The sequence below is a fragment of the Sturnira hondurensis genome, unplaced genomic scaffold (genome assembly GCF_014824575.4).
Source record: "Sturnira hondurensis isolate 20B ecotype Veracruz unplaced genomic scaffold, ASM1482457v3 Scaffold0011178, whole genome shotgun sequence".
In the NCBI taxonomy this organism is placed as follows: Eukaryota; Metazoa; Chordata; class Mammalia; order Chiroptera; family Phyllostomidae; genus Sturnira; species Sturnira hondurensis.
This window is the reverse complement of record NW_028083809.1, coordinates 662,805-733,519: the sequence shown is the minus strand read 5'-3', so window position 1 is coordinate 733,519 and position 70,715 is coordinate 662,805. Positions and strand designations below refer to the sequence as shown.

The 70,715-nt window shown below is 53.4% G+C and overlaps 1 pseudogene; it reads left to right on the top strand.

Moving 5' to 3' along the window:
* The first annotated feature begins 44,295 nt into the window (after positions 1-44,295).
* On the top strand, positions 44,296-68,688 carry LOC118996232 (cyclin-Y-like protein 1; annotated as a pseudogene).
* The last annotated feature ends 2,027 nt before the right edge of the window (positions 68,689-70,715 follow it).

The following is a 70,715-nucleotide window of genomic DNA, read 5'->3' as shown; positions in this document are numbered from 1 at the left end:
CTGTTGCCTGCACAGGAGGTCTTCGTTGATAATAACTGGCCCTCTAGTCAGTATTTGTGGTAGCCTCGTTGAGAAACCCTAGGCTACTCAGAGGCTTGTGCCCAGAGAGCACTGGTCCTTTCTGGCTGGGAGAGGGGTCTGCTGAACTGTTGACAGTAAGAATCTTCTTTCCATTGATTGCTCAGGAGGGAGTATTTCTGTGATTGCCTACAGGGCTATTTCTCTGGCTTTTTACGCTTTGGCGCCTCACCTAGTCCATGTGCAGCGTCTGGCTCGGGGGCTCTGCAGAGGCAGGAATGCTCCAATACGTCGCTGTCTCTGTGCGCTGCCAGCCTGGGGCTCTCGTGCACACGTCTTGCTTCTGTTCCACCTTCAGATCTGGGGAGATAAAAACTCCGGGCATTTCACATAGCCTCAGGCTATGGGTGACTATAAAATATGGAGCCAGATGGATTTACATTTTTTTAAGACAAAACATGGCTTGTCTCTGCTAAGATCTTATCTGTTTAATGAGCAGAGGCAGTATAATTAAAGCCTTTCTCCCGTGCTTCAGGACGTGCCAAACCTGCTGGAAAATTTGCTTTGTTTTCATAAATCAAATTGATTTGGCCCTTCACACACCTGGGGGCCAGTCCTGACATCCAGTAATGGAGGCTGTCACAGTGGTGTTTGTTTGGAAGTTGCCTGGGTTGAGAGGGAAGCTTCTTGGATGGTGCTAGCAGGCTGGCTGTGCCCAGATGGGCACTGTCAAGGCCGAGGCATGGAGCGAGGGAGTGCTGCTTTCAAGCAGTATCTGGTAGTGAGCCCTTTGGCAGGCAGTAAGTTCTCCTGATTTGGCAGAAACCCAGGGTGCCAGTGTTCTGTAGCCCCTGACCAATGAGCAGGGCCTGGGGCACTTCGAGCAGTGTTCTCGGCCCGCTGGCTGTGAGAGGCCTTCAGCATGGTTCCTCAAAGAGCCTGTTGGAATTACATGTGTTTGCAGCTCGAGTTCCAAGCAAACTGTTTGCAATAAATATGCTGGCTACATTGTTTTCCTGGCTCTTATTTATTGGTTTAATAATGTGTTATTTTGGGGGGAAATAGCTCTTTCTCTGTTGGCTTGGAGGAGGAACCCAAGAGAAATACTGTGTTGGATTCTGTGCTAATCTTACAAAACGACACGTGTGCAAGAGTTGTTTGGCCAAACCCAGCCGCAGTCTCATAGAAACGCATAGCAAAGGGGACCGAAGGTGGGACACAGACTGCTGGCAGGTCCCGATGATTCCAGTGGGGCATCTGGTGGGTACTGCGCAGTCGTGGAGAGAAAAGAGCAGGGGGCCAGATGGCATTTTCAGGACTGAGCGCACTGCTTGTGACCTCTACAATGGTGTCAAGAGACCATCTCACATACAGGCTCCCAGGGAGGGGAGCCTGGCCAGAGGGAACTGTGGGGGACAGCATAGCTCATCCGGAGCATGCACACACATAGGTGGGGAAGCGGACAGAGACCCGTCTGGGGGCACGGAGTGGACTGCCTCCCATAGCGTGTGTCTACCCTCCTAGCACCTGGCCTGCGGCACGTATTTGAGGGACACGATGTGTTGTTCTGAAGCAGGTTCTTTTTTGCAGCCACAGCTGCTCAGTTATGTTTCTGCATTGTTTCCTGGTGGGTGGTGGGGAGAGCCTCGAACAGCTGCAGCCTCCGTGAGGAGGAGGCCCAGTTCCTTGTGCATCTGTGGCCCTGCCCCAAGCAAAGGCCCTTGAAGAGGTGATCAAGATGAGCTTTTAGTCCCTTCTATGGTGATTGACTCAGAATATTGCCCAGCTGCTCCTGCATGAAGAACCTTCAAGCTGGGAGTGGGCGTGGAACAAGAGTGATTCTTCCTGGGTTGAAAGGCAGAGGGTGAGCATAAAGGAAGCCTTCAGAGCTGGGCTAGAGCGGGGCTGGAGCTGACATAGCCCCGTCGCGGCAGTGAAGGGCGCCACCCACCATAACCTGTTTCCCGTGGGCTACACTCTCCTGCAGGCTGGTGAGGGCTGGCTTGCCCTCTGTTCCCCACTCAGCACCATTCAGCAGGGTCAGGACAGACATGCTGTCAGCCTACAAAAAGTTAGCTCTCCTGGGAGAGGAATCCAGTCCTATTCAGCCAATATTTACAGATCCTCTGCTCATGCTAGGAGCCATGTTCTTTCTATGGAGGCGATGTAGTCCTCGACCTCAGGGAGCTTCCAGGCCAGTCAGCCAGCAACTCAGTTTACTCACACAAGCTCTCAGAGCAGCAGCCAGCGTTTGCTGGACCGATAGCAGCCAGGCACCATTCCCTGCGTATGTGATGTAGGTGATGCTCCCAACGGCTCTGTATGCTTGACACCACCATCACCCCGGATGAGGAGACTGGGCACAGAGTTAGGTGCCTTGGCTAAGACCACCCACCAGTAATTAGAAGAGCTCCCACTCTTTCCTAAAGCCAGGGGACTGATCTCAGAGAAAAGAGATGTTCTAATCTGGCTTTAACGATAAGCAATCGATACACATAACACTGTGTATCGATTGGCCTTGGGAGGCCAAGGTGGTTGTCTGAGAAAGAGACTAAAGAAGGCTCTTCAGAAACCACTCGTGAGACAGACTTTGGAAGGCCAATGAAATCTTAACAAGTGCAGATGGGGAGAAAAAAGTCCCCAGCAGAGAGCTAGCCTTAGCAAAGTGGTCGCAGTGTCAGGGCAAAGCGGGCGTGTCTAGAAGTCTGGTGTAGTAGGAACCTGGCGTTTAGAAGGCAAGAGAGTGGACAGTGACTCAGACAGCTGAGGTTCTGGGGCTCTAACTTTGTGAAGCAGATGGTGCGAGTGGTGAGGATTTGGGGTGGTGGAGACCTCTGGTAAAGATGCACAGGAGGTCAGCCTGCATGGGGCAGCGCCACCTTCCAATATTCACGAAAAAGCCAACATTTCTTCTGAGCGTTGGTAGAGCTGCCACCATGCTGGAGACTTTGTGTTCATTATGTCTAGTCTTTGCCATGGCCCTGCAGAGCAGACAGGACACTAACTCTCACAGAGGTTAAGTCACCTGCTCAAGGCCACCCAGCTAGTGAGCGTAGAGCTACAAGTCAGACCCAGGTCTAAGAGATTCCAAAGCCGTGCTCTTCATCAAACACGTGGTGTGTTTCCCAGGAGATTAGAGAATGAAATGAAACTCATTTTCCTGCTCATCCTCACTCCTAGGAGGCCAGCTTGATGAGGGAGGCTGCCACCTAGTGCTGATTTTACCTGCAGGGAAGTACCTGGGAACACCCTGGGGCGGGGCACTCCCCCCCCCCACCGCCCCACCCAGGGTGCAGTCTCTCAAAGGGAATAGCTTGTATTGGAAGGCGACTGGGATGAGCTTTCCTTTCTCTTGCTTTGTTTGTCACTATCACACAAGGCCTCTGTGCTGCTCAAGCGCACACCAGTTTGGACTGAAACCAGCTCTTGGCCAATTAAATGGCTTATGGGAGCCCTGATGTAATTCCATGGGTAAGCACTTGTGGACAGTTTTCCCTTTGGTTGTTTGCTTTCTTTGCTTTGGGTTTTGAGCTTGCAGATGTTAAGCCACAGCTGATTTCCTCCCTTCCGGAAGGGCCTGTTGACAGCCAGTCAGCCAAGTGTTCCGCCATTGTGTTTCACAGTCTCATAGATATTGGCGACCACCGTGTGCTGTTCTGTTCACATAATTGTTTGCCAATCCTGAAACACCCACAAGTGGCCATCAGCATCTCAGCTGCAGCCTTGCTCTTGGGGGCCCGACTAGGACGTGGTCAGAACCTTGGGGATGAAGCGGGGTACTCACCCTAATGAAACTGAGTGGGCTGCTCAGAGCGCCCTCTGATACACAGGCTGAGTTCCTGTCCACCCCAGGTGGCTATGACACGGTTGTCCTGAGGCCCCTGAGGTTTGTCAGGGCTGTCTGTGATCATAACTCTTCTCAGAGAGGTGTTGCTAGGAAGGACAGCCCAGTCCCCCCTGGGTCCGACTGAAACTGAGGGCGGGGCAGACACCACTGAGCCACACAGAGAAACCCCTCCTTCCCACCCTGGGTTTGTCTGTTCTTCAGCCTCTCCACTTTGACCAGTAGCTGCTAAGAAGTCATCCTTCCAGCACCAGGCAGAGCGTGGATACAAAAAAGAAAACCTTAAGATGGGGACCAATCCTCTGCCCATGCTGGCTATCAGGCTGGGTGGGGAGAGAGCTGGAACTTCTCCTTCCCCTTCATTTCCTGACTCGAAGAGCAATTCCTGGCATTGAAGTTCAGGGTTAAGGGAAGGGCAAGGAGGGCAAGGGCTATCGAGCGCACCAATGGGCAGTCAGGCAGTGAGATGGACCTAGGGCCTCGGGCTTAACTGGACACTTGGGAATAGCTGCAACTTTCTGTTTGCGTAAAAGGAGGCCCCAGGAAGTATTTTGTGTCTTGAAAATAAAAATCTTGCATAAAGAAGGAAGAAAGAATTTTCCCTCAATCGGCTTCTAAGGACTATGTTCCAAGGCCCTTGAGGAGGGAATAGGAAGGAATTTAATTTCCCCATGGAAGGGTTTGCAAGCTGCAGGGAGGGGGTGGCTCTCACTGCAGACACTGCACAGGGAGGAAGCGCCCTCTTGGACAGGCTCTGGATGGAGTTCCGGAGGCTTGGCCAGAATTTCAGGGGCCTTACAGCAAACCTCTCACATTTCCTTGGGTTCAGATTTCTGTTTAGCAAGTCCTTCTGTACACGGAGTTGCACAGGTGGCCGCCTGGTCCCTGTGCCTCCAAGGGCCATACTTTGAGCCGCCACCTGCTGCCTGCCTGGACGCCAGCCGTCTGCAGCTCTGGCCTCAGGTTTCTTGGCTGTGCAGTGGAGACAATAATTGCAGTGTCCACGAAGTTCTGGGAGGATTAAAATGAGATGATGAGTGGGAAGCACACAGCCCTGGGACCGGCACAGCATGATCGAACAGGCAGCGGTTACTTGTCTAATGCAAATGCTTTATTTCGGAATTATTTTATATTATTTTTTAATATATTTTATTGATTATACCATTACACTTGTTCTATTCCCCCCCTTCATTCCCCTCCACCCTGCACACCTCCTCCCCCCACCATTCCCCCCTTTAGTTTATGTCCACGTGTCTCAAGTTCTTTAGATTCTATATTTCCCATACTATTCTTGCCCTCCCCCTATCTATTTTTTACCTACCGTCTATGCTACTTATTTTCTGTACCTTCTCCCCACTTCTCCTCCTCCCACTCCCCTGTTGCTAACCCTCCATGTGATCTTCATTTCTATGGTTCCGCTCCTGATCTAGCTGTCCTCTTGGTGTGCTTTTGTTTTAGGTGTGGTTGTTAGTAACTGTGAGTTTGCTGTCCTTTCACTGTTCATATTTTTTATCTTCTTTTTCTTAGATAAGTCCCTTTAACATTTCAGGTAATAAGGGCTTGGTGATGATGAACTCTTTGAATTTGATCTTATCTGAGAAGCACTTTATCTGCCCTTCCATTCTAAATGAAAGCTTTGCTGGATAGAGCAGTCTTGGATGTAGGTCTTTGGATTTCATGACTTGGAATACTTCCTTCCAATTCCTTCTTGCCTGTAAGGTCTCTTTTGAGAAATCAGCTGACAGCCTGATGGGAAGTCCTTTGTAGGTGACTGTCCCCTTATCTCTTGCTGCTTCTAGGATTCTCTCCTTCATTTTAATCTTGGGCAATGTAATTCTGATGTGCCTTGGTGTGTTCCTTCTTGGGTCCAACTTCTTTGGGACTCTCTGAGCTTCCTGGATTTCCTGGAAATCTATTTCCTTTGCCAGACTGGGGAAGTTCTCTTTTATTATTTGTTCAAATAAGTGTTCCACTCGTGGCTGTTTCTTTTCCCCTTCTGGTACCCCTATAATCCGGATGTTGGAACATTTAAAGATGTCCTGGAGGTTCCTAAGTGTCTCCTCATTTTTTTGAATTCTTGTGACTTCACTTTTTTCTATTTGGTCATTTCTTCCTTCCTTCTGGTCCACCCCCTTGATTTGAGTGCCAGTTTCCTTTCCATCACTATTGGTTTCCTGTGCATTTTTCTTCATTTCAATTAGTTTAGCCTTCATATGTTCCTCTAATTTGTGGCTAAAATCAACCAATTCTGTGAGCATCCTGATCACCAGTGTTTTAAATTGTGCATCTGAGAGGTTCGCTACTTCTGGTCGCTTAGAGTTATTGGCTCTGGGGCTTTGAGTTCTTCTTGAGCCATATTTTGGACTGTTCGTGCCTGTTACATATGAGGAGCAGAGCCCTAGGCATTCACCAGGGCCGGGCCACTCGGTTGCTGGGTTGTGACACTGTATGTGGGGGCGGGGTCAGAGGAAAGCAATGGCGGCCACCAGGCCCCCCACAAGGTCCGTCCCACTGCTCACTCCTCTGCTGGTTTATCTTCACGGGAATGGGTGATCACAGCCAGCCTACCGCCCCATGCCCTCACTGGGTCCGCCTGACACTGGACTGCCTGGGTGCCTGGGGTGGTGGGATCTTTCTTTCTTTCTTTCCGACCCTGCTCCACTGCTGGCTCTGCCCCTCTTACCGGTCCGGTTGAACAGTTGGTTGTTGTCGGACTTCCGTATAGTTCAATTTTCTGTTCTTTGGCTGCGTCTTTATTCTCCAAACTTTTGTTGTATTCATACTTGGTTGTGGGAGAAGGCACAGTGTTCCCACCTATGCCTCCATCTTGGCGGAAGTCCTCTATTTTGGAATAATTTTAGATTGACAGGGGAGATGCGGAGACAGTGCAGAGAGCTCCTGCACACCCCTTGCCCCCTCTCCCCTTGAGTTAGCATCTTCTGTAATCATGGCGCGGTTGTCAAGACTTAAACCAACACTGACACAATACTATTAACTGAACTCAAGATTGTATTTGGAGACCACTAGTTTTTCTACCACTGTCTTTTTTTCTCAGTCAATGTATGTATGTATTAGTATTTGAGAAGGAGTTATCTAATGTATTATTTTACTGCAGTTTACATTCTGTATTATTTTGTGTCCTTTTCAGGTGTCCAGCACAGTGGGTAGACGACCATATACTTGACATTCCAGTGTCCCGTAACATTCCAGTGTCCACTGAGCACCACCAATGTCCTTTCTGCTTCATGACCTGATGCAGGGCGCTACGTCGCATGTGAACTTATTTTTGTTAGACCCCTCCTGTTTGTCTGCTGGCCCCAGAGGCGAGCAGCAGTGACCTCTCTTTCTCAAACATGGCACTGCCACCCACAGAGCCAGGAACTACCAGCCTGGGAACACAGTTGGTGACTTTGCTGTAACAACATCTCACCTAAAACGTCTGTGCTTTGAGGGGAACATCAGAGCCCAAGCTGTCAGTCCTCAAAGCTCCACCAATCCTCACTCACCTCCCACCCTGACAGCTGGTAGAAGACAGAGCCCAGGACATGTGCAGGGGGGACCTTCTGGGCTTTGGGGCACAGGGGCGAGGGTGTGGGCCATGAAATCTCTGCTCTGAGCCTGTGGCTAGAAAGGCGTCACCTCCTGGCTTCCACGGGCTCCTGGGACAGCCTTGGCCCTCCATCCCATCCCAAACCAGCCCAGGGTCCAATGCATTCGTTCTACAACACAGGCTCTGTGTTGCGACCCACCCACAGCTTTTGCTGAAACCTGACTCCTTGGAGCACAGCCTTGGCCCTGGGAGCCCTGCTAGGAAGCCCCATTGGCGAGGTTTAGACAGAGCTTTGCTCAGTTTCCCACTGGGGCCTGTTGTGGTAAAGAGGGGCAGGTGGTGGCCCAAAGGGCTTAGGGCCTTCACAGCCACATCTTCTGGCCTCAGCGAGACCCTTCCTCCCAGGCTCCAGGTCTTGTGGAGGATTCTGAAAGCTCTCAGAGGTGGTTGCCAGCTTGAGGTGAGGCACCTCCGCAGAGATCTCCATCCGGGATCCACTGAGGCATTCATGAAGGGCAGGTGGTGCCAACACCCACTAGTGGAGAGTTCGACCCTCAGCCCTCACACTGACTGTAGAGGACAGGTCCTGGCCCTGCTTCATCAGGGCCGTTCGCAGGGCTGCCTCTCAGGCCTGGCACTTTTTTTATAAATAATGTTTTTAAATCTTCATCTGAGGACTTTCTTTTTCGTTGCTCTTTAGAGAGGGGAAGGGAGAGAAATGCCGATGTAAGAGAGATGCATCGATGGGTTTCCTCCTGTATGTGCCTGGACTGAGGGTCATTTGTGCTTGAACCAGAGACTGAGCCTGCAACCTAGGCATGTGCCCTGACCTGAAATCAAACCCCACAAACTTGCAGTTCATGGGACAGCGCTCCAACCAGCCGAGCCACACCAGCCAGGGCTCAGGCCTGGCACTTTTATGTAGAACCAAGCTGCAAACTGGGAATTTTAGGGCCTGCGCTTTGGAGCTATACAGCTGACACTGTGTCGCTGGGTCCAAGGGCCTTCCCATTGAGCAGCCGGCCTGCCTGCTGCTAGCGGTGGCTGACAGCCAAGCATGCACACAGCACACATTCCTTCTCCAAACCCTAAGCACATCAGAGTTTTCAAACCTCAAATCAGTCTGTTCTCTTAAAAACTGGAACCACATGCCTGGGAGGCAGAGTGGTGGTGGGCTTCGATTTTTTACACGTGGAGTGGGGATGCAGGGCTCTGGAGGCAGGAGTCCTGTGCTTCAGCCCCAGATGTGCCACCAAGGGCCCTGTGAACTTGGGCAGGTCCCTGCCATCCCAAGCCTCAGTGTCTCTAGTCGTAAAACAGGGACATCAAGATCTCGAAGGGCCTACCAGTTTCGAGGGTTTATGATTCTTGGGGGATAGAGACTCTGAAGTTGACTGGTTTATAGGAAGGTTTATGTGAAATCCATGAGGGCCTGTGACTGCTTGTAAATGTTTAAGATGTGTTTTTAGTAAGTCTGCGTACAGGCCAAAGTGGAGAGAATGGAAACACTCTTCAGGAAGCCCCTTTCTGCTGGTGCCTGTGGGCGGGGCCTGCAGTGAGAGCTGGGGCAGGAAAGCAGTGCCTCATTGGGGTCTCGGCTGCCAGGGGCCACAGCACTGGGCATCTGAGGGCCTCTGCCCAGAGTGGGGCCGCCCGGAAACCTGAACTCTGCTATGCTCAGCTCTCTCCCAGGATTGAGGGCCTGGAGTCTGCAGCCCTGACCTGCCAGCTCTCCTTGGAGGGAGTCCTGTGGACCCCTGTGCCAGCTTGAATTCTGCTCAGTGCCAAACAAATGGGCAGCAAGGTCCCAACTAACCAGTTTTGGAAAAAATGGAGCAGAGGTGATGGGTACCAAGCTCTGGCCTGTGACCGGCCCCCACTCTGGGGTATCTGGCAACCATACCACCTACTGGAGCCACCCATGTTCCTTCCAGTTCCTGATATCAGATGGCTTTAGGACAGAGAAAAAGTTCTGTGTTAAAAATACAGATTTTTAAAAAATTGCTGTAAATGGTCTATCTGGTGTCAATTGGCTGGTGAGCCCCCTGGAGAAGGACACGAGCCCACAGGGCTTCATCCTTTCCTTTCCTGAGTGTGTGTGGTATGTCCGAGAGGCCCAGTGCCGAAGCCTGACAGGAGGAAGAACCTAAGCAAGTGAACCACACATGAGGAAGAGGTGACAAGTGGCAGACAGGGGCCCTGATAATGGTGGAGGGTTACCTCAGGCACAGTGGTCAGAAAAGACCTCTCTGAAGAGGTGAATTTACTCTGAGACTTGAAGGGTGAGGAGGAGCCAGTGTGGGCAGGGAATCCCAGCAGACACAAGAGCTTGCGGCTAAGACTCCAAAGCCAGACAGGGCTGGGGTGTTGAATGAGTGGGGGCTGCTGGCATCAAGGATGTCCGTGTTGGGTTTTCATGGCTGTGTGTCCCGAGTGGGCGGGGGCGATGTTTGGGGTCGGGGTAGATGGTTGTGTGGGCAGAGTGCAGAGAGAACTGTGCACGTGTGCCGGTCAGCATCCTTGGAGTGGACAGATTTTGCCCACTCAACTAAGCATGACATCCATGCAGTTGAATGCCAGACTCTTGAATAAGAAGCTGTCGATCACGGCTCCCCAGAACTCATTCAAACATAGAGTGAATTCCTGGAGCCTTCCCCTTGTCCACCCACCTCCCATGCCCATCATTGTCACAGGCTATTCTCATTTTGTGTTCTTTCCTTGTGATGACTCGTGTTTCCTGTAGTGCCATTGTCCAGTTGGCCCATAATTGCTTGAGGATGGAGTAGGCAGGAGTTCTCTCTGGAATATCTTTCTCCTGCTCTCAGGGGTCAGTGAAGGAACCAGAGTGGGAAGAAGAACCTGACAGTGTGACACACAGCCTCAATCCAGCTCCTGGAAGTGGTCTGCTGAGCAGAAGGAGGGTGTGGGTGGGTCAGAAGGCAGGGCCCAAGAGCATGTTGGTGGAGCAGGAGGAAACGAGGGTGCTGCCTCCTTTGCAGACTGCTGGGTGCATCCCCATACCACCTCCCAAACTTCCGGGGTACTAAGACCCAGCTCCAGTACCAGCAACTCTGCGAAGCTTTGTCCAACTTCCTAGACCTTTCCTGGCCTTTTTCTTCTGAACTTGGGGGTTCCTGCGCCCACTTGGTTGTCCAAGCTGTGCATGGTAGACCCTTGCTGCTCACAATGTGGTCCATGCTTGGACAGCTATGGCGTCACTTGGGGCTGGTAGAAATACAGATTTCCTGGGCCTTGCCCAAACCTTCCCAATCAGGATCTGCACTTTAAGAAGGTCCCAAGGTGATTCCTGTATTCACTTGAGTTTGAGGGAGGACCACAGACTTTCATCAGCTGCTGCCCCAGCTCCTCTGCCCCCTAGGTGGGATGGTGAGCCTCCAGGGCCAGAGCCCAGCCCCTCCGCTGAGGCCCAGCTGGGATAACAACTGGCTGTACAGGCAGGGACTCAGCACATGTATGATCTGAGTTCCTTGGAGGGGGTTAGGGGTGAACCAAAGAAGCAGAGGGGTAGGAAAAGAAGAGAGCATTAGAAGCAGTTCAGCAGGGTCTCAGGGGCCTTGGAGAAGGCTGTGGATATCATGGAATGTTCTTTGTCCAAGATGTTTTTCACTCAGTGAGCCCTGGACTGGATGTTTGGGAAACCAGGGCCATCACTCAGAGACACTACAGGACTGAGAGTAGTGGCCAGATAGAGCTGCTCTTCTCCTGACCCCGAAGTCCCAGAGATCCCAGAGGGCCGTCTACTTCTCTGTTTCTTTTCCTAAGAGCCTGGCTTACAAAGGGTAAAGATCAGAGAAACCAACATTGTGAAGCAGCACCAAGATATGTCAAGAGCCAGTTCTCCACTCCCACCACCCCCATTGCCAGTACGCCACGCTTGTGTGTTCAGAGGGTGCAGGGATGTTGTGGGTCCAGGGGATCAGAGCCATGGGGAGAATGATGGCCTCGCTTGGGTGGAAGGGGCCTCTAGACACACGGTGAGTTCTCAGGAAGAGCTGGGTCGTGGAGGCTGCTGCCTTGGCGAAGGAAGACTCCAGGGCAAGGATGCCCCCGGCCCTGGGGCTAAGGTGCAGCCTCATACTGATGGTGTGTAGCTGGAAAACCCGTCCCGTCAAAGGCATGGATTATTATTCAGCACCTACAGTCAGCGTGGCCCTGGCCAGGTTCTGGGGAAGTGAGAGAAGGTGCTCAGTCTAGTGTCAGACCCGCAGGAGTTGCTTTGTTACAGTGTTTTGATTAAACAGGACTGGGAACGCTCAGCCAGCCCCTACCCCTTAGGTTGAAGTCATCCTCTTACCTCGGCGGGGGAGCTCACCATCTGCCACCCACAGGCAGTCCTTCCTGATTCCTTGAGTCCTTTCTCCCAACGAAGAGCTCTATCTGCTCAATTTACATGCAGAATTATGCACCGTCGTGTGGTGGTCTGCTCCCTGCCTCCCTCTCTGACCCCATCTCCTAGTGCCACTGCCCCCCCATGCCACTTATCAGTGTATTGCTGTTCAAGTCCAAACCCACCCTGTTCTCCTCTGTGAAAGTGGAGGTGGGCTCTGCACCTAGTTCCCCTCTGCCCGCGGGCATGATGCTAAGCTTTGTCCATAAAGGATGTTGCAGGGACACGGGAGACTCAGCCACAGCACCTTTTGTCTGACAACATCCTGAAGGGACAGGGTTTGGTCTTGCAGGACACAGAATATACTTGGTATCAGAAACCACGACACAGCGCTGTCTCCCCACAACCAGAATACGTGCCTTGGGACTCGAAGGGTTTGCCTAGGAGTTGTGTCTCTTAGGCCCAGGGATCCACGCCCAGAACGTTTGCCTCCCGTCCAGGCATCCTTGAGCTCTGCTGGTGTGTAGGTTCAGTCCCCGAGCAGGGACTCCTTCAATCAGGGGCTACGCCTGTTCAAGCAAAAGGTGAGACCTTGCTACTTGGGGCTTCTTATGCCACTAAATCAACAAAAAGAAGTTATTCCGCCAGCTGGAGTGACTGACCCTGATTACCAAGGGGGACTGATCAGGTTGAAGCTCCCAATGAGGGAGAGGAAGCCTATTTCTGGGCCCCAGGAGACGCTGGTGTACCCTTAGCACTTCCGTGCCTGGTAGTGTAGGCACGTCAAAAACTACAGCCACCAAAACACAGGCAGGCGACTGAGGACTCCGACTGTTGGGAACAGTCCCTTCACCAGGTGGAGAGCCCCAGCTAGCTGAGGTCCCAACTGCGCGTGGGCCGCACAGAGCAGGGCGGGTGCAGATTTCACCGTGACCTCAAGGCAGTCACAGGAGAGAGGGCTCTGATAGCTTGGCATGTGTTTCTCATTTATTTTACATACATGTTCATTTGTACGTGCTAATTCTCCTTTCCATACAGTTGTTGGAAGTTGACTTTACAGTTAGTCTTTAGGTAACAGATTACTCACTGGTGTGTGATGGATTGGAGGAGTAATTCCTGTAGCTACAGCGATAGACACAGAGGCTGTTATGACCACATATCTCTTCATTCGGGACAGTGTGAGAAATCTTCACTTAGCAGGGGATGGCTGTAGCCCAGTAGATGGAAACCTAGCCTTGTTTCATTATTATAAAGAAGTTCGAATGTGTGTGAAAGTGAGCATATGGAAACTGAGTGGCCATAGGAGTAGACTGTGTTAGCCATTAACTGTATCGCTGCTGAGCTCCGGGTTCGCCTCCTCTGCTGCTCTGTCAGAGGGAGGTGGGCAGGGGCTTTGCAGTTGTTTTCCTTTGCCAGCTGGCATAACGTGGAGTACGTTCGCTAGAGAACCTTGGAGGGACGTGGAGGAGGAAGAGGTTTCCTCTTCCTGGTCCCAGGGTGTCTCACCAGACAGGCTCTCGGGAGTGAGAGTGCGGCGACTCAGCCTGTGGAGGCCGGCTTCTTGGGCCCCTGGCTCCTGCATGCAGCTGCAGCCAGGAGTGCCCAGTGGCCAGCATCTCCCCTGGCATCTTCTCCAGCAGCGTCTTCATTGAATCTGCACATGAACAGTCGTCCTGACACCCCCAGACCACTCCGAAGCGAGCTTGGAGGTGTGGTACCCCCTTAGGTTCTGTGGATGGCACCTGAGGACTCAGAAATTGAATACACTAGATGGGAAGACAAGGCACAAAGTTTCTCCATTAGGCATGAAATGGAATGAAAGGTTTATTTGAGGGATGAAGAGCAAAAGCAATTATGGAAGGTGGTGAAGAAGTCAACAAAAAGCGATTCTCTCTGCATCTGAAGGTGGGACTGAAGATGCTGTAGGTCACAGAGCTGGGTAGTCGAGAAGAAAAGCTGGACAGGGAGTGAGGAGAGCAAGGGCAAAGGAACCTGTGTGGGGAGATTAATTTTATCTGCCAGCTCTGCTATACTGCAGTAGCCACTCATTTAACCTGACACTAATCTAGATGTAGGTAACGTCTGCAATTGCTGAAGATTACCTTTGAAAACGTGGGTGGGCCATGCCCAATAAGTTGAAGGCCTTAAGAGTAAAACTGGAAATTTCCCAGATAAGAAGTTCTGCGTCCAGACTGCAGCATCCAGTCCTGTCTGAGTCTCCAGCCCCATCACAGAGACTGCAGGAGCTCAGCCGGCCTGCTCCTGCCTGTGCTCCTAGCACACTGAGCCTGGGGCTTGGCCCAGAGTGGACGCTCGATAAATATTTCCTGCCTGGAAACGACAACCATCTGTCGGAGGTGGTGTGAACAGAGCTCTGCCTTGGGGCAGGGATGGAAGCTCAGGGACCAAGGAGGGCCTTTCCTGTCCTTAGATCCTGTGACAGTGAGCGGGATGCTCTCCAGGTGGTCGGGAGACATAGTAAGAAGGAAACCTGAGATCTATAAAGTAAACTCTGAAAACTTAGGAGACGTGCTGGAAGAGATGTAACTTAGGGGAAAGACTGGCCTGCTTGCTGCAGGTGAGGACTTACATTGGCTGTTGTGATGGGCTAGGCACTTTCTTAGAGCTTCACATATATTCACTCCTATCACAGCTACCCCTGGAGGTAAGTTTTATGTGCTCCCTACCTTGCAGGTGGGAAAGGGACGAACAAACAGGGTGAGTGGTGGGGAAAGGATGCAGTTCCCCCAGGGTGCTCCTTCTCCAGGCACACGCCCTCAGGCAAAGGGAAGTGGGCCCTTGGTCTCCACTGTGTTTTCAGGAGTTTGTCAAGAAAACCGCGGAGCTAAGTGAGCTCCCGATCCTCTCTGGGACCCGAGCTATGCTCCAGTGGTCTTCACAGGGGCAGATTTCTGTACAAATCTTCGGACTCCGAGTTGAGCTGCCTTGTAGATACATGTTCGATTCATAAAGTTTTTATTTCCACAGGACTTGGTTTCCAGAGCATTTTGGCCTGAGTTGTACAAGTGTTAAGGAATTTTAGCCGAGAAACGTCGTCCACAGAACGCGCAGACTCCCAATCCTTCCCACACTGTGAACTTTGGAGTGGGAATTCTGTTACTGCTCTGGGGTCAGATTCGGGGTTTATTTTATTAGGGTTTTTTTTTTTTTGCAAGGACTTGGAGGCAGGAATGTGGACCAACTCTGCTTTTTCCATATTTGTTGTTATTCCCCGTCGACACCTACAGTTGGCCTCTTTCTGTCATTTTTGCCCCGTTTGCCACGTTGACATGTGTGTTCTATGTCCTGAGGGCTGGTCTGTGCCATGCGTGGAAATGAGCATCACTGTCAGTGAAGGAATACGTTTAGAGTCTATGAATTTGCAAATTGATATGACTTTGCAACCACTGCATTAGTAAGAACTATGTTCACACTAGTTTTTCCTAAATTAAAATGATCTTTTTTTTTTGGTCATTAAATATTTATTTATTTATTTATTTATTATTTTTTTAAATATATTTTATTGATTATACCATTACAGTTGTTCTATTCCCCCCTTCATTCCCTTCCCCCCGCACACTCCCTCCCCCACCATTCTCCCCCTTTAGTTTATAACCACGTGTCTCAAGTTCTTTAGATTCTGTATTTCCCCCACTATTCTTGCCCTTCCCCTATCTATTTTCTACCTACTCTCTATGCTATTTTCTGTACCTTCTCCCCTTTTCTACTCCTCCCACTCCCCTGTTGCTAACCCTCCATGTGATCTTCATTTCTATGGTTCCACTCCTGATCTAGCTGTCCTCTTGGTGTGCTTTTGTTTTAGGTGTGGTTGTTAATAACCATGAGTTTGCTGTCCTTTCACTGTTCATATTTTTATCTTCTTTTTCTTAGATAAGTCCCTTTAGCATTTCATATAATAAGGGCTTGGTGATGATGAACTCCTTGAACTTGACCTTATCTGAGAAGCACTTTATCTGTCCTTCCATTCTAAATGAAAGTTTTGCTGGATAAAGCAATCTTGGCTGTAGGTCTTTGGATTTCATGACTTGGAATACTTCTTTCCAGCCCCTTCTTGCCTGTAAGGTCTCTTTTGAGAAATCCGCTGACAGTCTGATGGGTACTCCTTTGTAGGTGACTGTCCCCTTATCCCTTGCTGCTTCTAGGATTCTCTCCTTCATTTTAGTCTTGGCTAATGTAATTATGATGTGCCTTGGTGTGTTCCTTCTTGGGTCCAACTTCTTTGGCACTCTCTGAGCTTCCTGGATTTCCTGGAAGTCTATTTCCTTTGCCAGACTGGGGAAGTTCTCCTTTATTATTTGTTCAAATAAGTTTTCCACTCGTGGCTGTTTCTTTCCCCCTTCTGGTACCCCTATAATCCGGATGTTGGAACGTTTAAAGATGTCCTGGAGGTTCCTAAGCCTCTCCTCATTTTTTTGAATTCTCATTTCTTCATTCCTTTCTGGTGGGATGTTTTGTTCTTCCTTCTGGTCCATTCCATTGATTTGAGTCCCAGTTTCCTTTCCATCACTATTGGTTTCCTGTGCATCTCCCTTCATTTCAATTAGTTTAGCCTTCATATGTTCCTCTAATTTGTGACTATAATCTACCAGTTCTGTGAGCATCCTGATAAATAGTGTCTTGAATTGTGCTTCTGAGAGGCTGGCAATTTCTTGGTTGCTTAGAGTTATTGGCTCTGGGACTTTGAGTTCTTCTTGCACCATCTTTTGGGCTGTTTGTGCCTATTCTGTAGCAGGATTGGAGCCCTAAGGTGTTCACTAGCGCACGGCAACTAAGTCGCTGGGTTGTGACGCTGTATGTGGGGGCGGGGTCAAAGAGGGACTATGGCGTCCTGTCTGCCGCCTTCCGCCTCGGCCCTCACCGGTCACCAGGCCCATGCGTTTCGTCCCACTGCACGTGAGTGTGCCACCGCCATCAGCCCTCGCCCCCTGGGGCCTGCGTGGTCCGTCTCACTGTGCGCGAATGTGTGACCACAGTCAGTCTGCCCCGCACCCCAACTGGTTCCGGGCTGCCTGCGCGCCTGGGTCGGGGGACCTGTCCTGCCCGAACCTGCTCGCTGCTGGCTCCGCCCCTCTTACCGTCCCCGTTGAATGGTTAGATGTAGTTGGACTTTGTTTCTCCAAACCTTTGTTGTATTCAAACTTGGTTGTGGGAGAAGGCACAGTGTTTCCACCTATGCCTCCATCTTGGCGGAAGTCTAAAATGATCTTGACTTTAATGCTGGAGCCTGGTGCTGGGGGACTTGACCTTGGTCATGTTGGGGCTTCTGCCCTGTCTTCCCCCTACCCTAGGCTATGAAAGCCCTCTGGACACTGGCCACCTTGTCCAAGCCCGTGGGCTGTGGGTCAGGCAGCGTTGCTACTTCTGTGCCCAGCTGGGCATCAGATTGTTGCTAAGGCCAAGAGCCCTGGGGCCTGGGACCTGCCCTCGACCCCCAGAGCTATTTCGCTCAGAGGTCGGTTGTCTTCTTGCTATACTCCAGGACACTGGGCCTTGCTAGTCATGGAGCCCCTGGGTCACCACGGCCACCACCTTCTAGTTCTGTGGCTGTCCTCTCTCCGTTATGGGTTGTATGATGTCCCCTCAAAAACAGGTATGTTGAAATCCAGTACCTCAGAATGTGACCTTATTTGGAAATGGGGTCATTGCAGATATGGCTAGATACGTTAAGAGGAGGTTATACTGGAGCAGGGTGGGCCCCAGGAGGGCACAGAGATACAGACACACAGGGGAGAAAGCCACGTGGCCACAAAGACTGGCAGAGACTGGAGTTAAGCAGCTGCAAGCCAAGGAACGCCAAGGAGGGCTGTTACCAGGAAGCCGCCAGAAGTCAGCAAGAGGCAGGAAGAAATCCCTACGGATCTCAGAGACAACGTGGCCTGGCCAGCACTGTGATCTCAGGCGTCCAGCCTCCAAAACAGTGAGACAATAAACTTCTGTTGTTTTAAGCCCCCCAGTTTGTGGTGCTCGGTTACAGTGGCCCTGGGAAGGTGAGATACACTCCATGTCAGGGTCCCTCAGATGTATGTCCACATCCCGCCTGCCTGGGGGCTCCAGCATGACCCTCCTCCTGGGGTGCATGGACTCATTTCGGTGGGAGACACCCTTTTCAGGGGGGCTGCCAAAATGAGGCCGAGACCATCCTCTTTCCTTCAGTTGACCAACCCTGTTACTGATTTCCGATTTCTGTCACTGTTCAGTCTAAGCAAAGTAACACTGTGTGAGCTGCATTGCATGTCACATGATGTCAAGTTTGCAGCCAACATCCAAACCTATGGATTTTCCTTTGAGTTTATTCTTGCACTGGGAGGCCAAACTGAGACCCAGGTTCGATCGAGGGCATTTCCCAGAATGCTGATGGAGCAGGGTGCACTGTGGGAAACGTAAGACTTGTGAAAGTCAGGTGTTTGTGAAATGCCAACTCTTTCCTACTTTTATGATGCATGACAGCCAGAATTGGGACATGAGCTGCGGGATGAGGAAAACCACCAGTCAGGGTCCCTGTCCTTTGTGCACACAGAGAATAGTGTCAGGGTGTTATTTTACCTAGCCTTGGGCTCTGTGGGTGCCGGGTGTGTGGCTCTGAGTTTTGGTCTTTCTTTCCTTTGTGCTCTTTCCATAAGGTTTCAGCCTTGAATTTCTCCCCCGTGATCTCTTGTCCGCCCTTGGCTTTAGGGCTGCGTGTCTTACCACCTTTTAGACTTGCAGACCAGCTCCAGCTTGTATGGGCTCAGCTGTGGGCTGCTTGTCTGTTCCTGCTCCAAGAACTGGGGCTAACCTGGGGAGGGCATGGGCTGAAAGAGATGAGGTCTTCAGGCTGTGAAGAAAGAGAGGAAGGATTTCTCCAGAATGGCCCCATGGGTCACACAAGTTAGGATCAAAGAGCAAAGCTACAAGCAAGAGGAGCAGGACCAAGCCTCGGCTCTGAGATTCGGGTTGGATTGTTAGCCTTCCTAGAACCGTTGATTCCATATTCTGAGAAGAGTAAAGAACAAACCAGACTGAGATCCCCGCGCTCTTCATTTACCTACATTCAAGGGCCTGCGACGAGAGAGTAAGCAGGAAGACGAGGGAGGACCTATGCTGAAGGATGTGAAACTGGCTGGGGAGTGGAGTGTGCTGGCTGAGGACAGGTGACGCGGGGCAGAGACAGCACAGAACTTGGTGCCAGGAGCATGTGTTCTTAGAGGGTCGGCGTCTGGCCGCTGGGGTGGAGTTCAAGTCCCCTGTGAGGACTAGACAGTGGCTGTGGAGGATCTCATCGGGAGCATATCAGTTGGCCTTCTGGATGTTCCCAGTGATGGGGATGGGATTGATAAAACCTTCAGCTAAACAGCATCTTCCAACGAGATTTGAAGGAAAAGGAGACACACAAGTAGAAAGAGAGGGGCTGGAAAGAAGAAAGGCTGGTGGTGGCTTCCTGGCTGCCACTCCACAAGGACCATAGTGCACGGCCTGGCTGGCAGGCCTCTCCCCGGGAACCTGGGAGTGACTCACACAGAGGCCTGTCTTTGCAGGCCTGTCTTTTCTGTCCTTTGTGTTGCACAAAGCACACAAGCTGTGTGGTGGCTTCCTGGGGTTTCGTGGGCAGGTTTCTGTGTTGGGATGTCAACGACGATTCCGGTGCTGGCTTCTGACAGGGTCACTGTGGGAGGCACCCATCGCAGACTGGGGTGCCAAGACTGGGAGTGGGGAGTCCCCCTGTGGGCTCTCTCAATCCTCACTTTAGAGTTCCCTGCAGCCCAGCGGGCCCTCCTGTGTTCTGAGTGCAGAGCCACTGACGGTGTGTGTGGTCCAGACACACACACCTGCTGTTTGTGCCACAGGCAGGCCACCGTGAGCAACAGCATGCTGGCCTGGTGGACCGGCCCCCAGGGCAGCCCTGTCCTCACTGCAGAGCCTTCCAGTCTTTTACAGAAACCCCTGAGTCAGGTGCCTTGAACCGGCCCCTGGCTTCAGTCAGAACATAAGATGCACAACAAACATTGCACCCGCAGGAGTTCAGGGGCTCACCTTTGGCCATGTGTTTTTGTAGGCTGTTAACTGATGCTACTCCATCTGTGCTGTGACCATCAGATAATTCTCTTCTAAGACATTCTTTGAGGAGGATTCTGGTTTGGCTCTTTGTTTTTAGAAGTCAACTCTAGCCAAGAAGATGCTCTTCTTAGCCTGCTGCAAGCCAGGAAAGGTTGTCCCACTTTGGAGACTCTGGGTTTTGTTCTTTTCCATCAATACTGCTTTATTAGGTGGGATGACTCACAGACAGGCTATGTCTGTGGGAGTGTGTGTGTGCATGCATGTATGCGTGTCTGTGTTGTAAGCCGGGATTCTGACCGCTTAACCCAGTTTCCAGCAATGGTAACATTTTGCAAAACCGTAGTACGGTACCTTGACCAGGTTACTGACAATGGCACAGTCAAGCTCTGGAACGGCTCCATCCCCACAACGTTCCCTCACTCCCACCCAGTTCCATCCCTACCCCCAGCAGTCACGGCCCTTCAGTTCCGACAGTCTGAAAGACATGTTTTTTCTCCAGGCCAGCCTGGGTGAAGTTGGCGCTCTGGTGTCCTGAGCCCTCTGCCCCTTGGCTCAATAAGAGGTTCAAAGTGTCCACTCTCCTCACACAGTCAGCCCTGCACCTCGGTGGCTGGCAGTGCTGGCTCCACTGGCAGAATTCTGCAGGCAGGAGTTCCTAGCCAAGTCACCAAACCTTCACAGAGACTATGGAGACGCTAATGCAATGCTCAGAGGGCTGTTGAGGGACTGAGTTAACAGGTCCAAGTCCTGAGGACAGCGCTTCTCCAGCCTTGCTGTCACTTGTATCCCCTGGATCCCATGAGGGGCTGAGAGTCTGTGTCTCCAACAAGCTCCTGGCGATGCTTACACTGTGGCCTCAGACTACACTGTGCAGCTGATCCGGAGGAGTGTCCAGTACAGACCTAGTGCTCAGGAGGCTGCAGGTTGTCTGGTGTGAGCCTGGGCCATGCTGGGGAGCATGAATATGTATTCATATAGGAGCGATGATGAGTCACGCATTGTCTCCCAACCTCACCTTGCTCTTCTCACTTCGAGATGAACCCTGGCCCTTTCCTTGCATCACTTCAGAGACCTGCTTCACCCTCTTTAACTGCTGTATGGGGCAGTGAGGGGATGCTGCTGCTCCATTGTGTGTGCTTGCTCTGGACGGAAATTGCATTTATCTCTGTGCTTTTAACTTTACAGGTTGCAGTGAGCACTATCCAGGACAGGGGCCTGAAAGTGGACTTGGTACAGCGAGCAGTAGGTGCGTTTATATTTCTACAGGCAGTGACCTCCCCAAAGACAGTGTCTGCTATTCCACTTCCACTTACAGTGAATCTGTGTCCACGCGACACGCCCGGCTGTGGCAGGTAATGCAGACTTGTTCATTTCGTCGTCAGTCTGCTGTGGGGAAGATACATCTTATGCTAGTTTCGTGTTGCATTTCTCTAGTCACTGGAGAAGGTGAGCGAGCCTCCGGATATTCATTTGCCCTGTGTGGCTCAATTTGGCGTCTTTTGGCATCTTGCAGCCTCCTGGCTGCCAGCTCAGCTCACCCCTGAGGAGGCGCCACTGACTTGTGTGTGGAGGAGGTGGGTGGTATTTATTTGTTTCCATAAGACAAAGCTGCAGGAGCAGTCGCTGCAGCCCCAGGGGGCCTGCAGCTCATGTTGGAAGGAGGAAGAAAGCCTCCCTGGGACACCAGGCTCTTTCTGTTCTGGAGACTGTTAATTGTCCTTCTGTGTCTGCAACAGTGTGGTTCTAGCCGGCCTGCCGGAGTCCATGGGTCCACATGGTGCTGAGGCAGCTCGGTGTGGCCCCTGGGAAGAGCCCTGGGCCTGGGGCAGCAGACCCAGGCCCAGACCCCAGCTCTCTGTGACGGGTATGAGCGACATTCCCCTGGCTCTCCTCCAATTTGCCATCCTGCAGCTTTTGACCTGCCTGACCCTGTCCTGAGGCCTCACTGCACCCTGGCCTCTGTGGCACTGTTTTTGCCAGACCCTGTGATGAGCACTCTTCTCCTTTGCCCTTGAAGGGTCCTCGTCTGGGTGTCCTCTGTGTCCTTCTCTCCCGACAGCACCCACAGCAGCAGCTTGTCTCCAGGCAGGGGGTTCTGAGCAGCAGTTCTCTCCTGGGCCACGTTCACACCCCGGCCTGGGTGGCAATGCCTCCTGGGGCTCTGGTCCCGGAGCGCTCACCAGGTCCACACGGGAGTATGCTTCTCCCTAAAGCTACCCCTCCCCTGTGCCAGGCCTTACTTAAATGGTGTTGACCAGTCACTCGAGCAAAGGCTCAAGAGTCAGCTGTGGGCCCTCCAGCTCTGTTGCCAGAAACTTTTCCACAACTCCCCACTGCTCACTGAACAAAATCTGGGCTCTTCGGATTTTTTCTAACTTACATTCTTATTTTCCTCCCTTGGCTTCCCTGTGTGTATCCTACGTGCAAGTCAAACTGAGCTACTTCCAATTACTCAATCACACCCTTTCTGGTCTCTGGCCCTAGAGAGTGGGCTTTTCAACCCCAGCGCTACTGACATTTTGAGACAGACCATGCTTCGTGGGGGTGGCGGGGGGCTCTCCTGTGTGCTGCAGGCTGTTTGGCAGCCCCCAGCCCTGCCCAGTAGCATCACCTGCCCAGTCCTGACAATTAAAAATGTCTCCAGACATGGTCTCAAGTTCCCCTGGGAGATGACGTTGCCTCTTGTTGGGAGCCACTGATCTGGATTCTCGTCGTGTCAGCTGTGGGGAAAGCCCTCGTCCATATCTGCCACCCCAGACCAGATCGGTCACTTGGTGACAACTCAGAACAGCAGGTCACAGAAAGGTGCACACCGTGACCATCATGTGTGCTAGCGAATGGGCTGGGGCAGAGTGTGGCCATGTGGGCATGTTTCCTTGGGCTCCTCTCGTAGGTGGTTTGGGATGGGGCCACTTTCATAGAGCCAGCCTGCGTTTGGCCGCCTCTCACCTCCCCCACTGTTGTGAGACACTGACCCCAGAAATTCCAGGGCCCACTTCATATTTATGGCTTCACAAAAGAATCCCGTGATAGAAGGGCTGCCTCTCGCATGGAATCCTCCCCAGCCTCACACACCTGTCATGTTGGGTGATGCCCACCCACCAAGAAGTGGGCACCTGCCAAGCACTGAGGTTCTCCACTGGGAACACCGATCCTTGTGGTCTTGAAATGGCCCTGCATCTGTGTGGGTCCCCGGGTGCCACTGTGTCTGAGTTCCTTGCAGAAGGATGGACACGGGAGCCTAATGAAACTGCTCTGTGCTGCTTGGACAGGTGTCTGTGGAAGGTGAGGGCTGGGACTCGATCAGTGGGACAGATACTACACGGACTCCTTATCCCGACACCTGGGCTTTGCTACTGACCAGGGTGCTGTGCCTGAGGCCCCTGGTACCTGTCTCACCACTGTCCTGACAGGTCTGAGTCCCAGGGTGGAGCGTGGGCCAGTCTGCTGCAGTGGGAGTGGCATTATGACTTTCTATCTCAAACTTTCTCGAACACTCCTGTTGTTTTTTTAAATATCTGAGCCATCCTCAAGTCCTGCCTCTGAGACTTCTGAGCGTCCTTCCAGCAGCCCCTCCACTCCCAATGTGATGGAGCACAGCCTCTCACTTTCTTTCCAGGTCCCACCCTGTGACCTCTCGTGGGCCCTTCAGGGGGCACTTCTCTGCAGGCTGGCTTTCAGGGTTGTCTTCTCTCCACCACTGACGTGTATACGCCCTGAAGACACAGAGCGCCTTAGCCCGCTGCGGGTGCCAGCCGTGTGGGCTCTATGGGCTGGCAACATCCATCACGGGCCGTGACCTGGGCACAGAGGTAAGCTGCAAGTGACACAAGGTCCTTCCCTGGGACATCCAGGACACAGAGACCTTTGACCTGCTCTGCCACCATTTCACTGGGACCCTGGCCACCTCTCCAAATCCCCCCACCTGGGGGCTATCCATAATAGCCCCCACCACAGGGACCCGGCAAGCCTCTGTGTTTAAGTGCCCTGAACCCCTGGAAAGGAACTGTCTCCATGTAGTCAAGGGCTGTCTTCAGCATCCTGTGCATTTTAGACCAGAAAGCAGTGGTGTGGTTTTCAGTAAAATACCCCAGTGAGCACTTGTCTTCGGGTATCTTTCTCGTAGAGAGCTTATGCTCAGGAACGACTCAGCAGGTTGGAAGTGAGGATTGAAACCCAACTCTAGTCACTCTTGGCCTAGGTCTCTCTGCTCCTCAGATGCTTTTCACAGTTCCAGGGAACTACTGGAAGCAGGAGCCAGCCTTAGCTGTGGCCAAAGACCGGGCCCTCACCCTGGGACACGGGGCTCTGGGAAGGTCTGGGAAGAGATTAGATTTCTGATAGCAGCCTGTTATTCAGGACATGGAGGAGGGTGACTTAGGGCAGGAAATGCCATCATTTGGGAGCCCTGCCGAGAGCTGTCAGCGACCTGGGGATGGTAACTGCTGCTTTATCAGGAGGAGGAAAGCTGTTTCCCCAGCTTCCACTGGCTGGCTTTGCAGGGCTGAAGGTTGTGGGGAGTGGCGACAGTGAAGGAAGGAGGGAGTCTGGATGGGAAGTGAAGCTATAACTGTGCCATGCTCATGCAGAATTACAGGAAGAAGGTTTGTCATGAGTGAATTTCCCAGGAAATGTGGCATTGGCCCTGTGAGCTAGTTTTGAAAAAGTATCATAATTGGGGAAGGGAACCTTTCTAATGGGTGTTGCACCTTGTCTGGCTCCTTAAAAGGAGGATGTGGAACAGCATTTTGCTTCTTCCGTATTTCAGCTCTGTGGCCCATCACTTGCACCCTGAGCTCTAGGTGGTCTCATGGCTCCAAAATGTGCCCCGTGCTTTCCCACCTGTGGCCTCAGTGCTCATCTGCGCATGCCTGCAGCCTGTGTCCTCTACCGCTCTGCGTCCTCCTACAAGCACTGCGCTCCGGTCGAGCACACACGATGACCCAAAGAAACATCTTTGAATGAATGCCCCTGACATTATGAAGTTCTGTCCGGTTGGCAAGGCACTTTCATTGTCTGTCCTGAAATAGTGTGTCCTCTGGAGCACCCGTGAGGGAAAGTCCTATCCATTCATCACTCTCTCTACAAACATTTCACTGCCTCCTCTTTTGTCCGAACACAATACTGGACATCAGAAGCACAGAGATGAATCAGACCAGGTGGCTTTCCTCAAGGAAGTCATGACCTAAGTTGACATAAAGCAAATGGACACAATTCAGCATGGCAAGTGCTGTGCTGAGGTGTGTCCCACATGCCACGGGGTGTGAGGAGAGGATTTCCTGTACGTAATGGCCTAAGAGGTGCTTTAAAAATTCTCTCTGATTTCCACCATTCTTTTTTCTCGTGGTCTCTTCCTGATGTACCTGGTACACCTACTTCTTTACAGCACTGGGTTTCATGCAGCCTGGCTGCACACTTCAGGGGCCCGTGTCATCCCCACACGGAGCTTGTGCTCAGTGATCCCAATCCGGTCAGTCAGAGTCGACCCCAGACTCCCAGCTGACGCTGATGGGCAGCCAGGGTTAGAGCAGCAGTCCTACATCTGTGGACCCTGGCAGGGCTGGGGGTGGCCCTCGTCTCACCTGGGGAGTTAAGAGCAGGGCCGTCGTGACAGCATTTCCTGAGCACAAGCTCTATTTTTCAGTCTCTGGGGGGTGAGGACCAGTCCTGGCCCTGTGCAAGTTGCAACAGCCACGTAAGAATCCAATGGTGGTGGAGCCCAGCACCGGGAAATGCTCCCCACCCCCACTCCAGATGTCTGAAGCCTGTAGGCGCTCACGATGGGCTCAAGGTCATTGCTAATTGGGTGTTTAAAATCTCAGCTAATCACTAACAATGAAACAGCAGAAGCAGACATCAAGAAAAAAAATCCCATTCGATATAGCAAAAAAAAAATAAAATATCTGGGAATAAACTTAACCAAGGAGGTCAAAGACCTATATGCAGAAAACTACACAACACTGAATAAAGAAATCAAGGAAGACACAAACAAATGGACACATATACTGTGTTCATGGATTAGAAGAATTAACATCATCAAAATGTCCATTCTACCCAAAGCACTTTATAGATTCAATGCAATACCTATTAAAGTACCAATGGCATATTTCACAGACATAGAACAAACACTTCAAAAATTTATATGGAACCATAAAAGACCCCGAAGAGACCAACTGTATGGGAAAACATTTGCCAATGATACCTCAGACAAAGGTTTAATCTCCAAAATATACCAAGAACTCACATGACTCCACTCTAAGAAGACAAGTAACCCAATTAAAAAATGGGCAAAGGACTTGAACAGACACTTCTCCACGGAGGACATACAGAGGGTCCAGAGACACGTGAAAAGATGCTCAATATCGCTAGCTGTCAGAGAGAGGCAAATTAAAACCACAATGAGATACCACTTTACACTGGTCAGAATAGCCATCATAAACAAAGCAACAAACAAAAAATGTTGGAGAGGTTGTGGGGAAAAGGGAACCCTAGTTCACTGTTGGTGGGATTGCAGACTGGTACAACCATTATGGAAAACAGTATGGAATTTTCTCAGAAAACTAAAGATGAATATGCCTTTTGACCCAGCAATTCCACTGTTAGTATATCCTAAGAACCCCGAACCCCAAATCCAAAAGAACCTATGCACCCCAATGTTCATAGCAGCATAATCTATAATAGCCAAGAGTTGGAAGCAACCTAGGTGCCCATCAGTAAATGAATGGATCCAAAAACTGGTACATTTACACAATGGAATTCGGTGCAGCAGAAAGAAAGAAGGAGCTCCTACCCTTTTAACAGCATGGATGGAACTGGAAAGCATGCTGAGTGAAATAAGCCAGGTGCGGAAAGACAAATATCATATGATCTCACCTTTAACAGGAAGCTAAACAACAAAACAAACAAGCAATCAAAATAAAACCAAAGACACTGAAATAGAGAACAGGCTGACAGGGATCAGAGGGGAGAGAATTTCAGGGGAAAAGGGGAAGGATTCACAGGAACAAGTATAAAGGACACATGAACAAAAACTAAGGGGGGCGAAAATGAGAGGGAGGTCGGGAGCACTGGGGGCGTGGGCTGGGATGGGAGTAAAAGACAAAACTGTACTTGAACAATAATTCAATTTTTAAAAATGTTCTAAATAAAATCTCACCTAATCAATGTTGATGCTGAGGAGGGGCCAGGAAGTCTATCATAATGGCCAAGTCATCAAAACTCAGAAGTTTATAAACAGAGAAGCCCTAAGATCTACAGTTTGAAAACTGAATATGAGCTATTTATACACCCAGAAAATTTAAATATAAACTGACATCGTAAAATATACCCAGGAGGGGAAAGCTACCAAAGTAGTGACAATCCGTCACCTCATTTCTGGAAGGTCATCTCTCGGAAACCAGCCTCTTCAGGCTCTGGCTCCATCCAGCTGCCAGCGGTGGGAATCCATCGAGCAGCCGCCTGGTGCATCTGGCATGTGCACATCGCATCATTGCAGTCCACTGGCAAATGTCTCCTGAGCACCTACTGTGCGCCTGGCAGAGAGGGACATGGACATGGATAAACACAGATGCCTGTGAGGCAGTCTACCGTATGAGGAGTGGAATCATGACCAGGAGGTAACTCACTGCTGCCTCCTCCAGCCCAGACGTTCAGTAGACAAGGGTGGAAAACATCAACGAGGCAGGGAGCACTGTGGGGCTCTGTCCCCTGAGCCCGACACGCAGGGCGACTGGCCTTTGTGCCTTCATCCAGAGTGGGTCATTTGAGGAGCATCAATGGTGTGAGGAGAGAGTCAGAGATGGGATACTCAACAAGTCACAGCCGGGCGACAGGGAAGGCAGGTGCTTCTGTTATGCTAATATAAAGTAATATGACGGCAGCCACCCTGGTGGGTGCTCACTGTGTGCTCGGCACAGCGCTAACCGTGTCATGCAGGAATATCACACCTGTCTATGGTGTCAGCGTGCTTACTGTCATGTCGTCTTGGGGAAAACTGAGGGTATGCGAGGTCAGTAATGTGCCTGGATCACACAGCCTGTAAAGTGCCTTCCTGAGATCCAGTCCCAGGCCAGTCTGGTTCACAGCCTGCGGCGCATCCTAAGAAACGAGGAATAAAGGAGGTTCTCTGGGGCTGGAGTGGGGAGAGGACACTTCTGGACTGAAGCAGATCCCGAGACAAGGGTTTGAGCACGAGTAGGTGATTGGGATGTGCCCTCAGGAAGCTCTAGGCGGGGACTAGTGATGGCAGATGGGGGACAGAAGGACGCCGAGTAAGGACAGGTGATCAAGAGGTCCCCCGTGGGCAACTGGATGTCAGTCCCCAGAATTTCAGTGAGATAATACACACCCTGCCTCGGCTGTCCCACCAGGGTGGTGAAGAAGCTGGAGATGCCTGTTCCGGTGCCACTACCTGCCATTCGTTGAAGGCTGCTCCCAGGGCTAGACTCTCCAGCACGCTGGCTGCTGGCAGAAAAGGCTGGAGTTCTCAAGAACAGCCTCAGGTCGAATCTAGGTGAGTGCAGTCCCGAGGCCTGGCTCCAGCTATGGCTCCTGGCCGCCAGGGGATGAAGGACAGACATACAAGTCCTTGCCTGAGCCACGCCGGGGAGGCAGCACGTGCCTGAGCTTCAAGACCCGCACCACTAGTTCCTCTTCAGAACTAGATGTGTGGGCTCCCCGGGAGTGAGATCCAGCCCAGCAGAGAGGAACCTCTTACCCATACATAGCATGGCTACTTTGCAAACCTTCCCAGCAATTAAGAGATCAACAGTCCGGGAGTTTGTGAGTAAACCGGTGGAGAGGCCTTTGTAGGCAACTTTTACAAGCCATGCTGGGTTCCAGGGCAGTGGGCGTGGGTTTCAGCATTAGCTTTGGTGATAGCCACCGAGACAGCTTTTCTGACTTGGTGTTGCCCTGCTGTCCTGCAGCACCCCGTCTCACCCAGCGCAGGTCTGGGTGCTCCCTGGGGAACACGTGAGCAAACAACCCATGGTGTCTTTCCTTGGGCAAGTGTGTGAATGGAGCTGCTGCCCAAGGCCTCCCGGAGCTGGGGCCCAGGTGCCCTGCTGCGGTCTTCCGCAGGGAGGGACCCAGCTCAGACAGGCATGCGGGCTCAGGAGCCATCTCAGAGGAGCCCTGCTCTGCTGTCTGTGTCCCCCCAGGCAAACCACTGCCACTTTGAGACTCAGTTCCCTCACTGGCAGGATGTACATAAAAATGCTCAGTTCGCCTTAGTGCTGCTGTGAGAATTAAAATAGCTCACACACGATGCTTTGCACGGTGTGCAATACATAGCAAGGGTTCCATAAATGTTAGTGCCTTATTATCATCCCTTTGCCCCTGCAGGGATCCCGCTCCCTGGGGTGGGAGGAGCCCTCGGGGCCTCAGCGGCAGGCAGCAGTCCTGAAGTTGTGCAAGCAGATGCTCTTTGCCCGTCTCTGTCTGTAATTGTCAGGCTTTGTTCTCTTCCACAATTAGACATATCAGGTTCAAAAGAGACATTGTCTGACGCTGATGAATAGATTAATAGCCTCAATCCCCAGCTGGAGGAGACTTCCTTTTTTCTTTATCAAGCCTCTTGAAATGTTGATGATGTCCCAGAGAGGGAGCTTCAGGGGGCCCCTTCTCAGTAAACCACTCATCCCTGCCACACCTGAGCCCTGCCCTTGGCTGAGAGACTGGAGCCTGCGGCTGAGGCACTGGGATGGGCTTGGGGGTCAGTCGGGGGGCATGTGTGTTGGGTACCTACAGGCTGACCCCTAACTAGCTGGGGGGCAGGGGGGGATGGAAAACCTGACTGATGTCAGAGGGCAGGAGAAAGGATGAAGAAGTTAGAGTAAGGAAAGCCATGGCTTCCAAGCTTGGGCTCCAGTTTTCAACTCACAGGTTTGCACGGCTGGCTCAGGCCTGGCTGCAGGGTGCCAGGCAGGCCCAGCTCTGAGGCTGGAAGGCCGGTGGTCACCGACTGAGGAGCCGGTGGGCACTGTGCCCTCACCCTCCCTCTCTAGAAGGCCTGCTTGCTGACTACGGTGTCCTTGGCTGAGTCTCTCCAACCTGATGTCAGCCTCTGCCACATGTGCCCTCAGGCCCATTTTCCCCTCTGGTTTGGGGTGCTGACCTCTTATGTCAGTGCGCTATGAGTGAAGGGGTGCTTTGTCTTCCCAGGGAAACCCAACCAATGGTCTGTTCCCTTCACCCCAGAATGCACATTCCGGCTGTCTGATGTGGGGTGGGGCACAGACCTGTGAGCTGGCAGGGGTCCTGCTCCCACCGGCTGGGGAGCCCTTCTCCCCCCCTTTGATGCAGTCCCACCCTTTCTCACTTTCCCTGCAGAAGGTGAGCAGACCACGGAGGACACAGAACTCATTTAGAAGAAAGATGTTTTCATAAAACTGAGGATAATATCAGAGTGTTCTAAGAAACACAGTGGGATTTTGTATTTATTCTTCTGCTTTCATAGTAGAATTTGAGCTATCCTGAAATGAACTGTCTTTTAAATAATCTGCCAGATCACACAACAGAAGGCATTAGGGTTTTTTTCCCTCTCCAGAATTAACATTGCGATTTTAGAGACAGAGTTAAGAGAAAAACACCGAGACAAGGGATCTAGCATTTCAAGAGAAAATGATAGGACTTTCAAAGTCGGGTGCTCACCAGCACAGCCCCCACCCAGCCCTGGTTCGGTCAGTCTGTAGGAACTGACCTTCTCTGAAGGCTTGGAAGTCTGAGCAAAGCCGACCACTAGCTTCCAAACTGATTTTCAAACCCAAACTGGAATAGTTCTCCAGTGCTCCTGGGATTTGGGGCTATTAATACCGAAGAACAATGAGACAGGAAAAGTAAGTGTGTGAGAGGTGATTTACGACTGAAAGGAAGTTGCAAGCTCAGAAACTTGTACGCAACCCAATCACAGACCCCTCTGGAGATGTTCCAGGGGAGAGATGGAGAGAACATAAAGGAGAGCATTTCCGAGGGATATTGAAGCTCATAAAAGGAGGTATTGTGGGCTTGGGGCCTGAAACGAGCAGGGAGGAGTGGGCCAGGTTGCACGTCCCATAACCGCAGCAGGTTTCTGCGCGGCTGTCATCGGTGCCTGAGACACCCTGCAAGCCTTCCCTTGTATTTCTTTCTTACCATTAGTCCGTCACCAGGCAGGTTAAATGGCAGGAAGAGAGACTTCTCACCAGAGTGTGGGACTGTGACCGCTGCTGCTCACACCCGTGGTCTCATCTCAGGTGTCAAGTTCTTGAGCGTCAAGACCACCTCCAGCTGCTCACCGGTAAGCCCAGCCATGGCCGAGTCAGAGTGGAGGCAATGCAGGACAGTGAGGGTGGTAGTCCCAGTCCAGCCAGGTGTTCTGGGAATGGACATCCAACCTCACCTTTTTTTCACAGCACTTGTGAAAGTTACTATTATAGCTTCATTGAGGTAGAACTGATATACAATATAATGCACTAGAGTATACAACTTGCACACTTAACATCTACACGTATGTGTGTATAGACATGCATATACACGTATGTGCCTTTACTTGAAGGACTACAGAGAATCAGCTCATCTGTACAGTGGTGTGGATGCACGAAGGACGCTCTTGTGGGATGTACTCCAATCCCATTCCCTCGAGGTAACAACCGAGAGGAGGTGAAGCTACTGAGGTGGTTTCCAGCTGTCCATCCTTGAGATGGAGGTGGGAAGTGGGGCCAATGGCAAATATAGCCCTCATTCCCCAAATGGCCAGGTTCATTTCTAAAAATGAACAGCAGGCAACCGTCCAATCTAGGCAGTTGAGCAGCACTTGACACAGTGCAGTCCTTCATAGTTTTAAGTTACACAACCAGGATTCATCGGGAAGGCACAGCGTATCTGGACTGTTACTATGGTTATCACTGGCCATCATTCATCTCCATCCATCCATCCATCCGTCTATCCAACCTTGCATTCTGCTGTGTCCCTCTAACCCATAATCGTCACTGAGTGCCTGCCAGATAGACGTGAACCCAGGGAAAGGTCCGGGGCCCCACCCTCGTGGAGCTCTCAGGAGGGAGGCAGGTGGACAGGAATGAAAACAGGAGAAATGCTGCAGTGCAACATGCCTGGGCTGACCCTGGGAGAGTGGACTCAACCACACCAGGAGGCAGCTACTCTGAGACGTAGGTGATAAGTGGCATTAGCCGGAGCAGGGCTCTGCAAGGAACTGCGCGTGGCTCAGAGTAGCTGGAGCGCCAACAGCAAGGTGGGGCTGGGGAGAGAGGAGGCCGGGGGTGGGGGCAGCCTTGCCCCAGATCCAGTCATTTAGACATTATCTCATCTAATCCTCTCAGTGACGCACACCGACACCCATTGTACAGATGGGGAGTGGCACCTCAGTCTACTGACACGATGACATGGCTGTTGAGTGACAAAGGGGAGATCTGGAACCGGGTCTGTCCAACTCCAATGCTGAAGAAAATAAAGAACACAGACCAGGAGGAACTCCACCCAAGTTCAACTTGTACTCTCCTCAGACGGACCGAGTCTTGGAATGTGTCGCAGCTCCAGAAGCAGGCACCTGAGGGACAGAAAGGTGGGAGACACCCTCACAGATGTCATCCGGAGCGCATTCCCCAGGAAACTTCCCACCCTGCAAGTTGCCATCTCAGGGTTTGTTGCCATAGAGCCAACCTGCTGCTGCTGCCGTTTGTGGGGGCAAGATAGGGGTGGGGATCGAAAGGGTTACCCAGTTACACACTCACTCAGTTGTGTAACACACACCGCTAGAAGGACATGTGAGAACCCAAAGTACTGGTTAACTTTGGGGAGGATAAGAGGGTGGTGTGGAGCCTAGAGAAAAGAAAGACTTCCATGGTTTCTCTCTGAGTATCTTTGAGGTTTGTGCCATGAGCATGTGTTACCTGTTGACACGCGATGAATAAGTAACAACGCCTTAGAGGCAGAGGCTGTGTAAGTACACCCAGCATTAGGTGACTGCCAGCCAGCGTTCAGTTCGGAGTCTGCCAGGCCGACACCCTAGGTCACTCACCGAAACCAGAGTTCAAGGTCACCCTCTGGCCTGCTGACACTGCAGGGAGGATGTGACTTCTTTTCCTCTTCAAACCTGTGGGGACATCAGTCCAAGCCTGGCGTGGGGGAGAAATGACTTTTACAGGGCTTCCTGCTCGCACACTCCATGGGGTCGTCTCCCAGGTGCAGATGTCACTGCGGAAGCCTGGGCCTAGGGCACCAGCCCAGCCTCTTTACGGAGGACTGGAGAGGGGCCAGTGCGTGTCCTCTGCTCAGGAGCAGTGTGGTGATGACGGGCGGGCTGCCCACCAGGCCCATTTCTGGGAAGTCTTCCGAATGCCTGGCCTCGCCCTGCCTTGGGCTGCCGACCACCCAGCTCTTCGACACAGCTGGGGGGGGGGGGGCTCCTCCAGATGCTGCCTCTGACACAGCTTCTGCCTCCACAACTAGCCAAGCCAGGCCCTTCCTCACCCTGTTTGTGAATATGGAACTGAAACATTCCAAGTTAGATCAGAGGTAAAGTTCTCAGAATTGCTAAGTCAGCAAGAATTCCAGTTGGCAGAAAGGGAGGCTGGGAGTGGAGGTACTTCCCAGCTCTTGAAGGTCCTAGGGGACCAGTAAATATGCAATGCCAGTAGTTCTGGGCCTAACCACACCATAAAATGTCTTTATGAGGCTTGACTCTTCTCCATATCCTAGACCTCTCTCTCCTCCTTCCCAGACCTTTCCACACCCTTGCCCCACCCCCACCTCGTTCCTTGGCCAACACTGATGAAACACACATTGTTCCCTCAGTTTCACTCTGGTGGCAGCAGTGTGCGTTGTTTGGAGACATGGTCTGGGCAGTGGAGGGTTGAGATTGATGCTGCTAGAGGAAGTAGTGAGAGCAGTGGAGAGTCGTTCTGGTCAGCCCTCCAGAGGCTTCCCCAGCGAGACTTCAGAGCTCAGAAACAGCCGTCTGTTTGGATGGATGGAGATGGATGGATGGGTGGGTAGGTGGATGGATGGAGGTGGACGGATGGAAGGACGATGGGTAGATGGAGATGGATGTACTGATGAGCTGCCTGGGGTATCTTCTGACACTCTGGGAAGGGCTTCCTTTTTCCTGAAAGCTCTGAAAAGAGCTTCTCTTTCTTTCAGAGAAAGAGAAAGGGCTTTTTGCAGAGCATTAGACACCTGAGGACAAGAACAGCCTCTTCTCAGCAGAAGCCAGCCCGTGATGCCTTTTTAAAGTCTACTGGGAAAGCACGACTGGCTTGGCTCATCCAGGGTCTCCCTACCCAGAACAGGTGAAGCTGAATCTTGGTGGCCTTTCTCTGCCAGTGGCGAGCCCTCGGGAACCTGGGAGGTTGACTGACATGTAGGATTCTTCACACAGCTACCTACAGACTGAGTGAGAAGGTGAGCATTTGACCACCTATGTGTCTCCAAAATCATTAGGTGTGTTTTGGTTTAAAAGCCAGTCATAATGTATCGAAAGAGCCATCCTCAGAGATTTTAGGGTGGCACTCAGGGTCGCAGTAAGTCCACCCGGAAATGCTTCATCGATCGCCAGGTTGGGGCGCACGGAGATCCCCCCAGACTTCACTTCCAGGTGAACAGGGCTTCTAGATAACTGAGGTTTGGCACTGAAATACTCGTTGGTTCCTTCCAACGCTACCATTTCAAAGCATTTTTGAAATCTTTCTTTTGTAATTGTCTTCAAGTCAACTCAGGACAAGTCTTCTGTCTTTATGTCACTGTTTTTATAAAAAAACAGTGCTTCCCTACTTGGTAAACAGAGCACCTTAGATCCAAGTTGCCGGTTTTGTGGAGACTCGGGCCAGCTATGACCAGCAGACGCCGTTTTCCTGGCTTGTGTGCTCGGTGGTGTCTGCAGGGGCTGTGGCAGTGTGTGGGGCTGTCTGGCCCTGCAGGAGGCAGCCTCTAACTCCTCAGCTTTTATTAACAATTCTTCTCTCCTCCTTTTTTGTTAACCTGTTTTTTTCTGGTGTCTCCCTCTGTCCTGAGTGTGCTCCTTCTTGTGCCTGGGCTTCCTGACAAATTCCTTAATTCTTTGAGGCCTAGATGATAGAGGCAGTCCTGCAGGAGGTCGGGCCCAGGGCCAGACTGTTCGCTCTGGGGCTGCTGGTTCAGGCTTATTACAGACATGCAGAAAAACACGGCTGAGATGCCAACACATCCCATGCAAAGAGATCCACTGGGAAAGTTGTCCTTCCACGTCAGCGAGCATGAGTCGAGGGGGAAGCAGTTGTGTCTGTCACTGGTGTGGCGAGGGGAGCAGCAAGTGGGACTGGGGGCACACGCTCTCACTACCTGCCCTTCTCCCCTGAGCCTGGCCGAGCCCTCCCTGGGGGCCAATGCACATCCATCTGAGCAAATGATATGATTTCACCCATATATGGAATCTAGTGAAGAAATGAACTAATAAGCAAAACAGAGACAGACTCACAGACGGCAAGCTGGCTGACAGCTGTTGGGGTTGGGGATTGCAGGGGTGGAGGGATTGAGCAAAAAAGAAACGAGAAAGAAAACTCGTGGACATGGACAACAGTATGGTGACTGCCGTGGGGAGGAGTGGAGGGAGGTGGAGGAGGGCATGGGGGTGTAAATGGTGATGGAGACTGGACTGGGGTGGTGACCACACAGTACAGTGTGCAGATGATGTGTTGTGGAACTGTGTTCGTGAAACCCGTGTATTCTTGTTAACCTGTGTCACCCCAATAAATTTAATAATAAACAAATAATAATAGCTATCACTCGTTAAATCCTTGTAGTTTCAACACGTTGCACACATTTCTCAGTTCATCCTTACTATAGTCCTATAAGATATATTATTATCTCTACCTTCCAGATGAAGAAACGGAGACTCAGAGGGATTAATACGTAAGATGAAGGTCGCATAGCTAGTGAGTTTGTCCAGCTCCAGTGTCTGTGCTCCCAACCTACCCTTCTTTGCTGGCTCTGATCAGCTCTAAATGCTGGCTCTGGTCCACATTTAGTCGACGGGATGAGCCAAACTAGTCCTCTGGCCCCTGGTAGCCAGGAACTGGGTGTTCCCAAGCCTCTCAGATCTTCCCTGAGCTCCCTCCTTCTGCACCCAGGTCTCAGGAGGGGATCTCACAGACATCTCCTTCACTGTCACCTCTGAGACCTGGGGCAGCTCTCATGCCTCCCCAGCTGACAAGTCTTCCCTCTGTCGCCCATGGAAATGGCCAGCCAAAGCGCGTGTTCAAACGGATCGACCCATGCGAGGCAGCATACCCACATTGTTGGATGTGCCTAAACGGAGGAGAGGCCTTGAGAACTAGGTGTGCAAGTCTAAAACCTCTGTTGTGGAGTCCAAAGTCCTATCGTGTGTGTGAGCACATTTGGATTTATGTGGTCCAAGGGTGGCAGGTGTCTTTCACTTAAAACTTTGAAGGTCCTGAGACTCCAGGGTGCTGCGGACTTGTGTCCCTGTAGCTAGAAACAGAGGAGCGAGGAGCTCCAAAGCGCTGGTGCTGAACAGTGCAAAGCGTTTGTCTGGATTAGCTTATAAGCAGCTCATTTGTGTCATTACAGGGAAGCTGACCTTCCTCCATGGAAGTGAAGGCATGATTTTATTCAAATTGGCAGAGATTGGCCCAGTCCCACTCTATACTGTGTTCTCTTAAATAAAGGCTTAAGACCTGGCCACTGTCCTCAGGGAGCTTGTGTCTGCTTGGGGACTTAGGGCTGAGGGTGGACAGGGAGAAGAGTGAGGAGCTCTTGTCTGGGTCAGCCAGGCATCTGCATTCCAACTAGGGTGGCCAGCTGTCTCCATTTGCTTGGGACTGAGGGGCATCCTCAGGGGACCGAGGGGTGTCCCAGGAAAGGGAGCATTCAGTGTGAGAACCAGGAAAGACCTGACAAGCCAGGGTGAACCAGTCCCCCTAGGAGTTGACAACCCTCCTTGTGCCACACTTTCCTGATCTGCAAAGTGGAGACAAAATACCAAATTGTCCACATGGATGTAGGGAAGAATGGAACGAGGTGAGGTTTGTAGAGCATGCGGCACGTGGGAGTGCCAGTGTGTGATGCCACCTCGAGGCAGGGGGATCCCAGAGCCGTGGGACATTCGGGGAAGAACAGAGCCAGCCAGGGGGCGGCGAATTGGGAAGACTCGGTGGAGGCAGGTGAGCTGCAATTCTCCCAGAGAGCCAGAGGGACTTGGTCTGGTTCTGTGCACGGAGACCCTGGTAGTCTGAGAGTGAAATAGGAGTGATTCCAGAAATAACTCCTTCCCCGCTTCAGGCCACTTGTGTTTTGCAGGCTTTTGCTACTGCTGCGCTGTGATTCTCAACCTCCTCTACCCCCTCCCCCACCACCTGTCCACTGTCTTCCCTGGGATTTGCTACTGCACACCATAGGCCGAGGTCCCCCCTCGGTAACACACCTGCTCATTAACTGGCCAGGAGAGGTGTCTGGTGAGGCCGGATTAGGGAAACTTAAGCTCAGAGAGGTTAAGTGACTTGCCAAGAATCACCCAGCAGATCAATTTTGAGTGCAGAAACAGGAACCAGATGTCCACACCTTGTGCTGTGCTTACTTTGGAAGGGGGAGCATGGGGCCCCGGAGGCCCCGATAGAGAGGCCGAGCTCCTGTGGGAGAGACCGGGGGCCGAGAACTGCACCATCCCGTGATTTACAGTCAGGGGAAGGCATTTTTACAAAAATTCAGCCTTGAGGATGCCCCCGGAGTTGAGAAGTTTTACATGTGAAGCAGATTTCTGTCATTTAGGAAAACAGGCCGCAAGAATGAGTTGAATGAATGAAGGATTTGGCATGAGCTGTGTCAAGTGTCAAGTAACGAGGTTCCGTTTCCAGTCCCACGTTCAGCGCTTCCCATTTCAGCCAAAATTGGCAAGTCAAGCTGATTATTAAAGCAAAACCTGGAAAAGGCAATTAAGTGCTCCGAGGGTTAAAAGGCTGACTCCAGTGGAAACGTGAAGCATAAATTTTACTCACAGGTATTCCTGTTACTCAGAGGCTGTGGCTTGTGTGTGAGGAGGAGGAGGACTCCCCGCACGGGGAGTGAGTGACAGGAAGCACAGGTGGCTCTTGCCGGCCCCCAGCCTGGTGCTCTGTCGCACAGCAGTAGGGGAGAGGGCAGGTCAGCATCTTCACCTTCTGGGAAGCCTACCATTGCTCCACCCCTTCCCTGCAGGCGGAAGGCATTGTTGGAGGCGTCCTGCGTGCGTTCTCCAGGCACTCAGAAATCAGCCGAACAGCCACGTGGTCCGTCCGGGACCCAGGGGCACCCTGGGATGCAGGAACTGGGCCATCCCTGAAACTAGAAAAACTGCAGGTAAACTTGATGACCAGCCCTGTAAAGACGCAACAGCTTCACAAAATGAGTAAGATCGGAGGTAGACTTTATGCCTCTACCTCCTGAGCTGTATGAAAAGACGGAAATCACTGGGTTCCTGCCACCTGGGGTGGAGTGAGGATTCGCTGAGAGGAGGCAGCAGAATGCTGGGCAAAGGGGAGGGGCCCTGACAGACCAGTTGCTGCCCAGCTGTGGTGCCCACTGGTCACCTTGTCCCTGGCTCAGTGCGGCTGCTTTAGGGGGCTCTTCCTGTCCACTGGGGCTTACCAGGACTTGTCAGCTTTTAGGAGGGCTCAGAGAAACCCTGAGGCCTACCCAAAATCTACTCAAATCATGTTATTCAAGCTGACATATCTTCATAAAAGAGGGGAACAGTGTGTGTTAGTTCTTTGTCGGAAAGTGGCCCCTGTTTCAGAGCAGCCAGCAAGCGGGGCTGGTGTTCCGGGGAGACTCAGACCCACTGGGAATGGCTTTGTCTGTTTTCCGCTTAAACCTATTTCAAATCACTTGTTATGCAGGTGGAGAAGTAAACAGTCTCGATGGATTTATTAAGGAGGCTTTTTTAGCGGTGAAGAGTTCTATCCCGCCTTTTCCTTTCCGAGGGGCGTGCGCTATGAAAAGGTGTCCCAGAGGAGAAGCCACGGGGAAGGAGTGGAGGCCACCCGCCGCCACCGAGCCGAGAGGAGCCAGCCCTGTCTGCGCATTTCCATTTCTTTGGAAAAAGTTAGGTAGCTAGCATCTCTCTCCAAATTTACATGCAATGCAGTCACCCACAGAGATGCTGTCTTCACTAATAATCTAGCAATTAAAATGGAATGTGACTGCTAATTAAACCTGTCACTCAACTAAGAGATGGGTATTTGTTTTCAACGGGCTGGACTCAATCCAGCCTGTCTTCAACAAAAGCTGAAGACAGAAGACTTGGGCTAGAACGTAAGGCCCCAAGAGTAAGGTTGCTTTGAATACCTTTAAGTTTTCTCCTTTTGAAAACAGACCCTAATACCAGCTCAGATCAAATTAAAAGCTTAAACCAAATAAGGCATCTTAATTTCAAAAGAGTTGTCTCTAAGATGTGTTCTTGTTGGTTCCTTCAGTCAATGTACTTTTTCCTCATTCAATTTGCAGGAATGTTAATAGTTTGAGATGTTCCGCAAGTTCTTTAGTATTAAACTTTCTTTCAATTGATGTTTAACTAAAACTCTTACCACTTAGCTTGGTGTGTTAGCAGGGATCTGAGGCTTCATGGTCTACCATGGAGAATGCCTGCCCAAGGAGATTCTGGGTTTGAAACCTTTCAGTTGTCGTATAACTAGGGAGTTTTAAGTCAAGAAAAGGCAAGGAGTGGATCAGGGTAGTGCTGGGCAGTTGTCCTTGGTAGGGGCTGTCCTGTGAGCCCACATCGCTGTGAGCTGGTTGGAATATTGGGACTGGTTCGGCCTGGAGACTCGGCAGCCTTCGAGCAGCTCAGCTGCGCAGGGAGCTGCAGTCCAGGGCTCATGTGCAGGGCCTCTTCCCGATTATCTCAAACCTGCCAGGCTTTGGTTGGCAAACAAAGGCACGTGGGTGTCTATTGTATTGTCTTCTCCGTGATCGGGGCCAGCATCACTAATCTATCACGTCATTCTTTTCTCTTGGGCCTGGACATGCTCTGAAGCCCTGTTAGCACCATTCTCAAAGCAGCCAGTCGAAAGGAGGGGAGACTCAGTGAGACATAGTCACCACCTTGGCTACAAGACATTCTGTCTCTGTGGTAGGACGGGTCTCAGAGCAAACAAAAGAGGTGGGACTGTCGGGGATCAAGGCCATCCACGGGCTGAATGAGGCCAGTAATGTGCCCGCCCCTCTCCCCAAGCCTTGCTCTCACAACTGGCAGTGTGGGGGGGGGGGGGCGGTGGAGGGATGGGAGCAGTCTCCCTACCTCCCAGGTAAGCCTTGAGAACCCTTTGTTGTATAGGCTTCTAATTTAGTGGGATGGAACGTTCTGGAGAAAGAGTGTCTTCACCAAATGCTTTAAGAGACACACGTGAAGAGAATGTGGCAGGCAGGCTCCAGGCCTCGGCTCACCTTTACTGCCCCACCGAGGTATGTGTTCCCGGACAGAGCCTTGAACAGGAAGCTGGGCCGCCACCGCAGTGGGCAGGACTGCAGCGGGCCCACAGGGAGACAGGGAGAGACTTGGAAGGAAACTCTTGGCTCCTGAACGAACCTCATGGGTCCCCCGGGCCGCCTGGTATGCTGCAGTTATGATTCGTATTGAACTGCCGGCTGCACAGATGTGTCCCGCCCACACAGGCTTCCAGAGGCCCGTCCTGGCTGGGGCTCCATGAAGGGAGGCCTGCAGAGGGTGGAAAAGTGCAGGCGGTCTTCACCTTGAGGTGCATGAAGATGTGAAGATGCAGCCTGCTCCCCTGTCTGGAAGGCGTTACTTAAGTATTTAGGGATGTGAAGCGGCTCCGGAAAATGGGTACAAAAAATACTAAGATTAGAACTCCACCAGCTCCCGTCCCCTGGCCTTGTCTCTTGCTCCCTGGGAATTCATCGTCTACCCGGCAGCCAGAGGCGCTGACCGCTCGGCCACACCACCTGCCCCCGCTCTCCTCACAGCCTTTGGTTTTTGCGTTTACACCTCCCTCCTCCTCACAGACACAGTCCTGTGTGAGCTCCCGGGAGGCACGCCGGCCTGTGACTCCACTGGATTCCCCTTCCTGGACACTTGCTGGCTGCTGCTCACTCGTGAGCCAACTCAACGTCCCCTCCCTAGAGAGGCCTTCCCTGAGCACCCTGTCCAAGGTGGCGACCGTCCTTCGCACAGTCACTCTCGAGCACATCACCCCTGTTGTCTCAGCACTCATCACTCTCTGGAATTGTTGCATTTTACTTTCTCTAGCTTACTGTCAGCCATCCCCTCGGAGGAGACGACTTGGCGCCCGGCACAGAGTGTGTTCTCAGTACGTGTTGGACCACGAAAGGGGCTTTATTCAGTCTCTTGGGACCAGAGCACTGTTTTTTTCTCAGGTTTCTCCAGCTGGCTTCGCAGGGTGGCGAGCAGGAGGAAGCAGCAGACTGTCCAGATGCCAGTGCCCCAAGGCACCGTGTGCCGAGGCCCCAGCGGCCCTGCCCTTCCACCTCTGCGGGGCACGGACCCGGAGCTGCCCCCACATCGGGGCAGCTGTGCTGGCACCGCCGTCCCGCTGTCCATGCCGCAGGCAGCCGAGTCTACTCCTGGCCCCCAGCCGCAGGACAGGTGCCCCTGGGAGTCTCTCCTCTGACACTGGCCACGTGTTTGTACTCCTGCCCGGCCTTCTTCCCGGGGCATGGGCTCTTGGATTCAAAAGTAAACAAATTCCCAGAAGCTCTGGGGTGCAAGAGAGGCTGGCCTTAGTCATTTGGAGAGAGAGAAAACACTGAAGTCTTACCAGGAGACAACTTGTTCTTGGCCAAGAGAGCGCAAGTGTTGCTCTCTGACCTGCTGTGACAAAAGCAAATCCAGGGAGGAGAGGCCCAGACGGGAGGCCTGTGGCTGCTGCAAGGGCGGCATCTCTGGCCTCGGCTTCATCACCAGGAAGTGGGTGTAGCAGCAACGTTTATGCCCAAGGTCTATTTGGAAGTGAGAAGAATGCAACACGTACACAAGCTGGAAGCAGAAATGCCGGGAATGCTAGGGAGTGTCTGGGGATTGAGAGCGGCAGGTGGCCAGGCAGGGACCACATCGACTTGGCTTAGAAAGGGTGACTCAAAGAGCAGTAAGACAGAGCCCTTCTCTCTGCTCTCAGCCAAGGTCAAGGTGGGACCACGACTCGCAGGAAGCAGAGGAGCTCTGAGTGCGAAGGATCCAAGTCTCCCTTTCCTTGGCTCCCCTGCGCCAAACTATACCAGGCATACAGTAGGTATGAGTGAAAAGAGATGTGTGCTTGGCTGTGAATTCCAAGACAGGGATGCTCAGTGAGTGTTGAATGAGTGAATGAATAAATGAGTGAATGAATGATTGGAGAGTCATGGTGTCCCTGTCCCTGTCCTGTCCCCATGGGGCCCCTCCACTCAAGGAGCGAGAGCAGGCCCTGGAGCACACTGGGAGCAGAGGGCGCTGAGCTGGGGAGTCCCTGCCACACTGTCCCGGCACCCATGGGAAGTCGCCAGGTTGGCTCAGGTCTTGCCTGGGCCTTCTGTACGGGGGGGCAGCTCCAGCTAACACGTCCTACCTCCTGCCAGTTACTGTGCACAGACGTGGTCCCGGTTCATGGTTGGCCTGCCCTCTGAGCCAGCATGGGAAAGGCCAGGATGCCCGAGGAGCAGGGGCCGGGGCTGGGGCACAGGGACGAGGCTCTGGGTAGTTAGACTCTCCTCCCCCAGTGTTTGCCTCAAGGAGGGAAGAATAGTACAAGAAGGGTAATTGGAGACCTTCTTCAAGTGTTTTTCTGTGTTTGAAAGAAAGAGCAGAATGCTTGAGCGTGTACAAAGCGCTATTTAAATTTCTTGTCTGTAGCATATATTGAACCTATAATTATGGTTTTGAAAAAAAAGATAATTATGAAAATTTCTGGGCTCATTAGAGACACACAATTGACATCCAAAATTATTTCAGTGAGATATGATGCTGGAATGAGTCTCTTTTAAGAGACCCAGAAGAAAAGAACTTTGCTTTAAAAAAAACTCTTTTCAGTTCTTCGCTAACCAGGAGCGTGTGGGTCACAGTCAGGTGGCGCTTCCTTCCTCGAGAAGGAGGCACGCAGGCTGCCCCTGCAGCGCCAGTGCAGCTGGGCCCCCATGGGCCAGGCCCGTGGGGCTTGGTGGGCTGTGATTTTCAGGGGCTCCCCACAACTGAACCCCTGCTTGGTGCCTGTTGTGCTGGGGGGCCTGCCTGGGGGCTGCTCACGAGACCGAGAGAGCCATCGGAAACCGCAGGTCCATTGGTTTTCTTGGGCTATGACATGACTCTGGAGTCAGATTGCCCCAGACTCAAATCCCTGTGCCATCAGCCACCAGCTGTGTGACCTTGGTGCATCCTTCCTCTCTCTGGAGTCCTTGGGCCGCTGGGCCGTGGAGCGCAGGCGGCTGGAAAGCCTCCCCACTATGCTCTTTCAACCCCTCGGCCAGTGTTAGGCTAAGAGTGATGAGAGCACTGGGTCCCACACGGTGGGAGGGCAGACAAGGTGCACAGCAGGTGTGCCAGCAGGGCCCTGAGGGTCCTGGGTGACGAGGGTCCCCAGGAGAGACAGACACACGGTAGGCTTCTCCCAGGGCTGGAGGAATGGCCATCTGCAGGGCACCCTCAGAGGTCGGGGCTCGCCTGGCCCCCTCATGTGGCCTCCTGGTAATTCCGCTAAGGCCTGTCCCGTGTACGGTCACAGTGCAGTTGTCTCTGTTAGTAATCGGAAGCTCAGCGCCCCCAGCTGGACGTGAGAAGGTCAGCGTAGCTTTTCCTCTGGCTGGTGAGTCTTGAGTCAACCATCTGTGGCCTGCAGTCGGTCAGTGGTGGCCCTGTGGGTGGGTCACAGCCACTAGTTCAGCAAAGGCCCGTTCTTGGAGCTGACATCCCCTCTGTGGTCTGCCACTAGAGTACAATCCGGTCTTCTCAGGAACCTCAGAGTTTCCCTAGTGTTTATGGCTCTAAACAACCACTAGAATTTTCAAAAATAATGAAATGAATCGTAAATGTAAAACTCAGAATCAAAAACTTCATTTAAAAAAAGACAGATGAATATCTTCACAGCCTTAAGGTGAGCAAAGATTTCTTAGGCTACAGAAAGCACTAACCATGAAAGGAAAGGATAATGAATTGATTGTCAAAAGTATAGGTTTCTGCTTTCCGTCATCAAAAAACGCCATTAAGAACATTAATGGGGACAAACCAGGCACGTTGGGGGGTGGGGGGTGGCAGCAGCACAGAGGCGAGGGGTGTGGCTGCCCAGGGCTGCCTGTGGTGCCGGCGGCACCATCACTGGGGGAGGGGGCACTACGGGGTGCGGGAGAGTCGGGTCCAGGCAGGAGTGGGGGCACGTGGAGGCCCCCTATGAGGAGCACCCTATGAGGAGCTGACCTGTTCTTGAAGCCCAGGGCCAGCCCCACGCTGAGCTGGTGCTGGGGTGGCAGAGCCGGACTGAGTCTGAGATCCCTGCAGCAGCGGCTGGGGACATGGTGGCAGAAGCACCTTTGCCCACTGCCCTAGACCCCACAGAATTGGATTTTGGAACCAGGAGGGCCACCACCTACCAACACGTAAGCGACACAGATCTTTGCAATCGAGCCCTTCTGACCACTGAGGACCAGCACTGTTGTCCCGACAAATCTCAAACAAACGTGCCAGAGGAGATGAACAGCTAAACCACAGCTCTCCAGGGCTCCTCACCCAAAAATGTGGCCCATGCTCAGCAACATTCTAGATGACAGCACAGGCAGCCAGCGTCACCTTAGAACCGAAGTGCCGTGTGTGTGACCTCTGAGATGTGTGACCTCCGAGATATGTCCACAGTGTGTGTGACTTCTGCAGTGGGTCCGTGTAGAGAACAGAGGGGCAGACAGGGCCTTGGATGCTTTTGGGGAGTGGTCACGTCCACTCACACGAGCAGCAGCTCTGAGGGTGATCCCAAACACAAATTCATTTTCAGATCTGCTTGTTCTCTTTCCAGTGCTGCACAGAAAACAGCTGAATGCGTGATAGGAATTTGGTTTGCTTAGAAGGGTTTTTAACGTAGGTCAGGGTCGACATTTGTCCCACTAACTGGAGAGGGATTGGTCTGGGAGCTGTTCTTCTTGCCTCCGAGGTCTGGGACGCCCAGGCTGCATGGAGGGTGGAGGGGTGCAACGTCCCCAAGGACAGGTCAGTGGAGAACGTGCGTGAGAGGGAAAGCACTTTGGAGCGTTTATGTCAAATACTACTTTGACCCTCGTTCCTTAGCAGATGACAGCTGCTCAGGATTGTATTTGGGCCTCTTAGTGTGGAAAGAGCTCAGAACCTAGAGCCACTTCCAGCCTGTGAGGACAGAGGCCTGAGTGGGGCTGCCAGGAGATGGGCTCTTGGTGCTGGTCATTTCACCGGCTTCAGCGTTCTGAAGCCGTCCTCTCTCAGGGGAGACTGAGGGGCTGTGACGCTGTGAGCCCCCCATCTACAGGGACTGCAAAAATGCCGCCTCACCTGCTCGGGAGCCAGCGAAGTCAGGGACAGACGCCACGTCGAAGAGACTCGTGGACAGCAAGGGCTGTGCCCTCGGGAAAGAAGGGGCCCGGCCAGCGCAACACACCCGCTGTCCCTCACTGGACAGAGTTACAGACGCCGCTCCAAAACTCCCAGCCCACACACAGACGTGTGCTGGCAAGGCAGGAGGTAACTGTGAACTATGTGAGGTTTTTTCCTTGCAGTGTAAATTTTGAGACTTGAAAGACAGCAACTCTATAACTTCTATGTCTTTCCTATTTTTCTGAACCGCCCCCTCCAAAAAAAAAAAAGCCCAACAGAGACCCCTCCCCCAAGGGAAGAAGAAGCCCCATATTGCTGCACATTCCCTCACAATTGGTGCAGTCTCGCCCTTAAACCGCGGGGCTCCTCGCAACCCCTGCAGCCGTGCCGTCAGGGAAGCTGCTTGTCATTATTGGCAATGAGTTCAAACCGAAGAGCCACCGAATAACACGGGCCACTCAAATTCTGTGCAGGCGCTGCTTCTTAGCATGTTAGCATGTTTGAGATTAGAGAGGGTTTCAGTTATTGGTTATCTACTTGTATGGGATCCACGCTGCATATCGTAAGAACAATAATGGAATTTTTTTTAAAAAACTGTAAGGATGCTGCTTATTTCCTTGTGGGGGGACTTTTCCCACAAGCCCCCCCCCCTGCCCCGTCTGCCACAGATGAAAGTAAACAAGACATGATCTGCTTGGGGAGGAGAGGTGGCCGATCCCTCAAAGGGGAAGGGCCGGGAGCAGTGGCCAGTTTCTCAGGGGAAAAAGGCCTCGAGCTCCTTCCTCCAGGGGCTTTTATTGGGTTGTAATACACAGGAATACAGGGCAGCAAGGATCAAACAGTAGATAACATTTCAAAGAAATCTGAGGGCTTAGTCTGAGTCAGTGTCTGTCAGGAAAGGGGGTTGCAGAAACTTCTGGAGACATACTCATTTCCTCTCGAACCCTCATCATATGAATGAAAGCACTCTTAGCAGAGGAGATTTCGCAGGTTTTTGAGGAAGTCTTTGTGATGGCAGATTCCCTCCCCCCACCCCCGCCCCAGATCCGCTCTGGCAAGGCAAGGAGCTGCACCCCTCCCCATCAGGTATGCAGGCTTAAGGGAATTAGAGCCAGGAAGTGCTTCTCCCAGGGGACATGGGGACTCGGGCTATGTCACATAGCCAGCAGGGGGGTGGGGGACTGGTCTATTGCTTGCTCTTTGTTGCAGCCCCCCAAGTCCTTCCGTGACGGCCTCCCAAGTGATCAGGTCTGGCTTAGGTTGCCCCTCCTCTGAGGGGACTTCCCCGTCAACAACATAGACCAAGCTTTCGGGGCAGGGAGAGGAAGCTGAGGCAGCCTTTGCTACCAGAGACAAGCTTTGTCTCCTGTGGTTCCCATTCCGGAGGTCACTGGCTCATTCGTAGCCACGGGGTGTGGGGTGGGGTGGGGAGAGTTACAATTCCTGAAACCAGGCAGAGCTGTCCACAACATTTCCTGATAATGTTTCATTGTTAAATAAATGTGTCAAAAGATATTTTTATAATTCCAACCAATATAGTGGTCCAGTGATAACAGGCAGATAATGAAATAAGTCTTCCCCAGGTACCATTAGGGTGCCTGGCCCCCCAGAGCTTCCCCCCGCCCAAGGAAGAATAAAGGCCACAGTCAAAACACCATGTGAAAATTTACATTTCTGTTTCTCAAAAACTTACTCAGTTTTGTAAATTGTATAATGACAAGGATTGGCTAAAACAAAAAAATTTAAAATTTAATCTTTGCCACCTTCAAAAGGGGGCTGAAACAAAAAATTAAACTAAAAACTTAATATTTAAAATTTACAAAACTAAGTTTAAGAGACGTGTAAGCTTTCAAATGTGTTTTAAGTCTGTAGCATTTATACTTCAAGTGCCAAAGCTTAAAATTGCACTGAGACTTTAGGGGGCACCTTCCAGCTGCACAGAAATGCCCTCCTCTCTTAAAAGTAAATCTTTGCAAGTCATAGAAAGAAAGAAAGAAAATGAATGGGTAAGCCATGGTTTGGGAAATATTTGAAATATGTAGATCTGCTAAAGGAATTATATCCAGAATACATAAAGAACTCCTACAGATTAAAAAAAAAAAGTCAAGTCAATTTTAAAATGGGAATAGAGATCTCACAAAATAAGAGATGAAAGGCCAATAATCACATGAAAATATGCTCAGTATCATTACTCATCAGAGAAATTTAAATAAACCTCCCAGTGGGATATTAGTTCCTACCAACAGAATGGCTGAACTAAAAAGGACTGGTAATGTTATGGGAAGAACTCGGGCCAAGCACTGGACGAAGCGCAGTGGATCTTTACTTACACATGCGGACCCCAGGAAGCGGTCTCCAAACTCTGGGCCCCGAGCAGCAGGGGAGCACTTGCCTTTATAGGGTGAGGAGCTGAGCATCGTTTCTGGTGTGAAAGCGACAAGCAGCTTACAGGAGCAAAAAGCTAAGTCCTTCCCTGGGTGCTGTGCCATGTTTTAAAATGGCTGCCGATTTCCTCTAACAGTAACACCAGGTGCTAGTGAGTCTGGGGAGCAGGTGAACCTCTCGTATGTTACCGGTGGGAATACAAAATACTGCAACCACTTTGGGAAGGAGCATAGCATTTCCTTACAGATATATATGCATCCTGTGGCCCAGTCATCCCACTTCTTGTTATTTACCCTCGTAAATAACTGACGCGATGGGAAGGTGGACACGATATAGAACGGGAGTACCACCAGGGCCAGCGGGGCACTGTGGTTGTGACAGGGGTCTCCGAGAGAGACAGACACCCCAGTAACCTTCTCCCCAGACCTGAGAACTGACCATCCCTGGTGTGTCCCCAGAGTGGTAAGAACGCACCTCACAGGTTCTGTCTGCCAGGTAAGAAATGAAAACATACATTCATACAGAGATTTGTGCAAGAATGTTTATAGTAGACTTATTTTTAAAACCTCAAACTGGAAACCAAATGTTCATCAACAGGAGAATAGGGTTTTTTTTAAGTAATATATTAATATGATAGAATACTATGCACCAATAAGAAATAGCAAACTACAAATGCCCACAACAACATGGATAAACCTCAAAGACAGCACATTACACTGGGCCCACACACTCACAAAGCCAGACGTGGAAGAACAGGGCCAGGGGGAGCTCTGCATGACTCCGTTTGAGTGATGTCCTAGAGCCGGCAGAGTCTGCCTGTGATCACGGCAGTTGGGGAATGATCGCCTCTGGCAGTGGGAGGCAGAGGCTGCCCAGAACGGGGCAGGAGAGAACTTTCTGGGTGTGATTGGAAGTGTGCACTCTCTACACCTTGTCTTAGGTGACCGTCACACGGGTGTATACAGTTGCCCAAACTCATCAAATGGAACACTTAAAACCTGTGCTTTCTATTTTATATAAAATTTCATATAGTTCGTGTCTCAATTAAAAAATAACCAAGAGCTGGCGCTGACTGAGCATATACTCTGCTCAAAATCATGACAGGTCGCCCATCAGTGGACCCAGCAATGCTCACAGCCACCGAGAGGGGAGGACCCATCGGGACCACACCTTTGACTGGAGGGTCTGCACAGCCACGCCTGGCCTCTCTGGTTCATACTAGTTCGTTATCTCTGGGTCCCCATCAGCATTTATCACAGGGCCTTGCAGGCACTTAGAAAACAGTATTGGACTGAAACTGTGAATTCCAGGCATTGTCAAATATGGAGGGAGCCGTGCTAAGTGCCAGGCACTGTGCTGTGAGGGAAGCAGTGAGCAGAGGGGTGACCCTCAGAGCCCACAGTCTGGAGAGGTCCGCGCAGGCAGGCCCCTGGTTGCCCCGTGCTTGCTGCCCCGGTGCTCCTCTCTGACGGTCTCCTGGCCCAGGCGTAGATTTTGTTTTCTGTTGCCTCCAAAGCAACACCTGGGGCTGCAAATGCTTCCCTTTTATCTTCGCAAGTGCCAGTTCCAGCAGCAGGTTGCAGCACAGGCCAGCGCTCTGTGAGAGTCCCGAAGCCCCCAGGGCCTCAGGTGCACACCTGGGCCTCTGCGTGGGCCCCCCACCTCAGTGGCTGTGAGGGAGCCTCCTGCCAGCAGCAACTTGGTGGATGCTGCTTGTAAACGTACTCTGAGGCCCGGCGGGCAGGGAGAGGAGAGAGGTAGGCAGATCTGCCCCTGCTTCCAGCTTCTGAAGACAAGGCTCAGTGCAGGTTGAGGCGCCATGGCCTCCATAAATCACAGGGGGCCTGGGCCCTAGGAGCTGGTTTTCCTGCCTTGGAATTAATAGGCATCTCGGGGGGGGGTAGGGGGCCCTGTGCTGCCTGCAGATAAGCGCTGAGCATCCTTACCCGGGGTGTGCACAGTGTCACCTGGAGACCCAGTTCTCTCATTCCAAGCTTTTTCTCAGCTACCAACCCCAAGAGTGGTGGGCAGATGTATACCCACCTGCCTCAGAGAGTGTGGGCAGGCCATCGGTGTCCCCTATCAGGATGTCCCAGTGACCGATGGCCTGTTGCCTGCCCTGGTCTGTGGCCAGGCTGTGTGCCGCCCTGCTTTCCCTGTACTCTCTCTGGGCATTGGCAATCACAGGCCTCAGTGGCATGGCTGAGAATGGCTTCCTTTGGGGCCACATGCTGAGGTGTATTCAGCACATCTTAGGGGCCTGCCTCCACCCTGTTCTACCCACCTTGGACCAGAGTGAGCCAGAGTGGCCGAGGAGGGTGCTGGGTGACCTGCTGGGAGTCGTATCTGGAAGGACATCACCATCACCACAGAAAGCTCTTTGCTGTGCCTTTTGTCATTCAATCCCCACGTCATCCTGTAAAAGACACAGCAAGGAACAATCACTGTCATGTTTAGAGGAGGGAATGGGCCCCAAAACTTTTGGTACCCTGGCCTACATCCCATGGTGAGGGCCTGAGCTGACAGAAAGCAGGACAGACGGTCAGACAGCCAGACAGCCAGATCTTGACTCTGTGTTCCCTGAGCAGAGCGTCACGTGGTTTGGATCTGGGCATTCCGCACACGCATTTCTATCATGGGAGATGTGTGGTGTGGGTGCTTTCCTCGGATGCACCCAAGAGGGGGCCCAGCAAGGCCAAGGCAGAAGTCTGGCTCTGCCAACTGGCCCTCCACCCAAGAGCCAGGGTGGTGGTTTTCTCCTGAAAAACTAAGCTGATCATGTCATGCTCCTGCTCAAAGCCCTTGCCTGTGTCACCGTTGCATCTGTCCCTGTGGCCCTCACAAGTGTCCCTCCAGACGGGTGTTAGGATTTGGGCATGCAGATGGGGAAGGTGGGCCTGGAGATACCACATTTACTAAGGCTTTTAGGTTCGAATGTGATTCTGGGTCTGGCTATAAAGTCTCTGCACTGAGCTGCCCTGTGCACTGCTTCCTGTTTTCTGATTTTTTTCTCTCTAACCACTCGTGGTGGTTAAATAGTGCCCCCCCCAAAAAAAGATGGGCCCAAACCCTAACCCTAACCCCTTGTATCTGTGAATGTGACCTCATTTGGACACAGGGCCTGCTGATGTGACCAAGTTAGGGTGAGGTCACAGCAGATCATGGTGGGCCCTAAGTCCCATGACTAGGGTTCTTACAAGAAGGCCATGTGTGCACAGAGACCCGCAGGGAGAATGTCAGGATGAAGGCAGAGATTGGAGCGACATGTCCATAAATCAAGGAAAGCTAAGGATTGGTGGCAACCAGCAAACACCAGGAGGGGGCAAAAAAAGGCTCTTCCCCTAGAGCCATTCATTAGCAGGAGCCTGGCCCAGCCACTGCCTTGGCTTTGGACTTCTGGTCTCCAGTAAGAGAACAGAATTCTGTTGTTTTAGGCACCCAAGTCTGTGGTGCTTGGTTATGCAGCCCTAGGAAACCGGTACAGCATCTTTTCTCCTGAGCCATGCTCTTTTCTCCTCCTGAAGATTTTCTGTGCCCATCTGCCTGCAAAAGGCCGACAAGTCCCAAAGCCAGGGAACCTGTTCCATATTTTTTAATTAAGAGTTTTTCAAACAAACTTGGCCTTGAGACCCCTTTCCCACAAAACGCCTTTTAGCGTGGTGCAAAGTTGGGGCTCCAAGGCGCTCCAGGGGGCACTCCCTGAGATGTGCCATTAAAAGTAAATGCTCAACAGGCCTCCTTCCCGGCTAACACAGGGCTGTGCACTGAGCCAGGGGCAGGCCCGCCTCAGAAAAACACCTTTGTCTTGATTGAACCTGCCCAAGCCTTTTAATCACTTTTGACAAACGCCTTGCCACTCATCAGCACTGAGGGGGGAAAGACCTCAAGAAATTTAATTAGTATTGAGATGGCTATGAAAATGCCATTCACAGCAAGCAGTGAATAAGACAGCAATATTTAATGTGGGACAGGGACCCGTGGGCAAAATAGTGGAGGCAGATGCACAGGCCTGTGTTGTTTCCGTCTGAAGTGAGGAGGACAAGAAGCCTGGAGCCTGGAGGCCCTGTGGGAACTACACCTCAGCTTCTGCAGAGGAATTTCCCTGAAGGCGAACCTGGAAACTTCAGTCACTTCACAGGGTGGCTTCTGCAGGCCTCTGGAAGCCAAGAATGTCTCAGAGATAACAGCACGAGGCAGGGGCCAGGCCTCCCCTTTGTTCACAGACAAAGGGTGGGAAGCTGCAGATTGTCCTCTGTGGATGCAGGTATGGGAGCCAGGGACAGGAGAGCCATGTGCTTGCTTAGGCCACAGGTTGCTGTTTCCGCTCTGGACACCACCACAGGGCGGGCATCTCACAGCAAGGTCAGGTGATGCACCTGACATCCTGTTGCCCACAGTCTTCCCCACTTCCCATCCCTGCCTGGCTGGCTTCTCAGCAGAAATGCTCCTTCCTCCAGGAAGCCATCCCTGACTCTCTGGCCTAATGCGTCCCCCTGCTTTGCCTTCCCCAAGCACCCTGAGCGTCCTCCTTCGAGACACTGACACCACACTGTGGCTGCTGCCCAGTGACTGTCTCTTCCAGACCATGGGCTCCTTCAGGATGAAGCGTTCGAAGTCACCCCTGTGTCCCCAGTACCCAGCACAGTGTCTGCTGCCCTGAGAGGGCACCCAGAACAGAGCTGTTGATGAACGTCTGCCCTCCTCTCTGGGTGCCTCCTTGATCCCCACCGTCCTGCCCAGTGAGCATCCTTGCTCTGTGTGCCTGCCCCTGCCACCCTGGCTCTGGAGGGAGATGGCTGCAGAATCACCAGCACCCACGAGCATCCTCCCGGTGATTGGTACCCAAAGCCACACTCAATGTTTGGTATTTGCTGCAGCCTCAAACTCTTGCAGAGATGTCCTTCCTGAGCTGTGACAAATGTCTGTGTCAGCGTTTACTGTTCAGTTATGTCCTGGCTGTCACACCCATTTTGAAGTCAGGAGGAAGGCTGGGGTTTCAGCGATGGGTTTGCGCACTGCTCCGGGTGGAGGAGGCCGGGGAGGGGTCCGCCTGCGCCGTAGACCTCAGCGGCGCCTCCTTGCAGTGGCGTGGCGTGCACTCTCTGAATGTGTGCTGGTGGCGGATTAGGTGAAAAACGAGGCTGCTTTTTAACCAACGCAGTTTCTCAGGGACATCAGATTCCCCAATCCCAGGCCTACCCTTGGCCGGGGCAAGTAGGTTCTGGGTTAGCTCTGCAGAGGACGGGGCAAATCTGACTCCTCTTCCCCGGACTTCAGGCTTTCCTGATCCCCCCCGCATCCGCAACGTAGATCCTCTTGTCAGATATCACGCAGGATATTTCACCCCCATTTTAAGGGGGGAAAACAGGCTCCCAGGTGTGGGGTCATTTAGCTAAACTCACAGACTGAGGAGGACTTGTGACACCCGGGCCAGTGCTACTTAGCCTGTTACTTTAGGGACACAGTAAGGACCAAGCTGGCAAAAGCCGGCCAGTTTTATTTGTTTATTTAGTATTTCCTACATGCCAGCTAGAATGTGAAGAGCTTTATGTTCCTTATTTCATTTAATCACTCTATTAACCTCTTCAGGTATTATTATTATGCCCATTGTATAGCTAAGTAAACTGAGGGGCAGAGCGGTCGAATAACTTACCCAGCACTGAATGGCTAATCGGTGGCAGAGCCATGATGTAAACCCAGCACTGGCTGACGGCAAAGCTACTCTCCTCACTGAGTTTTCTGGCAGCCTCCAAATTATCTAGCTAGTTCCCTGGAATCAGGCAGACTGCAGTGTGAGGTCTGGGTGGACGAAGGAAATCCACCAAAGTTTCTGATAGCTGTTCGGGTATCGGGCCTGGGAAGATTGCTGAGGTGGCCTCTGAGATAGGAGGCCCGGGCATCGAAGGTGGCGGGGCTGCTGGGGGGCTGCCGGGAGCACTCCTGGCCAAGGGAAGATGGCCTGGGCCTGGGAGGGATTGTCCAGTGTCTCTTGGGCCAGGCCTGGATGCCCCTACATAACCATGTCCCTCCCTATAGGTTCCTGCTCGGGCCCTTGGCTCTACCTCCTGACCCAGAGCCCTCACATCCAGTGTTGGGCCTGCATTTTCAAGAATGACTCAGGAAGAAGCAGCCCCTGCAGGGTGAGTGGCTGCCTCCCTGACCGTCCCCACGTTGCTGCTGCCAGTGGTCACTGAGACAGCTGGCTTTGCCACCCGGCGGGGACCTTGGGCGAGATCTGTAACTCTGAGGAGCCCTGATTTCTTCATCCATAAAGTGGGAATGTGTGCATTTGTCTCAGGCATCATTGTGAGGAGTCAGCGAGGTGATGTACACAGTCAGGCATTCCTTAGCTATCAGCCTTGGAAATGATACGACGACGATGGCAACAAAGACAAAACAGCATGTACCCGCAGGTCCCAGCCCAAGCTAGAGCATGCACTACACCACTCAGTGCTCGGAAGAGCAGGTGACAAGATGAAAGAGCTTAGACATAAAGTGGGCTGGAGGTCCTTACGGTTGGTGTCTGGGTGTTGGCTCCTGCAAACTGCAGCCTCGCTGAGACCCCTATTCCAAAGTCAGTTCACCTGCAGTGTGAGGACCGGGCCTTCGTTCCCCTAAGGTAGGGCCAGGCCTTCCCAGGGTGCTGGAGGTCAGCAGCTCCTGACGCCGCTGGTCCCCATTCGGGCCATACAGGGCGGCAGAGGCCACTGGACCGGCCTGTCTGGAGCACAGATGGGCTTCTGCGGCCGTGCCTTTGTTCTCAGGGGACACTCCCCCTGCACTGCTGTCTTTGAACTCAGCTGTCTCTTCCAGGTGGCCCATCCAGACACCGGTCTAGCCCTTTCTTTTCAGAGAGAGCCTTTCCTCTGTGAGAGAGAGGCCGCCACCCGCGCCTCCGGGGCTCGCCATTACCTTGCACCTGAGTAAACACGGCCTCTCTGCTGGCCTCATCCCAGACAGGGTCTGGCCTGGAGCTGGGCAGCTAGGAGGGGGGCGGCTCCTGGCCCCCTGGGCACTTGTGCCAGGTGCCGGGGGTCCAAGGGTGCTTTGGACCTCTCTTCCCTGGGCTGGGGGTGGGAGGTGCAATAGTGTAAGACCAGGATCCCTGTGCACAGGCAGACCTCCGTGCAAATCCCAGTTCTGCTGCTCACCAGTGCACGAGGTCAAGACGCTTCCGTTCCCCTGGTGTCAGGTTCTCCATCTGTGAGCTGGGGCAGCAGTGTCACCCACCTCAGCAGGGTGACGGGAGCGTCAAACGCATTTAGCACAGGGCCGAGCTGGAGTGAACATTCAGTGTTTCTTGGGGCATCAGTGGGGCTTTGCTCTTCTGTGTGGAGAGGTTTCGGTTTGTAGGGAGAGGGACAAGCACAGAAGTCGCCAGTGGAGAGACTAGCGCTCTACGGGAAGCAGGTGCCGGCTGCGGTGGCTGTGGCCCCTCCAGCTGCTGACACCTTGGGCTTGAAGGAGGTGGAGCTCGCCGCAGGAAGGTAGGTGTGAGGGTCTCAGCCTCTTCCACAAGCCATCGATGTGCAGGTGTGTCTCATCTCCCCACACACAACAGGCAGGCCATTGGTGTCACCAGAGAGCTGAGGGGACAGTGTGGGCAGCTGTGGGTGAGGCCAGCAGCCCTTTTGACTTTAATGATCAGGACCTGGCCTGGCCTGGCCATGGGAGAAAAAATGCGTAGTAGAGTCCACGACAGTGTGTAGACCGGGGCGAGGGAAGCAGAGAGACCTCGAGGAAGACGTGGGAGGAGTGGTGTGGGCGCTCAGCGAGTGGGCTGGTGCAGGTCCAGACCAGTCTGGCCAGGGAGACTCCCAAGATCCTTCATTCCCGCCCTGTCGGCCATGACCCTGTGTGTGGGACCCTGAGGCCCCAGCCCAGGGGCTACTGAGAGGGGAGGTGACAGGTCCCTGGGGCCTGCCCCAAGGGCCACTACTTGATCAGCCAGCCCTGCAGCCCAAAGAGGAGGCTCCTTGGGGCTTGGCCCCTGCTGACCTCGTCCTCCAGCGTTCTCTCACCCTCCTGCCGCTCGTTCCCGGCTTCCTTCCTCTCCAGTCCTCGGGCCCCCACTGTCCCTCTGTGGTTCCTCACCCAGGTTTTTTCTTCTCAGCACTCAGCACCTTTCTTCAGTCACTTGCTCCAGCCCCCAACCACAAGTTGTCCTCGATTCTTCTCTTCCCCCACCCTCTCACCCGACCAGGCTGTGAGTCCTCCACCTCCAACAGCACCCCAAGCCTGGCGGCCTCTCTCCCCCCACCTGCTGCCAACGCTGGTCCTGGCTGTCCTTACCTCCTGCCCCCAAACTGCAGTTGTTTCTGACCCGATCTCTCAGCCACCGCTCTTACTCCCTAATGTCTGTGCACCAGGGTGTTTGCGACATTCCTCTCTCCCTCCACTCAGAGGAAAATCCAGGCTCCTGCCAGGCTTGCAAGGTCCTGCCGGACCCACCCCTTGCTTATCATTCTGTTTTCTTGTCTTACAGTCCTTACCAGCCTGAAATAATCTCAAGTATTTATTCACGTGTTTACTGTCGGTTTCTCCCTGGCTAGCCTGTGAGCTCCCAAGGACCGTGTCTCTCTTGCTGATTGCTGGACTCCAGCGCCTGGCATGGTGCAGGCTTCATGGTAGGAGGACAGTGAACCTGTGTTGAGGGACAGATGGGCGGGTACAGGCACTGGAGGCCTTGGTGCCTGAGGCTGAGCCTGAGGAAAGAGGTTGGGACCTCCTTTCCCAGCGGCTTCACGCTGCTGGGACACGGACCCCCAGCCTCCCAGACAGCAGGCACTGGGCATAGGAGTATAGACTCTACCCCTGGGTCCTGTTTGGTTTTGACACCAGCCGCCAACCCTGCAGGTGCCCCACTGCCCGACGAGGCTGCCGAGCCTGCCGAGCCTGAGAACTTGCCTGTTTCAGGGAAGGGTCAGTTTCAGAGACTAGACTCCCTCCCCCAGCTGGAGGGATGGGGACTCTCGGCCTATCCCTCCAACCCCACCCCCATCCGAGACCGACTCTCTGGCTGAGTTTTCCATTACATTTTATGGGAACCTATGGGAAGACCCCAGCAGCGGCCAGTTCTTTGCTCCCTTTGCAACCTTTAGTGAGCAGACGAATCACCAGAGAGAGGGGTTAACACAAATCCCGGGTCCTGGGCCCTGCCGCAAAGGCTCGGCCCCGCTACAGAAGGGATGGGCCCTGCAGTCTGCACTGGAGTGGGCCCTCGGTGCCAGTGAAGCAGGGGCCCTGGGCCACGTCCCCGAGGAACCTCTATGCTAAGAGGTGGCCAAGGGGCAGGGCCATTGCGATGGGAAATCCTGAGTTGAACTTTGGCCTACTGACTCTGTAATTTAACCTTTCTGAGCTTTAGTTTCCTCCTTTTTAAATGGGGATAATAATGCTAAGTACATCCTACAGTTCCCGTGGGTTGTAGAAGATAATGCCTTAAGAGTGCAGCGTAGCCCCAGGCACATTGGCTGCTGCTGGTGTCACTATTCCACCCCCACCACTGCTCAACTGTACGTCTGCTCCCACCCTCCCCCACCCTCCCCCACCCCCGAACACCCCTTCCCAAGGACACTGTCCGCTCGGCTTCTGGTCAGGGGAAGCCCTGACCCGAAGCACGTACCAGTTCCTGTGGCGTAAGCACTCCCACCACAGCCAAGTTAAAGCTCATAATATGTTGGCATTGAACTGGAGTTGGAAGAGATGTGCACAGTTGCCTAGGCTGTGCCGGCGCCAGCTGGGTCCCGGGCACCATCACCAGTCACTCTTCACTGGGAGATCCCGCTTGTGGGCCGTGGCCTCCGCTGGGCTGGCGGGTGCCCAGGGCAGTGGGCAGACCTGATGTAACTGCCACCTCCTGCTGCCAGGGTTTTCTCACAGTTTTACTAGCGTGTGTGCTCACAGCTGACGCAGGCAGTGGGAGTTGTGGCCTCTGATCACTGTGACCGGGGACCCAGAACGGAAATGATTGATTACCAAAGGGCAGAGGTGGCCTTAATGTGCTGATCCTCACCACTTGCCACAGACCACACCAAAGGGCATGAGGCCACTGCAGCCATCGCTGGCTCCTTCACGTGTTCTGGTTTGTTCCGTCTTGTTTCGATCGCTGCCAAAGGCAAGCTTACCTTCTGAAACCGGTGTGGGTCCTCAAGCCACACTGGGATCCAATCCCAGCACTGCCCTGGGACCAGTTCGCCAACCTCTCTGGTGACCTGGGACCAGTTCGCCAACCTCTCTGGTGCCCAGTTTGCTCCTCTGCAAAGCGGGCGCGTCCCTGAAGACACTATAGACTGTGTAAGAATTAGGCGTGACATTGTCACATGCTGGGGACAGGGCCTGGAAGAGAAAAGCAGTTCAGCTAGTAGGGGCTGGGTCGTGCCTGATCCTGGAAGGAAGCTGCCACCCAGGTGGCTCTTCCGAAGTGACCCTTCACCTGGGAGTTGAGAAGGTCACTGAAGAGCCAGCCTCACTCTGGAGGTGAGCAGGGCAGACAGTGTTCATAATGGCAGGTTTCAAACATTTCACTTCCTCCTCGAAGGGATCGGTTCTCCACAAAGAAACATTAAGTTCTTTCCTGCTAACCCATCATGTGAGGTACAGACCTCTCTCCCTCATTCGCCCAAGGAACCTGAGTACCTTGGTTCCCGCCGAAGGAGAGCCGTGCAGGACAGCTGGTCGACCCGGAGCATCCATGGTGGACTTTCCACGAGAGAGAACTGAACCTTTTCTGTGTTAAGCTATTGAAATATGAGATATTTTTGTTACAGCAACTAGCCTTAGCCAACCCTGACTAATACAATCACGTGAGCACGACGCGCTTTGAGAACCGGGAGCCACTCCAAGGGGAGGGCGGTCACAGTCTGCAGCAACAAACCCAAGGCACAGGGAGCTCCCACGGTGCCACCACCGACTCAGACACGCAGCAGCAGTAAGGGGATGGGGGCACAGAGGAAATGAGTGGATTTAAATAGGAACTTCACCTGGGAAAGCATGGGGCACAACTCTACATGGCAGGTGCTTCTTACAAGGACAACTGTGTGTTAACAATCAATGTATTTGAGTGCAGTTCACTTTCTCCCAAGCTGCACCAGGCAGGTCAGCTAGTTTAGAATAAAGGGCAAAGGTCTTTTCGCTGCCCTGTGTCCCCTCCCCCTCTCCCCTCCAAGGGGAACTAAGGCTCACGTGGTACTGTGGATGTTCAGTTCTGTGTGGGTTCTGTCGCCAGCCTGTGGGAGTGCTGTGGGTTTCTCCAGGATCGGCCTTGTGATCACTTTGGCCCCAGCTAGGCACCACCTAACTCTGCTGGTGGGCCCTTGGGAGTGCGGTCTGCCTGCATGCTCTGGGGGGCGCGGGGTGGATGCTTCAGGGCTCGGGGTCCCAACAGGCAGAGCCCCGGCCGTCTCCCATCTCTCAGCAGTCCCCTGCATTCACCTCGGCCCTCTCCCCACTCTGGCCTCACAACACGGGAGACCTGCTTAGAAGGGAAATATGGAATTGTACCTTCAGATTGCTAGCTGACCCCGCAAAACTCCCCCAGCATGTCAAACTCTGTCCATCCTTTTATTCCCTCTCCTCATGGCCTGGGTCAGATTCTATAGTCACTTGGAATTGGTGCCTCCAGGTTGCTGCTGTTTCCTGGGCGCCCCGCCCCTCCTGTGTAGTTTACTCAGTGACAAGGCCTGATGGTCCTCCCTATACCCCTCATCCCAGTTTCCAAGGCCACCACCTCTGTGGGCTGGAGCTTTCTCTCTGCCCCGCTGGTCCCCTGCCTCGGGCATCTCCTCCCGCCCTGGGGTCCTGCAGGCTACGTCCCTCATCACTGCCTCCAGGAAGCAATGCGCTTTCAACTCCTCCCAAGTCTGCTCAAAAACTTTCCACATCTTTGTTGGCCTTGACCCTGAATTGTCGATGATTTGCTGATGGAATCAGAGCGTCCTTTGTTCCAAAGTTTTCTTATTGTTTTCTTTCCATGGGATTGTAGAAAACATCTCCCGCCAGGCACACCCTGCTGTTTTTGTGAAAATTACAGACCGCAAATAACTGCTTAAGTCAACTGCCAGACGAGGTGCTCTCTTCTCTTCAGAGGGAAAATTCCAGCTGTTGAACAAGTTTATGGGCTTTGTTTTTGGAGCAAAGAGTTCGTCAAGGGAAGAACAGAATTCTGCAGGTGCCCCAACCCCATTCTCGTTACACAGCACGTGTGTCTGAGTGGGCTCTTCCTTTCAGGGTCAGATCTGTTCCCCAGCCCTTATTCTCCTCCTCCTTCCAAGGACTCCCTTCTGCAGCCTTTCAGTAGACACTCTGAGGAGCGCAGAGAGAGGGACAAAGCGGGGAGAGGAGACAGGGCCTGGGGGTGAGGCCAGCCCCCTGCACTCCCCCAGCCTGCGGCTCCACCAACTGCTGCTGTGTCCTGAGGGTGTTTTCTGGCTCAAGCCAAGCTAGTCCCTGAGTTCAGTCTCAGCTGAGACCCACCAAGAGACAGGCTTCCCCCCTTGAACACTTGTAGGCAGTAGAGTGTACCCGGGAAGAAGCTGCCAGAGACCTGTGCTCAAACCTGGCCAGCCGGCGTGCCCGCCTTTCCTCAGAGCACTCTGGACACCTAGGAGGAGCCCAGAAGTGTGCTTGCTTGTCCCCCCTCCAGTCCTCATGTCTCACAAATGCCCCCCGAGTTGCGCTTTGCCTGTAGGTGCAGAGACGACCCTCCGTGGCCACCCTTCAGGGAGGCCCTGGATTCTGGACTTGCTCAGTGCCAGGCACCCCACCAAGACTTATCCTCTCCTACCGAATCCTGCTGCTCCAATCACCGAAGGTATATTTTGGCTTTAACCTTGGCATTCAAAATGTGGCCCGCAGACCAGCAGCACCTGTGTGTTAGAAACACAGGCGCTTGGGCCCTCCCGGACCTTCTGAACCAGAAACTCCATGTAACAAGGTCCCCGGAAAATCCCCGTGCCCATCAAGCCTGAGAAGTACTAACGTGCTATACCTTTTGCATTTTTCAGCAGCTAGTTTTAGGGGTGCCAGTGGTCTGGCATTTCACACTTTCACAAATACGACCTCAGGGTCGGCAGAGCAGCTGGACGGTGAGTTCCCGGAGGCTGGGTTTCTCCCGACAGCCCTAGCTCAGCTCTGGCCCTGAATGCAGTTTAATGAGCTGCATGGACGAGTGCACGTGGAGGCCCCTGAGGGAGACAAGACAAGGGACATTACTTCCACCTGGCACCTGAGGACACTAATGCTCAGGTAGGTTGAGACTTGCTCTAGTTTGGTTCACAAGTGTCAGCCTGAATTCCATCACTGGGCTCCTGACCTCCCATCTCCTGGGGGCTGCAGAGTCTCTGATGCCCTGTTGCAAGAAGATCTGGGTCACAGCTCTGGAGTCTGATTGTAAATTCTAAAACAAGTCCCTGTGTGGAATGACCTTCCCGCTTTGGGGATGGGGGAGAGAACATGAGGCGCTCTGCTCGGCCCACGGAGCCTTCCTGCTGGGAAGCTGCTGTGGCCTCTGCCCACAGGGCGCCCGCTCAGAGCCCCAGAGGCTGGTGGTGGGAAAGGAGGGAAACCAGCTCAGGCGCTGGGAGTGGGGGGAGACGTGGACACCTGCTGCTCATTCCCCTGTCCCCTCCCAGCCACACTGAGCCAGAGGAAGCCTTGGGGAAGGCGGAGGCAAGGGCTAGAGTACGGGTGAGGCTCACTGACAATGATTTCCGGCGTTGAAGCTTAAGTTGGAATCATTTCCCCTGGGCGCCCCTTCCCCAAAGGCACCAGGCCTTGGCTGTGCACCTGGAGCTGGTTAGGCATGGCAGAGAGCAGAGCTGCGCACGCACTCGCAGAGGGGCTCACAGGACCCCCTGGTGAGTCGGCCAGGGGGAGCAAGGGATCAGGGGGCCCGGGATCTGCGTCTGAAACAAACCACAGGAATGCGCCACCACCCCCTGGGGTCGCTGCAGAGGCCAAAGCAGATGCAGCCCTGCCTTCCACAGACGCCCCCAGTCCCTGTGCTGGGCCCGAGGAAAGGAGTCCGGGGGCAGGAAGGAGCAGGAGGGCAGATGGTGTCCCTCCTGCCACTTCCTGCACTGGCAGCCGTATCTCCTGCTTTCCTGCAGTTGTGTGCGCTTATCTGCAGACCAGAAGTCCACTAACCACCACTGGTGTGCAGTGAAGGCAAGCCTGGCAGGGTGGGGACACCATTCCCCCGCCCCCCGCACACTTTGGCTTAGGTGTCTGGCTGCAAAAACACCAGGCAGAGGCAGTAGCCCCAGGGATGGCCGCTTTGAGCCCTTACCATATGGGGGCGCTCTTCTGACACTTCACCTGCATTAAACAGTCCATCTGCACCCCAACCCTGGGAGATAGGAAGGCTCTGTGGTCACTCCCATTACACAGATGAAGAGGAGGAGCACCAAGGGCCACAGGGTTGCCCCAGGGCCCACACTGCTGAGCGGAAGAGCACTTGTAACCACCGCTTGGGGCCAGTTAGGGGACTCGGCCTGGCTTAGGGGAAGGAGGGGGGCCTGTGGCCCTGTACAGAGCAGTAAGCGGACCTGTGCGGAGGTGACACACAGGGCACACTCTGCTCAGTGCTCTGGGCTCAGGCCAGGGTTGTATGGGTGCTAACGTTGCAGAGATGACTCTGTGGGGCCGTTGAGGAGTCTGAGCTTCACCCTGTAGACCAGGGGGCCCCGGCCTGCAGGCCGTGGACCGGTAGGTAAGGTCCGGGCCTCTTGGGAACTAGGCCGCACAGCAGGAGGGGAGCTGGAATGCTATGCTCTGGAATCATCTCAAAACTGTCCTCCTCACCCCAGTCCTTGGAAAAATTGTCTTCCTCGAAACTGGTCCCTGGGGCCAGAAGGTTGGGGGCCACTGCTGTAGACAAAGGGAGTCACTGCAGGGAAGATGAGTCTGGCCCCCAGTTCCGAAAGGCAGGAGGTGGCGCCCAGGGACCCGATTAGAGAGAAGGAGAGAGGAGGCTCCGAGGAGGCTGTTCTAGTCGGGCGGGTGTGCTCGGGTGAGGGCTGAACGGGGCAGAGGCAGGAAGGCTGAGCAGAGGAGCCGCATCCAGAAGAAAGGGCAGAGGCGGCCCCAGATCCAGGGTATACGCAGTCCATCCCCACAGGCTGGGGGTTCCCACCTGGACCCGCACTGCTCTGAGCCCCATCCCACCCCGCCCCCGCCCCCGGTCTGTGTGAGCAAGGGTCCCGGGAGTCACTATGCAGGGCAAGGAGGGTCGGAGTGGTGCCCAGGCCCCCGAAGTTCGGCCCAGTGGCTCCGGCTCCAGCCAGAGTGACACAGTCCTTCCTGCGAGCCCACTCAGGTGGAGGGTGGGCCTCGGGTGGCTCCCATTGATTTGGGTGGCCTTTCCAGCTTCTCCATCTCCACCACCCACAGCCCCGCCAAGCATGGCCTCAACCATCATCCCCCCACCCACTGCCTCGCCACCATGGGTTGCTATAGACACAGGCAGCTGCTGGGGGGCTTCACCCAGGAGGTGTTGGGAGGCTGTGACCTCACCTCTAGGACACTCTCCAGAGCCCCAGGGAGTGAATGAAAGGCCTGGACATGGGAGTGTTGGCATAAAAGTGCGCTTGTAGGAAAAAACAAATTTCTTAAGTTACTAATCCATCCATCCTGTGCTAATGCCTCCTGAAAGAGAATTTCAACTTGAGTAGCACAGCCTTTTGTCTCTCAGAACCACCTGAACCTGTAATTAGGAAATTGTGTCTCATTAAGGCCCCACATAACAAAGCCGCAAGGCCCAGCTTGACCAGGGCGTGGCTTCCTGGGGCTCCAGTCAGGTTCACGTGCCCTTGCCAAGGTGCAATCCCAGTGCCCTTGGGTTGTATTTCCTGGCTGTTCCTTGGAACAAGTAGATTCCTGTTGACGTTTATTCTTTAATTCCTAACACTAATAACTGTGCCAGTTACCCAGAAACACAGTTTCCAAGGTCTGTTCCAAGGCTTGTGGGGGATGCAGCTCGACCCCTTAATACCTGGTAGTGTGTTTCCACCTTGAAAAAGAACTCTCCCCCTTGACCAGAATTCCGTGGAACATTCCTCCTTTGCTCAGTATTCAGGTGCTCCCTACAGGGGAAAGTGACCCTCAGTCCTATCTGGTCCCAGCTCCAGGACACCCACTGGACCCTCCTGAGGGAGAGCAGCAGGGCTGGCCCCGTCACTGAGAATGCTGGGTGGGCACGGCGTGCCCCACGGCCCCCCGACTGTGCACAAGGTCAGCACATTGGCTCATTTGCGAAGTAAGCCTCTCTCATGGAGGAAGATTGGCTTTGTTTCCTCTTCGAGGTCCTGGGTATGTGAGAGGGGGCTCTTGCCCAACAGGGAGTCTTTCCCGCCGTTGTGATGGAAAGGCTGCCCCTGACCCGGTCTACGTGCACGGGGAGCAAGGGGCAGCCCGTGGCCTGCGGCTTTGAGTTACAAATGGGGAGCAAGGTTGCTGGAAGCTCCGGACTAGGAAGAACGGCCTCTGAGGCCGTCGCCCCGGCTCCCGTTAGCGCTGTGTTCCCCTGATGGCAGTGCTTCCCAGTCCGTGTGGGCGTTTCCCCGCCATCGCCTCCTCCCGTGCAGTTTCGATACCACAATATGCCATGTGTGTATCTATGTACAGTGGCCCTTCGGAGGCCAAGGTCGTTATAGCAGCTAAGGCTTTTTGTCCCCAAGGACCCATTTTTGTCCTGTTGGATATGTCTCTCTCTCTCGTTGAGAGAGCACATCCTGAGCAGCAGCTTTCCACTTCTGCTTGGATGCCACACATGTCAGGGAGCTCACTACCTACCTCCTCAGCGCAGCCTCGGCACCACTGAGCCTAAGGAGAACAAACTGTCGATGCACATGACAACTTGTTTGGCCCTCCAGAGAGGTGGCTGTGTGAAAAAAAGCCAGTGCCAGAAGGTTATGAGCTGCAGATTCCGCTTGTACAATGCTTTTGAGGCAGCAGAAGGTGAAAAATGGAGAACAGATGAGAAGTAGTGAAGGGTGAGGGGCGGGGGGTGGGTGTGCTTACGACAGGGCAACCAGAGGGGCCCACCCAGTGGCTTGGGGACTGTTCTGCATTTCGACTGTGCTGATGTGTACATGAACCCACACGTGTGAGAAAACCACACTGCACTAAACACACGTGTACACACGGACCTGGGGACATAGCGAGGATCAGCACACTGTCCCCACGACAGTGTCTAGTGGTGACAATGTGCCACAGTTTTACCAGATGTTTACCATTGAGGGAAACTGGGTCAAGGGCACATGAGATCTCTCTTATTATTTCCTACAACTGCATGCGAGTCTATAATTATCTCAAAATACAACGTTTAATTTTTTTAAAGAGCTAGCATTGAAAATAGAAATTAAACAAAATAAAGAGCCTACATTTTCATTTTACAAAGACTTATTTTTCCCTCTGGGTTTTTCTCAGGGTCCCCCTCTCAGGGTCAAAATCAGTCAAATCAACCCAGAAGGCAGGTGAATGAGCCGCCCCGTACACCAGGGGCAGCAGGTGTGTGCTGCCCCCGCAGTGTCCTGGGGCAGTGGGCTGGTGCGCAGGAGCAGCAGGGGGTGTGGAATCCTGGCTCCGTCCCCCTGCAGAGCCCCAAGGGGAGGGGTGGGGAGTCAGTGGGGGGGACAGGAGAGGATACTCCTGCATTCCCCTGGGGCAAACAGGAAAGGTGCTCTTGCTGACGCAGGAAGAGGGAGGGGGCAGCGCTGAGACCACGAAGAACCTTCAGTCTCGGGAATGCCCAGACTCGCTTAGGAATGCGGCAGGAAGGTGGGGAGGGGGGACAAAGAGCCTCTGTGGAGGGCACTCGCCTGGTCCCCCCACCTTCTCACACGGCAGAGACGTACAGAGGACCTGTAGGTCCTCCCATAAGGTCCTTTCGTTCTAGGAGACTCCTGAGAACGCGGCTGAGACGCTGCAGGAGCCTAACCCTTGTTTACATCCGTGAGCCTGTGGCACAGTCGGTTCTGCTCTAAGTTGTTGCACTCAGCATTGCAGAACTTACTGCCCACGTTACGTGAGGACTTGCTATGCACTGCCTTGCACGCCAGCTCAGCTGGAGGGCAGGCAAGCCGAGGCTCTGTCTGGTGGGCACAGGGCTTTGCTGCATCTGTCCAGAAAGGCTTCCTCTGGGGCACATAGGTCAGCTGGACCAACAGCCCCCCAAAACCATTTGTTTGAAAACTGCATGTAACCCATTCTGTTCTCTTAGTTGGCTGGGGTGGAAGAACACCATGGCCCAGAGTTGCTGCAGCCCCTGTTCACTTGAGCAGCTAAGTGAGGGGGTGGCGCTTCCTCCAGGAGGGCCCCCCACTCAGGGTTGGTTCAGTTGACCCAGCCCATCCCTCAGGCCTTACAGACAGGCCCTGTTCCTTGGATCCAGGTGGGCTGAGGCAGGGCGGCTGCCTGGACCCTCTGGGTGGGCCTGCTTGCCACGATGTGGCCAGGCCCAGTGGGGGGCTTCTTCAGCATCATGGGAGTGCTGGTGGGACCTGGGTGCTCTGTGAAGGGGGTGTGGCTTTGGTGGTGGGTGCCAGGCCTTTGCAGAGTGCTTCACGGAACACACACACACATACACACACCCCCAGATTACATGGCTGCCCCCACCCCACTATGGGCCCTCCAGTCTCATACAGCAGACAAGGCTCACAGGGATGGGGGACTCCCCCAGGGTCCTACAAGGCCGTGTTCATGCTGAAACCCAGGTCTGTCCGACTTCAGGGCAGAGCTCCACATGACATGCCACTGACCTTATTCACATGCCACACTCTGCAAGGAGGGCCTTTGACACCCCGCTCTATACCCCGAAGTGGCAAGAGAGCAGGGAGATTGCGATCCCCTTGATAGACAGGAGCCCGGCTCCCAGAGAGGGGGCACGCCCAGGCACCCACAGTGCACACCAGAGTTGTCTCACCGGACGCTGAATTCCACTGTGTCCTTCTGCCTAAACTGCAGGACCCCTCCTGTGACCTGAGAATCTTGTGCAGCTGAGGTCACATTTACAGAGCAGTCAGGTGGGTCTTTGCAGGAATCGGGCCCTCGTGGGCCCAATACTCACTGCTGCTGGCACTGAATGGCAGTGGGTTCCTCAGAGTGGCGCGACGCCCAGGGGAGGCTCCACAGCCCCTGCAGCGGCACACCCCAGCCCTGGCACCGTGCGGGTGGGTCCTGGTCACCTGATTGTCCCCCGAAATCCATTGCTCAGAGATGCCAGTGTGGAACAGAAGGAAAGAGGGAAACCGTCCAAACCTAGGAACCACTGGACTCACCAACACAAATGGGGGTGGAGCCAGGGAGTATAGGGGGTGCACTAGAGGAGGGGGTTCCCCTGGTGGCAGAAGGGGGGACATGGTGGAATCCTGTGGCTGCAGTCAGGAAGCCTGGGTTCTGGCCTTACCTCTGACACTGACCTGCCGCAGCATCTTCACATTCTTGGGCGTATCCGGGTACAAGTGCCGGGGTACAGAGGAGGGGTGTGCTTAGCGGCAGGTAGCAGAGACCTGGCTAGAGGGCTCTGAGCTCTCATCCCTGTTTTTGCCAGTTTTGTTCCACTTCTGTCTGATCAGACATGGGAAGATGGCCTCAGACGCGTGGCCTCAGAGCTCGTGGCCAGAATTCCGCAGCTCTCTGCTCTGCAGAACCAAGCGCAGGAGCCGAGAGGGACAGGCTAAGGACGGGGATGGTCCCTGCAGGAGGAAGGGGTCCTGAAGGGGGTGGGGGTCAGGGAAAGGGAGAGAAGGCGATGAGGAAGACCTGGGTGGCTACCGCAGGCTGCTGCAGCCTCGCTCACTGACTGGGACGAGCTGAAGCTCCACAGAGAAGAGCCTGGACGCGGCCCAGGGAAGAGGGGCTCGTGATGGCCTGGAATTCCTCTCTGATTATTGTAAGATGTGCTTTGGTGACAACGTGCTGCTGACACGCAGAAATGACCAGCAGAGAGGGCATCAGCCCAAGAATGCGGGATGTCTCCCAGCCGGCTCCAGGCAGCCATGGGCAAGGTCAGTCCACGGGCCTGGACTCCGCACTGGGGTGAAAGGGTACGGGGTGGTTTGCCTCTGTTGTCGGCAGTTTCCGAAGGCCCAGAGCGGCACAGAAGTTCAAAACCAGTGATCTCTCCTCTGGAGCCTGTGTGCAAACCTGCTGGCTGACCGGCCGGGAGTCGGGAATCTGTTTTCCTTTTCTGCATCTCTAGTTTTCATTCGGGCTCACTCTACTTGAAGACAGCACTGTGTCGGCTGTCTGGGGCTGTCTGTGGGCCCGTCCTCCCGAAGTCCATGCTACCAGGCCCCAGGCCTCTGCTCTGAGCAGCATCTGGAGCCTCGGGGCAGTTTGACGCTGTCCTGGGACCCGCCCTTCGTGTGTGAGCACGCTGCATCTTATTTCCTTCCTCATTCCAGGCACTTGGCTGCCCCAAACACCTTTCATGTTGGCAGAGCGTCAGGAGGGTGGGGTGCGTTGGGATCACGCTCCACCATTGACAAGGACATGTGGCCTTGGACCTCCGGCCCTCCGGCTGTCTGGCCAGTTTCTTGTTTCATCAGAGACTCAGTTTCCCCTCCTGGAGACGGACCACCAAGTATGGACTCTGCCTGGAGCGACCAAAGGAGTGGAGGGCCTGAGCTCCATCACAGCTGAGCCGAGGCCAGCCTGGCTGGGCCTGGGCATGGGGGGACCAGGGTGGCATTCCGGGGCCTTCTCTGAGCCCTGGACTACCTGGACCGGCGGGGATCACACAGCTGCGGTTTCACACCTGGGTGGTCATCACCTCGCTCCCCAGCTCGGCTGTCCACAGGGGCCATCCCCAGAAAGGACCAGGGCACAGGGGCCTGTTGTGCCTAAGCGACCGCTTGGCTCCCTACAGCTTCTCCTCTTCCGAGGGGCCTGCATGGCGAGGCATCTTCCAGCTGACACAGTCGCTGGGCCCTGTGGCCTCCACCGTAGGGTCCAGGGTGTCCTGATTCCCAAGGTTCCTTGAGACTCTCCGTTTCCCCTCTGTCTCTTTAACACCCATTGGGACTGAAAACCTTTATGACAACACCCAGCCATGTTTTTTTCATTGGCTAACAATTTGCTATTCTCTCAGCTGCTATAAATTTGCAACAATTTCTCTTCACTGGGTCTCATTGGGGCTGGAGCCATTTTGAAAGAGAGAGAGAGAGAGAGAGCGAATGAGAAAGGGGAGGCACCGGGGGCCGCCCTCCTTCTTTTTTACTTGAAAATGGCACAAACCTCAGTGTAAGAACCGTAGCAGAAATGTTGCTTTAATCACTCCTAATCCCATCACTCAAGCAAATCAGCTGTTTCCAATCTTCCCTTCCAGAGCCTGTCTGTTGCAGACATTCCTCAAACAGCTGGAGTCAGAAGGGCTCTGCAGCCCACAGGTCCCCTCGGTTCCTCCGCTGGGCCTCACGTGCAGCACGGCCGTCCGAGGGGTCGTTTTTAACAGCTCGCCTGCCTGGGGCTTCTGGAGCTGACTCGCCATCCCGGGGCATGGCCGTCCCCGCCTGACCTGTGAGAGCCGAGATGAGCTGGGAGACAGGCACGCAGGATACCTCTCCCGCATGTCCACACTGTGGACCTCTGGAGCTCGCTGGCATTAAAATGCCCCCCTGGGAAGGCACACCACTTCCCCAGGCCCGGGCTCTCCCCCAAGCCTCATGTGGCAACGCAGGCCTTTATCTGCCAAAGAGCTACGAGCTCAGATGCCCCGCATGCAGGTTCCTCTGTCGACGGCCAGAGGTCGCTCCTCTCCTGGCTTTTTTTCAGTATGAATTTATCTTCCACTCCTCCTCCATCGTCATCATCATCTTACTAGGAGCTGCCCTGTGCTGAGAGTTTACCCTGTGCCAGGCGCTGTGTTCTCTTGTACCATTTTGTATTTAATTCCGTGGATTACTACTGTTCTCATTCTCAGTTACAGATGAGGAAACCGAGGCCCAGGGTGCCAGAGTGGCCTGTTGGATGTCTCATGGCTCTCGGGTGTCGGTGGAGGCTGGCGGTCTTGCCCAGCCCCACACCCCTAGGAGCTGCCTCTCCGGGATGGGTGAGCCTTCCCGCCGTGTGGCCCTTTGCTCCCGCGTGGCCCTTTCCTGCAGGTGGAGCTTGGTGAGAGGCCCTAGGGTGGTCTGCAGGGCCCGAGGAGCCTCACTGTCGTGGTCTCTTTGGGTGGCCATGACAAAACACGGCACTCTGGGGGGCTTCACAGGCATCCGTTTTCACCACAGCGACCTCTCTCTGAGGAAAGGCGGCCTCCCCCACCTACAGTAACCTGGGCAGGACAAAGGATGACTGCCTGAGATGGAAGCCCAGAGGCCATATGTCCTTTGCAAAGATTCAGGCCCAGGGGTGGCACGGGTTTGTCATCCGAGGTCACAGGGTGAGTCACTGGCACAGCCAGGCTAGACTTGGGTCTCTTGACTTGTGACCGGAGTTCTGTCCTCACTGGAAAGTGACTTCAACAGCCCACGTTGGAAACTGAAGGAGAGGTTCAGAATTATCCAGCTTCTGTCTTAGAAAATGCCAGTGTAGTCACATAGGCAGCGTTGGGCAGGAGCAGGAGGGAAGACGGTGGCTGAGCCCAGCCTCGTGGGTGGAGACAGGAGCCAACTGTGCAGACTTAGGCGTGTCCCGAACACAGCCCTGGGCGCCTTGGGCCCGGTCTCGGCCCCGCCACTCGACTTGGCAGATGCATCACAAAGCTCCAACCAAGGGATCTCCCAAAAGGCGGGGTCCTTTGCCCTTTGGAGTCTGCCATAGGCGGCAAAACCCCCCGAGAGGGACCTTTGTTGGGACCGCCGCCTTCCTGGGCAGGATTGGAACTGCTACAGAAAGACAGACAGCCTCGCTCCCTGATTCTTTCAGCAGACATTTATGGAAACTTTCTATGTCAGAAAATAGGGATAACTGGGGGAATAAAACAGACAGATTTTCTCTTTATGGATCTTCCACTGTGGTGGGGACAATAAACCAGTGAAGAAGATGTTTC